The sequence below is a fragment of the Mauremys reevesii genome, linkage group 12 (assembly GCF_016161935.1).
Source record: "Mauremys reevesii isolate NIE-2019 linkage group 12, ASM1616193v1, whole genome shotgun sequence".
Classification (NCBI taxonomy): domain Eukaryota; kingdom Metazoa; phylum Chordata; order Testudines; family Geoemydidae; genus Mauremys; species Mauremys reevesii.
The window spans coordinates 40,310,105-40,380,160 of NC_052634.1; the positions used below are offsets into that span (position 1 = coordinate 40,310,105).

At 55.2% G+C, this 70,056-nt stretch overlaps 6 non-coding genes and 1 pseudogene across 6 annotated transcripts; 1 reads left to right on the forward strand and 6 right to left on the reverse strand.

The window, feature by feature from the left end:
• Positions 1–5,698: 5,698 nt before the first annotated feature.
• TRNAS-AGA lies at positions 5,699–5,780 on the reverse strand. Its single transcript has one exon. It is a non-coding gene; the product is annotated as a tRNA-Ser (tRNA).
• Positions 5,781–21,883: 16,103 nt separating this feature from the next.
• Positions 21,884–22,077, forward strand: LOC120376383. Its single transcript, XR_005587265.1, has one exon. It is a non-coding gene; the product is annotated as a U2 spliceosomal RNA (small nuclear RNA).
• A 16,203-nt stretch (positions 22,078–38,280) lies between these two features.
• TRNAK-UUU lies at positions 38,281–38,353 on the reverse strand. The gene has a single exon. It is a non-coding gene; the product is annotated as a tRNA-Lys (tRNA).
• A 2,672-nt stretch (positions 38,354–41,025) lies between these two features.
• TRNAK-CUU lies at positions 41,026–41,098 on the reverse strand. Its single transcript has one exon. It is a non-coding gene; the product is annotated as a tRNA-Lys (tRNA).
• Positions 41,099–44,809: 3,711 nt separating this feature from the next.
• Positions 44,810–45,026, reverse strand: LOC120376558. Its single transcript, XR_005587416.1, has one exon. It is a non-coding gene; the product is annotated as a small nucleolar RNA U3 (small nucleolar RNA).
• Positions 45,027–48,596: 3,570 nt separating this feature from the next.
• Positions 48,597–48,808, reverse strand: LOC120375932. Its single transcript, XR_005586866.1, has one exon. It is a non-coding gene; the product is annotated as a small nucleolar RNA U3 (small nucleolar RNA).
• Positions 48,809–51,481: 2,673 nt separating this feature from the next.
• On the reverse strand, positions 51,482–51,613 carry LOC120376620 (annotated as a pseudogene).
• Between the last annotated feature and the right edge of the window lie 18,443 nt (positions 51,614–70,056).

Here is a 70,056-nt window from a genome sequence, read left to right on the forward strand (position 1 = left end):
TCCTCGGCCCCAGCCAGAGCCCTCGTCCCCCCCGCATCCTAATCCTCAGCCCCAGCCCTGAGCCCTCATCCCCCCACACCCTAATCCTCAGCCCCAGCCAGAGCCCTCATCTTCCTGCACCCTAATCCTCAGCCCCAGCCAGAGCCCTCATCCCCCCGCACCCTAATCCTCAGCCCCAGCCAGAGCCCTCATCATAGCGAGGCCAACCTGAGCACAGACACCTGCTCAGCACCCCGGGGTGCAGCCCTGAACTCCGGCAATCAGCTATGCTCAGCTGCCCACCCAACAAATGTTACACGCAGGAGCCTTCGTGCCTCGCGTGTTCAGGTCCCTCCCAGCGCCAGCTTTAAACTCCGCTACTCAGTTCTAAGCTTTGGCCACACGGGGGCAGCCCGGAGCTCAGCCAACTCCTCCCGTTGCTGGTTGCGTTTCCCACTCCTCGTGGCAGGTTCACACCCCGCAGGCAGATCTCTGAATCGGAGCCGAACCATTCCCCAAATCCAGCGCTTTAGCAGCAGCTTTGCTAGGAAAGCGCTGACATCCCCAAGTAACGTAAGAGCCAGAGCGCTGTGTCCAGGATCTTCTATTGGGCCCCTCACCGTGGTGTCTGTCAGGTGCAAGGAGAAACCAGGGAAATGTTTTCATGGCGTTTAAGGGCAGAAGGGGCCATTAGCTCAGCTGGTCTGACCCCCGAATAACACAGAATTACACCATGACACGTATTGATCCCACAGACCTTAGATAGATCAAAGCGTTTCAGCCCTCAGGAAGGAGGCTAAACTGGGTACCAGAGGCAGCGAACAAGGGGCCCCCAAGGCAATGGCAGGGAACTGACGAGGTGAAATATGCCCAGATGATCCCAGCAGGTGACCCACCCCCATGCTGCAGAGCTGGGAGTCCCTGTTCCTGCTGCCCTTAAGAATCTCTGGTGGTAAGTGGGTCCCCCCAGTTCCCCAGATAAGAATCCTCCATGTGGTTTCCCTGGCTTCACCTCCAGATAAGAACATTGTGTGGAGGGGGTGGGAGGCAGGTTTTCTGGCAGATATGTAAAGGGGACTGTGTCTCCCTGTCTGGCCCAGGCTCCTGGGAGGAAGTGATCTCAGTGTGTCTGGCTGTCTCCATTCCTCCCACCCATAAGAATCCCTGGTGCGTGGGTGCACCCTAGACCATTAAGGATCTCTGGTGGGTGGGTGTCTCTCTCCCCCTAGTCAGGATCTCTGGGGCGTGCCTGTATAACAAGAGACTTTGACTCACCCAGGCTGGGCTGCCATCATGGAACAGACCAGGTCCTTCTGTGGAGGGTTTGCGTTCCTCCAAGGACGTGATCTCAGTGTGTGTGGGTGTCCCTGTCCCTTCAACCCTTAACAATCCCTGGTGCGTGGGTGCGCTGGGCCCCATTACAATCCCCTCTGTCTTATCCCCCATGAGGGATCCGGTGGCTGTGGGTGTCTCCACGCTACTGGGGGTGTCTGGTGCCCCTGTCCCTCCTGGTTAATAGTGGAGTGTGTGGGTGTCCCCCCGCCCGTTAAGAATCCGTGTTGTGTGGATGCCCCCGTTCTTCTCATTAAGAATGGTGCAACGGAGCATATGGGTGTGTCCCCCACCCCATGAACTAGCTCCTGTGTGTGGTTCCCCTCCCCCCATCCAGGCTCTGTGGGTGTCGCTGTTCCTCTTTTCAAGATCCGTGTTGCAGGGGGGCGTCCCTCCCCCCAAGTCAGAATCCCCAGTGTGTGGGTGCTCCCATCCCCCCATCCAGGCTCTGCGGGGGGTGTCTGTATAAAAAGAGACCGTGTCTCACTGTCTTGCCCAGGCTACGCTGCAGGGGCTACTCACAGGCACAACCCCACTACTGATCAGCACAGGAGTTTTGACCTGCTCCGTTTCCGACCTGGGCCGGTTCACCCCTCCTTAGGCAACCTGGGGACCCCAAGCTTCCCCAGGATCACCATATTGATGCCGAACTTAGTGCGGACACCTGATCGGCACAGCCCCCTCGGAGGCAGGGCTCAAGCCCAAGTGTCTACACTGTAATTTTATAACCCTGCAGCACGAGCCCCACAAGCCTGAATCAACTGACCCAGGGTTTGAGAATAGTGGCTTGGGTGTGTTAATGGCAGTGTAGACATAATGCTGGGCTATGTCCACACTGCAATGAAACACCCACGGCTGCCCCGTGCCAGTGCAGGCTCCCAGGGCTTGGGGCATGGGGTGGTTAATTTGCACTGTAGACATCTTGGTTCAGGTTCAATACTGGGCTCTGGACCCCACAAGGTTGGTAGTGAGTTTAGCAAGCGAAAAAGGTAAAATGGCAGGGGAGTATTACCCTGGACTCAATGGCATTTCTCCATTGGTCTGTCTGCTTTGGGGCAGGGACAATAACACGTCCTGCTGCATTTGTTATTTCAAAGGGCGGTTTAGGATTTTCATTCTCACACACGGTGCACAAAGCAGGACTCAACCCTCGGTGCAAACTAAATGAGCTGCCCACAGGTTCTGCCAGCCACAATGAGCCCTTTGGTGTGAGAGCTCAGACCTGCCCTTGTCCCAGAGGGAGGGGGTCATCTGTGATGGGCTTGGACCACTGACCTACCCGCTCTTAACTCCCAAACTTTCAGTAACTCTATTATCAGTGCCTGCGAGTGTAATTTAAACCCTAAGAAAAGCCACACTGGGCTAGACCACAGGTCTACCTAGCTCTGTGTTTTGTCCTCTGACAGTAACCAATACCAGGTGCCCCAAGAGTTATTCAACAAGGCACCACTGGGAGTTGAACCCATGATCTCCTGTTTACAAGACAGGTGCTTTAGTCAGCTAAGCCATGGTGCCTGCCTGCCTGTAGCTAAAACACAGTGTCTGCCCACACCTGACTCCCTGCCATCCCCACTGAGGCCTGACAAGCTTTGCTTGTGTTTGGATTCTGCAAAGCAGAGGAGCAGGTGAGGTTTTCCTTGCAAGCTGTGTGTGTGTGTGTGTGTGTGTGTGTGTGTGTGTGTGTGAGAGAGAGAGAGAGAGAGAGAGAGAGAGAGAATCTTTGGCCAGGTCTGCACTACAAAGTTATTTCAGCATCATTATATTGCTCAGGTGTGTGAAAAACACACAACGCTCCCTCGGTCAGCAAAATTGCCCTGTCAGCAAAACGCTCCCTCTGTCAGCAAAATTGCCCTGTTTTGGTGACAAAATAAAACCACCTTGATGAGAGGCCTAGAGCTTTTTGCAGCAAACTTAAAGTGACAGAGTGTCAGTGTAAATGCTGCTGGTCATTATATCACCATAACTGGCCTCCACCAGTATCCCATAATGCCTGCTGTGAACTCGCCTGTCTTACATTCCTGCTACAGAGGCTGGGCCCCTCCCCTTTCATAGCTCCAGAAAGTTCTGACAGCTGAGCCGCTATCTACACCGGGATTAGGTTGATAGAACTGCATTGCCAGCCTAAGTAATGTAATTACAACAACCTAATTTTGTAGCGTAGACCTGTCCAAAGAATCACACACACACCTTGGGAGCAAAACGTCACCTGCTCCTCTGCTTTACAGAATCCAAACACGAGCAACACTTGTCAGGGCTCAGTGGGGATTGGCAGAGAGTCAGGTGTGGGCAGACATGATGTTTTAAGTAACAGCAGGTGCCATGGCTTAGCTGGTTACAGCACCTCTTTTGTAAACAGAAGATCCTGGGTTCAACTCCCAGTGGTGCCTTGGGGAGTGGCTTTTGGGGCACCTGGTATTGGCTACTGTCAGAAGACAAGTTTCAGAGCTAGATGGGCTCCTACGCTGCCTCTTTCTCCAAGACACTGCTCTCTGCCCCCTCCCCACCCTTACGGTCATCACAAAGTGGCAAGGCAGAGCCCTCCCATTTTTAAAAGTCCTGGGGTGTTGTTCCCCCCTGTCCAGGCACCCCTGGGGCCCTGCACGTCACACAGCTCTCCCTGATTTCAGCTGTTAGTGAGGGAGCCTCACTGCTAGCGCAGACTGGGCAGTTTCTTGCATGAGAGACACTGTCCCAAAGCAGGACTAATGCTTAGAGCTGGTTATCAGTGATTTCAGATCTGTTGGTCTGCAGCAAGACTCTCCATTGAGTCTTAACCAGCTCTGTTATTACACAGGGAAGAACAAAAGGGTCAAATGGGGCCTGGAACCCTTAAGAAGAATCCACCCCACCGAGTACAACACTTGTCACTACCTGCTCCCAGCCCCACTGAGAATGTTTTGGGGGTCACTCCTTGCCTTTATCAGCCTAGGGGTCTTGGAGAATCATAGCAAACAGGTGCTCCAGTGGCACAATTGGTTAGCGCACAGTACTTATAGGGCAGTGCTGAGGGGAGCTATGCTGAGGTTGTGAGTTCAAGTCTCACCTAAAGCACTGGTTTTCATTAGCCAAATGGCATCACCCCCTTTTTTGGCCCTGTGGAATGTAGAATTCCAGCCCTGAGGAGGGGAGGAGTTAAAAATGCCCCTTCACTTATTACCTCCTCTCCAGAGCACAGGTCAGAATCTACCATCCTTTCTCCCCACCAGCCCCTGTGCCAGGATCCCTCAAGCAGTGCCTGGAGTCCTGCCCATGGCGTCTGTACTATTGACAAAGACTAAGTGACAGGGACAAAATGCTCAAATCCCACCTGCTGTGGGGAGCCAGGTTTGCTCTTCAAATTCTGTCGTTGGTACATTTCCAGGCCTGGGAATGTCCCACAACAGCATTTAATGGGAAGCTGCCTGCAGAACAGTTACACTGCACAGAGCTCCTGTGGAGGAGGGGTGGGAATTAGTAACATTTTGAGGATCGTTTGGGAAATGAGCCTTTGCTGACAAGGTTTGTCTCTGTTCATATTTCACCTTCAGGTGTTATTTTGAGGGATCTTTAGTATATTTTTGTGAGGTTAATAACTATCTCCTCAACTTTATTTACTCAACTTACAAATTGGTGTCACCTGATTTTTGCATCTCCCTGTGACAATACAACTGACACGTGTGGCTTTCTACAGGGGGTCATGATGTTAAAGTTGGGGAATTCAGTCTCTGTACTTCTGGGGGTTGCTTTACAGCTGCCTCACGGCCAGGCTCACCGGGCTGTTAGCTGCACCCACGGTCCTTGCCAGGGCCCCTGCTGAACACTGGGCAGCTGCACTGCCGTGCTGGGGTGACTCTGCAGGGGGAGAAGCTGCTGAGGAGCAATGTAGAGCAGGTGCAGGAAGGAGACGGGGTCACTATTCACATTCTGAACTGCACAATTTTCCAAATTTGGGAATAGATGAATAGATTCATAGGGTTAAGGTCAGAAGGGACCATTATGATCATCTAGTCTGACCTCCTGCACAATGCAGGTCACAGAATCTCACCCACCCACTCCTGTAACAAACCCTGACCTACGTCTGAGTTACTGAAGTCCTCAAATCGTGGCTTAAAGACCTCAAGGTGCAGGGAATCCTCCAGCAAGTGACCAGCCCCATGCTGCAGAGGAAGGCGAATGTCCGAGAACAATTCTAGGGGAAGGTGAACGCAGAGCAATGACATTGGAGGTGCCCAGACCTCCACTCGGGGCAATGTGGAAATTAATAATGGGAAGATCATTTGTGAAATTATTCGTCACCAACAAGATTTGTCTCTGTTCCTATTTCACGCTGTGGTGTTAGAGGAATCAGGACAGATTTTTACTATATTGATTAAACACTATAATAACAGCAACAACAGCGCAGAGCTTGCGTAGTTGGCAGGATTCGAACCTGCGCAGGGAGACCCCAATGGATTTCTAGTCCATCGCCTTAACCACTCGGCCACAACTACTTGATGTATATTTCATTACATGATGATTCTGTTCTCACAGAATTGTCACTTTAAATTCTTTGCTCAGACCAGCTTCCCCAGCACACTCACGGCTGCATTAGTGTAAGAGTGTCCTTGGCTGAACAGCGAGAATTCCTGCCCATTTCCCTTCCAGTTGGAGCATGATTAGAGTGTGTTTGTGTGAACGACATTGCTGTAGATTGTTGTTCATTCCCCACTCTGACAATTCAGACAGTCCTTTTCCTAGTCAAATCTCCAGCACATCGTTCCAATAGCAGGGGGCAGGATTTCTCTGGGGCACTGAGGGCTGGTGCGTGAACTCAGCCTTGCATTCCACCCTTGATGTTTCATGGACTAACAACAGCAGCAGAAAGAAAGAGCTGAGCCAATATCTCCCTGGCAGGGATGCAGGTGCCACGTCCCCTCTGTCTGACCATCGCATTGCAGGAGAGAAGGATTCACTGGTCACTCCCTTGGCCCCACCTGCTGCCCCCAGGCGCTCCCCCCCAGGGGCCCTGTCAGTGCAGCGGAGCTGAGCAGCGTCTGCCTGCTCGCTCCAGTGGCTGCCGGCCCCTCCGCATGGCAGGGCAGGGTGGGTCTGTGCCGCCGCGCGCTACCCCCACCCTGAGCCCCTGCAGCCAATGGGACACTGCAGGGGTGATGCCTGGGGGCAGCAGCACATGGAGGCCCCCCAGCCTGCCCCACCTTGGAGCCCCAGGTAAGCGCCATACTCCTGACTCCCTCCCAGAGTCTGCACCTCAGTCCACACACGCCTGCCCCCAACTCCCGCCCCCAGCCTGTGCCCTCTCCCTCCACACACCCCTCCCGCCCGCCCCAATCTCCCCCAGAGCCTGCACCCCACCCCTCATGTTCCCCTACCCCTGCCCCAGCCCAGAGCCTGCACCCAGCACCCAAACTCCCAGAGCCATAACAAGGAATTTTTGTGCCCGAGGCAAGGGCCGGCTCCATGCTCTTTGGCGGCAGGTCCCTGAATCTCTGTTGGAGGGAAGGACCTGCCGCTGAATTGCCACCGCTGCTTCATTCATCCTTCAGTGGCAATTTCGCAGCGGGTCCCTGAGTCCCTCTCGGAGAGAAGGACCCACTGCCGAATTGCTGCCAAAGAAGCAGCAGCGGTAGAGCTGCCACCGAAGTGCCGCTGATCGGGGTAGAGCTGCGCCCCTCCACTTTGCACGCCCGAGGCAAGTGCCTCACTCGCCTCGCCCTTGTTACAGCGCTGCAAACTCCATCCCAGAGCCTGCACCCCAGAACCCCTCCCCCACCCAAACTCCCTTCCAGAGACCAGCCTCTCACCCCTTCTGCACCCAAACTCCCGTCAGAGCCTGCACCCCTCCTGCACCCCAATCCCCAGCCCAGGGCCTGCACCCTAGACCTCCTCCCCCCACCCAAACTCCCTCCCAGAGCCTTAGGCAGGTGGAGGGTGGAGTTCTGGGGGGCAGGTTCTGGGCAGAATGAGTGACATTATTGGCCAACTGGAGGACTGGAGGACTGGCACCGGCCTTAAGGTAAATTGTGGTTGAGACTCTGCTTTAAGGGATTGGAGCAATGCTGGAGAGACTGACGGGCAGGGAGCTGGAGAGCTGGTGACACAGAGTGGGGGTGGGGAGTTTGTAAACTGTGGTGTTTGTATAGAGATAAAGTTTACTAATCCCCAGGTTAAAAACTGTTCCTGCTCTAGGCTATACAGGACACTCTCTGTTGTGAGGGTAGGTCAGTGGGTGAATGTTTCCCTGCAGGATAATGGGTTCCTAGCTCCAATCCAAGTGATTCCCTTTAAAAACTTTTTCAAATGAAAATCAATTTCCAGACCCATCTCCAGTATGTTCAGGAGTTCGCTGAAGGGGGGCAGGGTGTTTGAAATGAATTTAAACACTCAGCATTTTCCTGTGCAAATGAATAAAGACCTAGCAGAGCTGTCCAGCAGCTGAAATCAGTTCCAGTCCTCGGCGTCTCTAAGAGGGACACTTGGTAGCTGAGGCATGTGGGACACCTCTGTGGTGAGGACAGGTGAAAAAATGCTGGATTCAATGAAAGCTGAGCCCATAGGAGGGGAAGGTGAACGGTGGCACCACACAGGGTCATAACACTCAGACACGGGGCTTCGCTGTCACTGCCCCTGTGTTTTCCATCATTTCTATCCTAAGGAACACACCCTCCCCCTCCCCCGCACATTGTCACACACAACCTTCTCCCCTTGAGCTCCATCCCACCCCACCACTACCCCTACCCCTACCCCTACCCCTCTCCCCCCCACACGCCATGGGACACAGCCTCTCGGTGACTCTCCCAGATGGGGGCTTGTCTCTGCATCTCCCCAGCAGGGGAGCAGAGAGCCGAAAGGGCCATAGGAGACCAATGGAGCTAGGCGGGGATAGAAAAGACTTCCCCTTCTCTCCCCTCCCCTCCCAAGAGTCCCGTTAATCTCACCTCACCCATGAGACATTCCAGCACCGGGTGGGCTCAAAGCACCAACCTTCCCCTCAGCAATGGAAGGGGGAACCAGCTCTAGCACATGGAAGGAGGCTCCCACCTCTGCTGCTGCCATCCTGCAGCCTTTAATATGGATTTGTTTTAGCTAATGCAACCCCCCCCACTCCGCTAATCCATCCATGAAACATGGAGACAAGCTCCTGAAAACAGTGCCCAGTGGTGCAATGGGTTAGTGCCCAGTACTTACAGAGTGGTGCTGAGTAGAGTCATGCTGAGGTTGTGAGTTCAAACCTCACCTCCAGCACTACTTTCCTTTAAGCAAATGGCTTCTGCCAATCATTTTGCCCTGCAGAAAATACAGTCGCAGCTCAGAAGACACCGAGGTCCCCTTGCTTTACAGAGAGCAGGGCAGATTCCACAGATCTACCAGGCTCTGCTCTTCACCAGCCGCCTGTGTCAGGAGGGGTCGAGCAGAGCCCAGAGCACTGCCCCCGACTCCCCCTCAGTCTTTGCTCCCCAAACCACCTGTGTGCTCACCCTCTTCGCTGTGAGACTCAAACCCTGCCTGGCTTTCTGTATGTCGGTGTGGTTTTTGTCTGTCTCATTGATGTGCGTGTGGGTCCTGTGTGATTTTGGTGGATGCCTTGCATAGTTTTGTGTGCGTGTGTGTATGGTTTTTGCATGAATATTGTTTTTTGCTTAGTATTCTTTTGGTATGTGGGTTTTGTGTTTCCTGTTGTGGGCTTTTGCTGTATTTTTGGTGTGGATTTGTTCTTTCTATATTTTGTGTGGTTTTCCTTTTTGTTTATATGGTTCTGTGTGCTGTGCGGGTTTGGTTTTTGTTTATGTCTGTGTGGGCCTGTGCAGTGTGTGATTTTCTCCTTCTCTCTGTGTGTGTTTGTCTCTCTGTTTGTATCTTCATGTGTAAATTCACTGGAACTTTTCAAACTCTCCACAGCTTTGCCAATTTTCACCAGGAATTTTTCTCCATTAACAAATTCTCACTTGTTCCCTACCAGTTGGTGACCATTGCCCCAGGGGCCTGTCAGTCTCAGGGTCCTGATTTCCCATTGGCCCTTCCCCCTTCTATGGGGACTGGGAACGAGCCAACCAAAAACCCCACTAAGTTTTAGTAAAGGGCCAACAGTCCCTTACACAAGCCAGCCCTGTGAGAGTCATCAATGGCTGCAGAAAACCACACAAGCTGGTCCCATGGTGTAATGAGCAGCACTCAGGACTCTGAGTCTTGCAATCTGAGTTCAAATCTCAGTGTGACCTTTGGTTTGTGGTGAAGCCCTGGAGCTCACACTGCTCCACTTCCCTGTCTCCTGTTGGACAAGAATAAGTCTTTCCCTTCCTGCTGGGTGACTCAAGTGCTGTGGGGGGTCAGGGCTCTATAGCTGAGGGTTGGGATTCTCATGGCTTCACCTGGTGCCCACAAGTCTGGCACTTGCTGCTCTGCTTTTCCTCTTGCCCACCTGGCTCTTGAAGGAAGCAGGGTCAGGGCTCGGCAGGCTGGAGCCCAGCACTTCTCCTCCTCTGGGCACCTGGAGCAGAGGCAGCTGGTGCTGACAGCTCCAAGGGAAGGCTTAAAAGCCACAGAGCAACCGAGGGCAGGGCAAGAGGTGGGGAGAACCATGCCTATGAGTGGCCAGCAGACAGCCACAGAGACACCTGGCCAGGCTGCTCCCTGCAATGCCAAACCCCCACTGAAGGCCACCCTCAGGGCGGCTGCTGATGCTCTGTGGCCAATATCAGAAGACGGTAGGAAAGCAGGGCCAGCCCTCTGCTGGGGCCTCTCACCGCTCCCACTCATGGTGCTCACTTTGGCAGTGGAGCCACCCATTTTTTTTGGCAAGTCAGGAAGGGCAAAGGCGAGACTGGAAGCACCTGGGGCTCATGCCCCAGCCTTTGTGACGCCCAACCCCCAACTCCTTCCCAAGCTCTAGCTGAAGCCAGAGCATTGGCCTGAGCGGCCAAGAAGAGGTTCCGGCCCTGAAGGGAGCAGGACTTGCAGCACAAAGTGAGCACAACCACGAGAGGAATCAAATCCTGAATCATCCGATCCACAAGGAGATGCCTTATCCTTTAGGCCACATGATGAGGGGGTCTAAGCTCTTCTTTGGAAAAGCCGGACACTGTGTTTCTCAGGTCATCTGCTGAGGGGGCCGAGATGCTCTGGGCACAAGAAGTTAAGTTCCCAGCGACAAGTGAGACTTAATTGTATGGGGCCAGGTGCAGGGCTTTGGCAGGGAGGCTCGGGCATGGGGGATTGAGGTGCAGCGGATGGACTGGCTGTCTAGGCACAGAGATTTAGTCTCCCTGAGGAGGAGGAGGAATCCTGCTGCCAGGCAGTGGCTGTGCAGAAAAAGAGGAGGGGTTCCTGGGAGTTTTTTTGCCTCTCTTTTGCCTGCCTGCTCACTCTTGCCTGCACACGGGGATAATCACTCTTGTGGTGAATGGTGAAAATGTTTCCTAACAAGCCCAGGTTGCTCAGTTGGTAGAGCATCAGGCTCTTAATCTGAGGGTACAGGGTTCAAGCCCCTGTCTGGGTGCTCAGCTTTTAAGTTGCCTTGTGTGCCAGGAGCCAAACTCTGTTCACAGCCACACAGGGATTCCCAGAAGCTGTGGCCATTTCCTGGAAAGTTTCCTTTCCTTAGCAATCAGGAGAGAGGCCACATCTGCAGGTGTAGAAAGCGCAGTCTCTGGCTGCCAGGAAGTGCTGTGGGGCCAGGTGCTGAGAAAGCCCAGAGGGGGAGCAGCAGAGATGAGGGGAAGAGAGACAGAGAAGCAGTGAGGACAGAGCGCAAGTGTAAAGGGGGCATCTGGTCTGGCTATTGTGGGGAACTTCCCTGGTTTATAGAGGACCCTGGTGGAATTGGCCAGCGGGAGGATCTGAGTCCCCACCCCCTTACCCAGAGGCTGCCTGACCTCGAGGACTGCTGGGATACAGAGATTCAGGCCTGTCTGCAAAGGCCTGTACTTTAAGAGTTTAGGTGTATTTTTATCACTTAGCTAGTTATAAAGATATAAAAGAAAGAATAAAAAATCACTGTCTGTCTGTGTAATGGCCTTCTCTTACTGTGACAGTCTGAGGCCTGGTTCTTCGGCTAAGCAGCAAAGGCAGCCATAAGCTGGGAAGTGTATGGTCACATCCTCACATTCCCAAGTAGTCACATTGAAATAAGGTGTGATTGGGCTGTTAGGAATACAATCCTGTCCTGATATTCCATCACCTCCAGAGAAAGGGAATCTTAGTTTGGTAGCATCCTGTCTGGCAAGAACTCACTTATCAATAGACACAGCTGGAAAACCCTTATGTCTGTATAGATGTAGTTGTGAAATCCTCCCTTCTGTATTGTTTTGTATGTTTATTTGCATGGTCTCTGTCTGGTTCTGTGATTGTTTCTGTCTGCTGTATAATTAATTTTGTTGGGTGTAACCAGTGAAGGAGGTGGAATATAACCATGTTACAGTATATTAGGACTGGTTAGTCTAGAGAAGGAGTGAGGGTGCCAGGCGGCGCGGCGGTCGGGGCCACGTGGTGAGTGTCCCGCCGAAGCACTGGCCACCCCTCTTCTCTCTCCCCCCGCTCCCTCCCCTTCCCCACTAGACCGGCGCGCACTCTGCAGCACAGGGAGTCCACTGGCTCCGGCCGCCCTGTAGGGTTTTTTTTATGTTTTTCCCCTGCTTTGCCGGCCGCGCCGTTGTTTTTCCCCCCACCCCCCTGCTTTGCTGCTCCAGCTGTGCCGTGTCCCTCCCCCTCAGCTTTGCTGCTCCAGCCCCACCGTTTTTGTGTTGTCCCCCGCCACTTTGCCACTCCAGCCACATCGTGTCCCCCCCCGCTTTGCCACTCCAGCCACGTCGTGTCCCCCGCTCTGCCGCTTCAGCCGTGCCGTATCCCCCCACACACCCCCGCTTTGCCACTCCACCCGGGCCGTTTTTCCCCCCCTGTTTTGTTGCTCCGGTGGCCCCACCCCATTTTTTTTTGCTTGGGGTGGCAAAAAAGCCAGAGCCGGCCCTGCCCACACCTGACTCCCTGCCGTCTTTACAGGGGCCTGACAAGCTTTACTTGTGTTTGGATTCTGCAAAGCAGAAGAGCAGGTGAGGTTTTCCTTGCAAGTTGTGTGTGAGTCAATCTTTGGCCAGGTCTGCACTACAAAGTTGTTTCAGCAGAATTATATTGCTCAGGTGTGTGAAAAACACACAACGCTCCCTCGGTCGGCAGCTTGTGGCTGGTGTACACACTGCAATGCCACGTCTGGCGACAAAACTGCCCTGTTTTGCTGACAAACTAAAACGACTTCGATGAGAGGCCTAGAGCTTTTTGCAGCAAACTTAAAGTGACAGAGTAGACGCTGCTGTTCATTATATCACCATAACTGGCCTCCTCCAGTATCCCACAATGCCCACAGTGAACTCACCTGCCCTGCATTCCTGCTACAGAGCCATGAGCCCCTCCCTTTTCATCGCTCTGGGAAGTTCTGACAGCTGAGACTGCTGCTCTGCTCCGGCAGCCAGGAGCAAATCACTGCCGTGGATGCTGCTCTCTCCCACCCTGCGAACACAGAGCAGGGTGGCGGGAACTTCCTTACATTGGGGGGGCACCGGCATCCAAACTGTGATGCCTTCATGACACCCCTTCCCTCCAGGAGGCTCTTACCTTCTAAACAGGGATGTCTGTTTTCTAGTAAAATCACTGAAAGAGAAGGAGAAAACTCGAAAGAGGTTCCTCCTGGTGCTTATGTCCGTGAACCCGAATACTCTCTCAGTCCTCAAAGAGAGACCTGGCCCCTCGCCCCTGTCCTGCCTGGCTGATGTCAGCATCTCTCTGTGAGGTCACCTCCTCCCCACCACCTTTGACCAATAGTCTGAGGTCCTGCAAAAGGCCTTTGTGATGTCACTGCCTGTCACGGACTCACAGATCGTGCCCACTCTTGGCCCCGTGCGGTCCGTGGGGGGTGCCCCTTTCAGTGCGACAGCCCTTCGTGGGGGTCCACTCTCTCTCGGGGTCAGGCCCCTCCACCTCCTGGAGCCGCACCTCTCTGAGCCTTAGCACGTCTGCCTCTCGCCGTGGCCCCCTCAGGGAGTCCACGCGCTCGGGACCTCCTGGGCCTCCTCACCCCCTAAGGGGTTGCTGCCCCCTGTTCTCTAGACCGGAGTGACTCTCAGCCAGCATAAAACAGGAGGGTTTATTGAGAGTTGAACACAGCGCAAGAAACTCTCAGGGCCTCAGGCCTGGCCTCCCTCAGCCCAGCACATCCCAGTCCCCGTGCAGCCAGGTGGGCTCTGCCTGCTTCCCCTCGCCAGCCCAGAGGCCCCCTGCTCCCCAGCTGGGCCTCCGATATCCCTGGCCCCAGGCCCCGCCTCTGTCCATTGTCTTTTCTCCAGGTAAACAGGGTTGCCTGGGCCTCCTCCCCTCTCTGCCCCCCTCTGGCTGGAACAGGTTGGTCACGGGGTCCTCTCCCCGCAGCCCATTGTCCTCTCACTGGCCAGAACTGGCTGTGACTCCTGAGCTGGGTCTCCGGGTCACCAGGTCACCAGTCGCTGGGGTCTCCATCCTCCAGGCCATCAGCCGGGGTCCCAAGTCCCTCTCCGGTCCTCTGTAACAACAAACTCCCTCTCCCCTCACCTCGTTAAACCAGTAACACCTGGGGACACTGAGTCCCGCTCCCTGTGCATGCGAACCACTGGAAAACACAGAAAACCCCAAGAAAATCCCCCACTTCGTCACAGAGCCCAGCACCTCTCCTCCTCTGGGCACCTAGAGCAGAGGCGGCTGGTGCTGATGGCTCCAAGGGAAGGCTTAAAAGCCACAGAGCAACTGAGGTCAGGGCCAGAGGAGGGCAGGACCATGCCTATGTGTGGCCTTCAGACAGGCACAAAAACACTCAGCCAGGCTGCTCCCTGCCATGCCAAACACTCGCTGAAGGCCACCCACAGAGGAGCATGCGGAGTGGCTGCTGATGCTCAGTGGCCATTATCAAAGACGGTAGGAAAGCAGGGCCAGCCCCCCTGGTGGCGCCTCTGACCGTTCCCACTCCAGGTGCTCACTTTGGCAGTGGGGCAGGAGATTTTACCCCAAGAGGCTTTTCCCCAGCTGTTGAGAAGCAGAGAAACACCCAGGCTCCCCAGGTGCTATGTAGCAAGTACCCTCCAGCACAGGGACAGGCGCACACTTGGAAGAGGGAAACTGCTCCACACGCTAGCCCGGGCAGCCGCCCATTTTCTTTGGCAAGTCAGGAACGGCAAAGGCGAGACTGGAAGCACCTGGGGCTCATGCCCCAGCCTTTGTGACACCCAACCCCCAACTCCTTCCTGGGGCTCTAGCTGAAGCCAGAGCATTGGCCTGAGCGGCCAAGAAGAGGTTCCAGCCCTGAAGGGAGCAGGACTTTCAGCCCAAAGGTAAAACTGAACAAGCACAACCACGAAGGGACTCGAACCCTCAATCGCCTGATCCGAAGTCAGACACCTTATCCGTTAGGCCACGTGGTCATACAGAAAAAGGCCCTCCAGGCACTTCTTTGGGAAAGGCCGACACTGACGCATCTGACGAAGTGGGGATTCACCCACAAAAGCTCATGCTCCAATACGTCTGTTAGTCTGTGAGGTGCCACACGACTCTTTGCTGCTTTTGCAGACACTGTGTTTCTCAGGTCAGCTACTGAGGGGGGCCGAGACTCTTTGGGCACAAGAAGTCGAGTTCCCAGTGAGATGTGAGACTTAATTCTCTGGAGCCAGGTGCAGGACTTTGGCAGGGAGGCTCAGGCATGGGGGATTGGGGTGCAGCGGACGGACCGGCTGTCTAGGTGCAGAGATTTAGTCTCACTGAGGAGGAGGAGGAGGAATCCTGCTGACAGGCAGTGGCCAGGGCCGGTGCAACCACTAGGCGAACTAGTCAGCCGCCCAGGGTGCCAAGTGCTTGGGGGCACCAAAAAACGCATTTAGGGGAGGCCGGGGAGTGGAGGTGAGCTGGGGCAGGGGGCTGGGAGGTGCGGGGGGCGGGCTGCCCGCAGCAAGTAACAGGGGGGGGCGTGTGCAGGGGCACCGCTCCCTGTCCCAGCTCACCTCTGCTCCGTCTTCTCCCCTGAGCAGGCCGCCCCCGCTCTGATTCTCCTCCCCTCCCAGGCTTGCCGCACTAAACAGCTCATTGGCACCGCAAGCCTGGGAGGCGGGAGAAGTGGAGCGGCGCCGGCGTGCTCAGGGGAGAAGGCGGAGCGGAGGTGAGCTGGGGTGGGGAGCTGCTGCAGGGGGGGCTGCCCGGCTCTTCCCCATGGCCCCCGCCCCTGCACTCACTGCATGGTAAGTGGAGTGACCCAGCCCCAGCCTGGTCCATTCCCCTGGCTCCCAGCCACACCGCCAGCAAGTGCTGTGGGGCGGTTCCCCCTCCCCCAATTTGGGAGCCAGGGGAGCAGAGCAGGCTGGGGCCCCAGGCCTCCATGGGGGGAAGCAGAGGGGGGCTGGTCCCAGGCCTCCGTGGGGTGTTGGGGGCTGGCTAATTCCTGCGGGAAGTGGAGTGACCCGGCCCCAGCCTGCTCTGCTCCCCTGGCTCCCAGGCTTGTGTTGGTGTTGGCTGGATTTGTGCGGGTGTTTGTGTATATTAGCAATTGTGTGTGTGTGTGGCTGGATTCATGCATGTGTTCGTGTATGTTTGCAATTGTGTGTGTGTATGTGTGTGCGAATGCTCAGCTGCCCTCTGCCGGCATGACAACCGTTTCTCCGTATGTCACAGCCCCCATACCGTCAACCCCGATGGTGATTTACCCATCTTACAATGGCTGGCTGGCCTGACCCTTCTCCCCTCTGTGAAGTGTGGCAGAGGCTGCAGCTCACCCCCTGTGGGGCAGGAGGGCCCAGGTGCGGGGGGCTGGGCTCCAATGCACCTGGAGAGCAGCTCAGATGAGGTGGGGCAGGGCATGTGGTGTCTGTTCTGCATTGCCTGGTGCTGGGCCATTGCACAATCCCCAGCCATGATGCACAGCGCACCCCGAGAGGGAGTGGGGAGCCAAGCAGATGATCCAGCATGAGGGGATCATTCTCATTGGTAGCCGTCCAGTGGCAGTGAGTTCCACAGGCCTTGGCACATGTGAGTGCGGCTGGGGGTGTGATTGTTTCTCTCTTTGGGGGTTCGCTAGCATGTCCCTCTGGGTGTGTTGTGTGTGAGTGTTCTTGGGATTGTGTGAGTCCCTGTGTGTGTGAGCGAGAGCGAGAGCGAGAGCGAGACTTGCTGCAGAATACAAAATCCTGCAAAGCCATTGCCTACTGGTTAGCCCACTGATACAAACAGTGTCACTGACGCGCGCACACACACACACACACACACACACACACACACACAGAGCGGGGCTCAGCCCCACCAGCAGGGGGCAGCAGGGACACACACGTCTCTCCTGGGCCAGCTTGGACAATTTCCCATCACGACCCGGCACAGTGCTGGTGCCCCCACACGGTGGTGGGCAGCGACCGGGCGTGGGGGGGGGCAGATGTGCTGGATTCAGAAGGAAGCACTTTGGGAAAATCAGTCACGGCCCTTAGCAGAGCTGGGACACAGACCCAGTGACCCCTACACCACCCTGGGAGAGGAGTGGGGTCTAGTGGTCAGAGCAGGGTGGGGGCTGGGCACCAGGACCCCTGGGTTCTATCCCTGGCTCAGAAGTGGAGAGGGGGTCTAAAGCAGTGGGACTGGGATCCAGGACTCCTGGGTTCCATAGGGGAAACTGTTTTTTCCTGGGCTCCCCTCCCTAGAGAGCCCAGCCCAGCCCCCTAGAGGAGACTGAGCACAAGTGGGGGGAGTTGTTCTCCCACTTTGGACTTATGATTCAAACTCCTCCCCCAAGGACTGTGACATCATGAAATCTGCCCCCCTCCCCCCAACACAGAGAAAACTGGTGGGATTCTGGCCACACACAGAGAATCTCTCCGCCCGGCTCCTTCGGTTCCTCTCGCTGCTCCCCGTCCTGCCTCCAGACACTGCTCATCTGCATAGCCCCGCCCATGGACACGTGACCCATTCTGTCCTGCTGGTTTCAAGTGAGTGAGTTGCCCTGAGGGAGTGAGCAGGTCACAGCAGGTCACAGCCCCAGCCAGGGCCAGCTCCAGGCACCAGCTCAGCAAGCAGGTGCTTGGGGCAGCCAAGGGGAAGGGGCGGCATGTCGGGGCCTTGGCAGCGGGCCCCTCGGTCCCTCTTGGAGGAAAGGACCTGCCATCGAATTGCTGCCGAAGAAGAAGGTGGCGCGGTGGAACTGCCACCGATTGTGATCACAGATTTTTTTTTTCCTGCCGCTTGGGGCAGCAAAAATCCTGGAGCCGGCCCTGGCCCCAGCACATCACAGCCTGGGGCAGGGAGATATTGAGGGAGGGGACGGGGAGATGGGGAGAGACCCAGCCCCATAGACCCCTAGAGGCAGCGGGATATGGGGGGGGCAGGAGAGGGGATGGCAGAGGAGAGACCCATCTCCATAGACCCCCAGAGGCAGGAAATGAGGGGAGAAGGGGGGAGGGAGGGATCCAGCCCTATAGGCCTGTAGGGGCAGGGAGATATTGGGGGCAGGAGGGGAGAAGGGGGGTTGGCAGAGACTCAGCCCGGGGTGCAGGGGAAATGGGCTGGTTTGGAGGGAACTGGGGAGGAGAAGAGACACAGGGCAGGACACATGTTGGGACAGGGAAACAGACTCACTCCGAATACATGTGGAGCAGGGCAGGGCGGAGGCAGATCATGCTGGTCCCAGGGTAATTTTGGGGTGTTCTGATTCCCCACTCAGCCGGGGGGGGCTCCCCTCTGGGCTGAGGAGCCCTGGGGTGGGGCGGGTGCAGGGGCTGTGTGTGTGTGTCAGGCTGGGGGAGCTGCCTGGGCAGAGGGGCTGGAACTGGGGGGGCTGCAGCAGCCCCTGGCTTGACGTGGTTTCCATCACACCCAGGGGTTACAGTTGGTTCGGTGGCTCAGCCCGCCCCCCCCCACTATACAGATTGTTCTGGCACCACTGGCCTAGGGTCACCGTCTAGTGCTCAGGGCCTGCCTGGCTCTCCTAGAGCAGGGCGAGCGCCCAGCTCTCCTGGGGCAGGGCTGGCGAGAGCTCTGGACAGATACTAACAGCGCCGGGGAGCCTGGACGAATATTAGTTGGCCAGAGGAGCCTGGAGCAGTTTATCAGAGAGCAGAAATGAATCCCGAACACAGCACTGGAGCTGCAGTGCTCAGCGCGTGGGCCTGGGTCTCCTGCACAGTCTCCCCTCGTGGCATAACAAGTTCCCTGCAGAGAAGCAGAGGTGCGGGACTGAGGGCTGCGGCGGGTCCTGCAGCACCCCCATGTCTCACTGTGCAAAGCTCCAGGTGCTGTGGGAACAAAGCCGGCATTATTGTGTGATTCCAGAGAACCCCGGAGCTGTGCTGCCCCTGTGCAGTGTGAGCGGGAATTGCACTTTTTCACACTGCTTGTGAACACCAGGGCCCGTGCAACCATTTAGGCAAACTAGGCGGCCACCTAGGGCGCCTAGTGGTTGGAGGCGTCTAAAAGCCCCCTCAGGCGAGGAGGTGGAGCGGAGGTGAGCTGGGTGCGGGGGTGCGCGGGGAGGGCTGTCCGCAGTAACGGGGCAATGGGGGCGCACAGGGAAACAGCTCCCCACCCCAGCTCACCTCCGCTCTGCCTCCTCCGCCGAGCACACAGCCCAGCTCTAATTCTCCTCCAGTCGGTGCCGCAAGCCTGGGCGGGGAGGAGAATTAGAGCGATGCCGGGGTGCTCAGTGGAGGGGGTGGAGCCGAGGTGAGCTGGGGCGGGCTCCCCAGGCAGGCTTAGCTTCCGCAGGCAGGGGCGGCAGGTTATATCTGTGTGCGGTGCCCGGGCTCCAGGAATATTCAGGGCTGGGGGCCCTGCTCCAGCAATATTTGGAGCTGGGTCTCTCCCCGGCCCTGAGCCTCCCCAATGCCCCAAACCCTCATCCCCAGCCAGAGCCCTCATCCCCCTGCACCCTAATCCTCAGCCCCAGCCCTGAGCCCCCCTGCACAGCATGAACCCCTCATCCCCCTGCACCCTAATCCTCAGCCCAGCCAGAGCCGTCATCCCCCTGCACCCTAATCCTCTGCCCCAGCCCTGAGCCCCCTGCAGCATGAACCCCTCATCCCCCCGCACCCTAATCCTCAACCCCAGCCAGAGCCCTCAGCCCCTGCACCCTAATCCTCTGCCCCAGCCCTGAGCCCCCCCCAGCATGAACCCTCATCCCCGCACCCTAATCCTCAGACCCAGCCCTGAGTCCTCCTGCATCATGAATCCCTCATCGTCAGCCCCACAGCCCTCACCCCTGCACCCTAATCCTCTGCCCCAGCCCTGAGCCCTGCCCCCACAGGATGAACCCCGCATCCCCAGCCCGAGCCCTCATCCCCCCGCACCCAAATCCGCTGCCCCAGCCCTGCGTCCCCGCCTGCATCATGAATCCCTCATCCTCAGCCCCACAGCCCTCACCCCAGTATTCCCGCCGATCCCCCACCGCCCTCCCCCCCAGGTGCACCCCCTCCCCCTGCCCACATACCGCTTCCCAACCCCAAACTCAGTCCCAAAGCCTGCACCCTTAACCCCCTCCTGCACACCCACCCCCTGCCCCAGCCCAGAGCCTGCACCCAGCACCCAAACTCCATCCCAAAGCCTGCACCCCTCCTGCACCCTAATCCCCAGCCCAGGATCTGCATCCCAGACCTCCCCCTCCCGAGCCCCCTCCCAGAGCATTAGGCAGGTGGGAGCAGAGTTGGGGGGGGCAGAGTTGGGGGGCGGGTTCTGGGCACCACCAAAATTTCTACAAACTTGCCACCCATGTCCGCAGGAGGTCTCCCCAGGCAGGGTAAGCTGCCGTGGCAGGGGGTGGGGTGGGGAGGAAGTTTCCCCAGGCAGGGGTAGCTGCCACGGGGGGAGTAGTTGCTGCAGGGGGGCTCCCCGGGTGGGGGGCTGAGTTAGCTGCGGGGGGTGGGGGAACAGACAGATGCGGTTAGCTGGGTGGGAGGGTGCAAGGTGGAAGTTTCACCTAGGGCCCAAAACTTCCTTGCACCCGACCTAGGGCTTTGTGCACCCCTGACAGGCTGATTAGACACCTGCAGCCAATCAAGGCAGAGCTACTCAGGGCACTTGGATTTAAAAAGGAGTCACTTCAGTTTGTGGTGTGTGTGTGAGGGGCTGGGAGTAAGAGGCGCAAGGAGCGGAGAGGGAGAGGGAGAGGGAGAGGGAGAGCTGTGCTGTGCTGTGCTGCTGGAGGACTGAGGAGTACAAGCGTTATCAGACACCAGGAGGAAGGTCCTGTGGTGAGGATAAAGAAGGTGTTTGGAGAAGGCCATGGGGAAGTAGCCCAGGGAGGTGTAGCTGTCATGCAGCTGTACCAGGAGGCACTATAGACAGCTGCAATCCACAGGGCCCTGGGCTGGAACCCCGGAGTAGAGGGCAGGCCCGGGTTCCCCCAAACCTCCCAACTCCTGATCAGACACAGGAGGAGTTGACCCAGACTGTGGGTTCCACCAGAGGGGAAGATCACTGAGGTGAGCAAATCTGCTAATAAGCGCAGGACCCACCAAGGTAGAGGAGGAACTTTGTCGCAGCCTCTAATTGCAGCATTTTTAAACGATCTGCATGCTGCTTGCAGGCTCCTAACACTTGCCACAGCAGCTCCTTTTAACTTCCATTCAACCACCTGTACTTATGCCGATAGGTTGACTTTAGGTCTTTAACTTTGATTGGTAGCTGAGAAGATGGTAAATTGGACAGAAACCTCTTCATTTCCTTGTTATTTGCTGACTTCTTTATTCATCGCTTTTTCCTTATTTCCCTGCAGACTGACTAGATCTGGGTGCTAGCAGGGGGACCTGACGGGCTCCTTATTTTCTGATTTCTTTTGGAAGCATTGAACTTGCCAGGGCACAGTCAGAACCTGGATGCTCATGTAAATGTAACACTTCAGGCTCAGCTTTAGTTCTGTTTCTCAGCTCTTTTGGAAAATCGATCTTTAGTCTGTCATGTAGCATCCTTGCATTAGGAGATGGCTATTTAATAAGACCATAAACCTTGGCAATCAAATGGAACCTGAAGTCCACAGAAGAGCCTGAAAGGCCCTTGGGGAGTGGAGTGCAAGTTGAGGAAGACTTCCCTGCACAGCTGCTCTCTTAATACTCGTTTTCCTGGATTGAGAGCAAAAGTCGGGAATCAGCTCAGGGTAGGGTTATACCATGTGTGTGCAGTGGTTAGACAAGGAACTGGACTGGTATGGAGCAAAACTCTTATGTGTGCCTGATGACTGTACGTTTGAGAAGGAGCAGAAAAGAGCAGTGGGGCTGCGGGATAGCGCTTGCATAGGCTTTCTGTGGCCTGTTTTGCTGTAAGAGTTAAAACAGTGAGAGATTGTTAGTCACAGGTCAGTGGGTGGGTTTATGCAAATTAGGCATGTACAGGGAAACCAGCAAGAGGAAGGAGAGTGAAAGACTTCTCTGTCTTTGAACAGAATTGTGTGTTAAGGGCTCTTGCTTTGAATTCTTCCAGTGGAGTCATTTCGGGGAAGTGATCATCACTTCGAGTTACCTAGTTATCAAGTGTCGTGAATGGTGTTTGGTGCGTGTCTGGGAGCTCCTCGTGCTGAAGTAGAAAGCAGTGGGGGAACAGCGGCTGCCTACTATCCGAGACTCATAGCATCGCTTCTTGGCTCCTTAGAGCTCAGATCAAGTGTAGTGTGTGTTCTTAACAGTTTAATATCTGATAGGTCCTTTTATTTAAGGACTGTATGTTAAATTGATTTTTGAAACAACGGGATGGAATAGGAGCTTGCTCTGTCCACCCCATGCATTGACCTGGTATTGCAGTGTCTCCAAGACCAGTGCCTCTCCTTCTGGGGAGAATTGTCGGGTTAGAAAAGCAGAAAAAGTTTTACTCTAAAGATGCTGATTTGAAAAGATTTTTTTTAAAGGAGTTGAAAAATCAGGCCTTTTTAGCATTTTGGTTTTTTCATAACAACATATTGTTAAAATTTCTTAGGAGTGTTTTCTGAGTCTACAGATGTGAGTTTCTTTGTTTTGCTGGAGGATTGTTTTGAAAGCTGGGATTCTTTTGTTTGCTGTGAGTCTTTTCAACAACATGAGGGATGAATGCTTTCCGGACTGAGGGTCTGTTTGAGAGATGGTTGGTTGGGGGGGGAACACAGATTGGTAATATTTGAGGTCACATGTATATCAATAACTGGATGAGTTACACAGACTTCTCCCCACCCAGCCTACGTTCCATGTATCTTGACTGAGCCTGCCACCCACCATCCCAGAGCAGAAGCCTGAAGCCTGAGCCCCACCACACGTGGGAAGGGGGGAACTCCCGCTGGTTGCCGGCTCCTGCAGTGTTTATGACTCCGGAAGGGGGTAGGGACCAGCCCCTGCAGGCAGCCCAGGGGAAGAGCCGCTGCTTTGCTGCCCCCGAATCCCCCTCAATTACAGCCCAGGAGGCTGTGGCCACAATAAAAGCCCCTGGTGGCCACATTTGAGAAATGCTGGAGCCTCACAGTAAACAAATCCCAGCAGGTTTGTCACTCCCTGTCCCCCACCCTGGGGATTTCCTGCCCTCTCCCACCCAGACCAACCTTCCTGGAAGTTCCCACCCCCTGTGTATTTACTGCCCTTTCTCCCCGCCAAGGGAACCCGCCAGCAACTCCCTGATAATCCCTCCCTCAACTGGCTCCACCGCAGCCATTTCCCTTCCCCGGCCCCTGGGAGGACCGAATGAGCTGGAGCAAAACATGGATGTTGCGCTGCAGCCTGTTAGGGCAAAAAGGGCAACTGGGAACATGTCAGAACAGGAAATAATTTCCCAGCACAATTCCCCCCCCAGGCTCTTTCCCTGCACACAGATATTCCAGCTTGTCCTGCATGGGACAGAAACATTCAAATCTAGGGCTGTCAATTAATCGCAGATAACTTACGCAATTAACTTTAAAAAAATCATGATTAATCTCAGTTTTAATCACACCATTAATAGAATACCAATTGAAATGTATTATATTTTGTTTTTGTACATTTTCAATATATTGATTTCAATTAAAACACAGAATATGAAGTGTACAGTGCTCACTATATATAGTTTTACTACAAATATTTACACTGTAAAATATAAAGTACTGTAGTGCAATCTCTTTATCATTAAAGTGCAACTTGCATATGTAGATTTTGTTGTTGTTGTTGCAGAAGTGCACGCAAAAAGAAAACAATGTAAAACTGTAGAGTCCAGTCAGTCCTACTTCTTGTTCAGCCAATCGCTAAGACAAACAAGTTTGTTTACATTTACTGGAGATAATGCTGCCCGTGTCTTATATACGTCACCTAAAAGTGAGAACAGGCTCTCTCATGGCACTTTTGTAGCCAGCGTTGCAAGGTATTAACGTGTCAGATATGCTAACATCCATATGCCTTCATACTTCAACCACCATTCCAGAGGACATGCTTCCATGCTGATAACACTTGTTAAAAAAATAATGCATTAATTTGTGACTGAAGACCTTGATGAAGAACTGTATGTCTCCTGCTCCATGGTTTTATCCACATTCTGCCATATATTTTGTTTTATAGCAGTGGTGGGTGATGACCCAGCACATGTTCACTTTAAGAACACTTTCACTGCAAATTTGACAAAACACACAGAAGGTATAATGTGAGATTTCTAGAGATAGATACAGTGCTCAACCCAAGGTTTAAGAATCTGAAGCGCCTTCTAAAATCTAAGAGGGACGAGGTGTGAAACATGTTGTCAGAAGTCCTCAAAGAGCAACACTCTCATGCAGACACTGCAGAACCTCAACCACTAGACAGGAAAATCAATCTTCGGTGGGTGGCATCTGACTCAGATGAGGAATATGAATGTACTTTGGCTCGTTATCGAGCAGTACCTGTCATTAGCATGGAAGCATGTCCCTGGCCTCTGATTGCTAGAAGCTGGGAGGGGAGAACAGGGGCTGGAGCTCTCCATGGCCGCCTGGTCTGGTCACTCCCTCTGAAGCCCATAGCCAGGGCCAGCCTTAGGGGTGGGTGACACCAGGGAATTGCCCAGGGGTACCATGGTCAAGGGCGGTGCTGTACGGTGGCAGAGAGGCGTGTGCTGCCGGTGTAAAGTCAGAAACTGCTCCCGGCTGGCAGGGAAGTGCTGCTTGGGGTGGTGCCCAGATTTCTCCCTGCTCCCTCCCGGCATAGGAACATGGGGGGAGGGAGGGGAAGAGAAGGGGGAGAGAGCGGTGATGAGCGGATACTGCTCCCCCCAATGTTCCTCCGTGCCCCCCTAGGGGGCTGTGAGGGGGGAGCAAGGAGCGACATCGGGGCTCCCTGCATCCAGGTCACCTTCCCCACCTGGGCTGCATAAGGGGAGGACAGAGGGAGCAAAAAGCCTTTGAGCTCAGCACACACAAGCCAGGAAAAGATTAACACCCACACCCAGCCCAGCCAGACTGGGAGCTTCCCCCACTTCCCGGCCACAGGCCCACGGGGCTCATGGATGGAGGAGTTTGGAGGGCTGTGGGGGCCCCTGAAGGACTAGCTCAGCGTGTGAATGAGGGACTGGGATGTATGTGGGGGCCAGACTGTGGGTTGGGGTGTCCAGGGGGACCCCAGGGAAGGGACTAGGGGGATTAGGGGTAGAGGAGGGTGGGGTTACCAAGGGGCATTGTGGGAATGTGAGATTTAGAGAGCCCAGAGTGGATGGGTGGGGGCGGGTTGGAGGACCCCACAGTGGCTGAAAAGGGGAACCTGGCAGGTTGGGGGGCAGCAGAGATTGGAGATGAGGAACCCCCCACCCTGGGGATGGACTGGGGCAGTGGGGAGGGGAAAGTGGGGCCCAGCCGTGGGGAAATGGGCTGGAGGCAATTAGGGGCGGGGCGCTGAGGGGGAGGAGGAGGAAGGGGCAGGGTGGCGGGGCGAAGGGAAAGGCCGGGCAGAGCAGACAGGGTGGGAGGACGCTGGGGGCTGGTGGGAGGGTCACAGCGGGGGGGGAGGGGTGAAGCCCTTTCACTCCGCGCTGCTTCTGCCCGGGATTCGAATCCCAACGGCCGCAGCGCGCGCCCGGGGGGGGGGGCAGCGAAGCCTCTCGGCGAGGGAACCGGGGCCTCCCCCCACGCGCCGAGTCTCTGTCCCGCGCTGTCTCCGCCAATCAGGGAGCGGGGAGGGGCGCGGCGAAGTGACGAGCTACGGCCCCTCCTCCCATAGAGGCCGCGTGTGAGAGAGAGAGAGAGAGAGAACTACGCTTCCCAGAGTGCACCGGGAGGGGGCGCGTTGCCCGAGCAACCGTCCGTCACTTCCGCTCTGAGACGAGCCAGGAACTACAACTCCCAGCCTGCCCCAGGGCGCCTCCGTCCTCTCCAGCCCAGGTGAGGGCGGGTCCCTGGGTCAGCCCGACACCTCCCGCCCCCGCAGCGCAACTCCTCATCCCCGCCCCCCAGAGAGCCCCAGCCCCGCCCCGCCCCCCCCGTGCAGGGTATGATGCAGGAACGTGCTGCGCCGCTTCGCCCCTTTCACCCCCCTGCACAAAGCGGGTCGGGGCCGGGTCTGGCTCTGTGCGAGGGCTGGATCCACGTGGTCCCGGCGCCCCTACGTGTCACCCCCCGACTCCCGCTGCCCGCAGCCCTCCCCCTCCCGGGTGAGCCCGGCTCCAAACCCCGCAGACAGACCCGCCCGGCCTTCCCGAGCCCCGCTGTGCCCGCCCCAAAGCCCCGCCCCACCCCCAAAGCCCCACCCCGCTGTGCCCCGCCCCAAAGCCCTGTCCCGCCCCTTTCCCCAAAGCCCCGCCCCCACTGTGCCCACCCCAAAGCCCCGCCCGGTCACTGCCCACCCCCGTGCGGGGGCACCAGCTCTGTGCCGGGTCGTGATGGGAAATTGTCCAAGCTGGCCCAGGAGAGATGTGTGTGTCCCTGCTGCCCCCTGCTGGTGGGGCTGAGCCCCGCTCTGTGTGTGTGTGTGTGTGACACTGTTTGTGTCAGTGTGTTGCTGGGATAACCAGTAGGAAATGGCTTTGCAGGATTTTGTATCCTGCAGCAAGTGACTGACTGACTGACATGCACACGCACACTGACGCACAAAGGGACTCACACAATCCCAAGAACACTCACACACAACACACCCAGAGGGACATGCTAGCTCAACCCCCAAAGAGAGCAACAATCACATCTCCAGCCGCACTCACAATCACCCCCCCACACCATAATATTCACAATTGTGCTCAGAGACACAACTGCACACAGTTCACTCCCACTGCTCCAAATACAAGGACCTCCTGCCCCACACAGCATGTGCCAAGGCCTGTGGAACTCACTGCCACTGGACGGCTACCAATGAGAATGATCCCCTCATGCTGGATCATCTGCTTGGCCCCCTGTCCCCTCTCGGGGCGCGCTGTGCGGCGTGGCTGGGGATTGTGCAATGGCCCAGCACCAGACAATGCAGAACGGACACCACACACCTTGCCCTGCCTCACCTGAGCTGCTCTCCAGGTGCATTGGAGCCCAGCACCCCGCACCTTGGCCCTCCTGCCCCACAGGAGGTGAGCTGCAGCCCCTGCCACACTCCGCAGAGGGGAGAAGGGTCAGGCCAGCCAGCCCTTGTAAGATGGGGAAATCACCATCGAGGTCGACGGTATGGGGGCTGTGACATACAGAGAAACAGTTGTCGCGCCGGCAGAAGGCAGCAGAGCATTCGCACACACATACACACACACACACACACAATTGCAAACATACACGAACACATGCATGAATCCAGCCACACACAAACAATTGCTAATATACACAAACACCTGCACAAATCCAGCCAACACCAACACAAGCCTGGGAGCCAGGGGAGCAGAGCAGGCTGGGGCTGGGTCACTCCACTTCCCACAGGAAGTAGCCAGCCCCCCATCCCCCACGGAGGCCTGGGACCAGCCCCCCTCTGCTTCCCCCCACGCAGGCCTGGGGCCCCAGCCTGCTCTGCTCCCCTGGCTCCCAAACTTGGGGGGGGGGAACCGCCCCACAGCACTCGCCAGCGGCGTGGCTGGGAGCCAGGGGAATGGACCAGGCTGGGGCTGGGTCACTCCACTTACCAGGCAGTGAGTGCAGGGGCGGGGGCCATGAGGAAGAGCCGGGCAGCCCCCCCTGCAGCAGCTCCCCACCCCAGCTCACCTCCACTTCACCTTCTCCCCTGAGCACACCGGCGCCGCTCCACTTCTCCCGCCTCCCAGACTTGTGGTGCCAATCAGCTGTTTAGTGCCGCAAGCCTGGGAGGGGAGGAGAATCAGAGCGGGGGCGGCGTGCTCAGGGGAGAAGACAGAGCAGAGGTGACCTGGGACAGGGAGCGGTTCCCCTGCACACCCCCACCCCCGTTACTTGCTGTGGGCAGCCTTCCCCCCGCACCTCCCCCAGCCCCCGGCCCCAGCTCACCTCCACTCCCCCGCCTCCCCTGAGTGTGCTTTTTGGTGCCCCCAACCACTTGGCACCCTGGGCGGCCGACTAGTTGGCCTAGTGGTTGCACCAGCCCTGGCCACTGCCTGTCAGCAGGATTCCCCCTCCTCCTCCTCAGGGAGACTAAATCTCCGCACCTAGACAGCCGGTCCATCCGCTGCACCCCAGTCCCCCATGCCTGAGCCTCCCTGCCAAAGCCCTGCACCTGGCTCCAGAGAATTAAGTCTCACATCTCACTGGGAACTCGACTTCTTGTGCCCAGAGAGTCTCGGCCCCCCTCAGTAGCTGACCTGAGAAACACAGTGTCTGCAAAAGCAGCAAAGAGTCGTGTGGCACCTTATAGACTAACAGATGTATTGGAGCATGAGCTTTCGTGGGTGAATCCCCACTTCGTCGGATGCGTCAGTGTCGGCCTTTTCCAAAGAAGTGCCTGGAGGGCCTTTTTCTGTGTGACCACGTGGCCTAATGGATAAGGCGTCTGACTTCGGATCAGGCGATCGAGGGGTCGAGTCCCTTCGTGGTTGTGCTTGTGCAGTTTTACCTTTGCGCTGAACGTCCTGCTCCCTTCAGGGCCGGAACCTCTTCTTGGCGGCTCAGGGCAATGCTCTGGCTTCAGCTAGAGCCCCAGGAAGGAGTTGGGGGTTGGGTGTCACAAAGGCTGGGGCATGAGCCCCAGGTGCTTCCAGTCTCGCCTTTGCCCTTCCTGACTTGCCAAAGAAAATGGGCGGCTGCCCGGGCTAGTGTGTGGAGCAGTTTCCCTCTTCCAAGTGTGCTCCTGTCCCTGTGCTTGACGGGGTGTCTACATAGCACCTTGGGAGCCTGGGTGTTTCTCTGCTTCTCGCCAGCTGGGGAAAAGCCTCTTGGGGTAAAATCTCCTGCCCCATTGCAAAAGTGAGCACAGAGAGTGGGAACGGTCAGAGGCTGCACCAGGGGGGCTGGCCCTGCTTTCCTACCATCTTCTGATGTTGGCCACTGAGCATCAGCAGCCGCCCTGCATGCTGGTCTGTGGGTGGCCTTCAGTGGGGGTTTGGCATGGCAGGGAGCAGCCTGGCTGGGTGTTTTTTGTGCCTGTCTGAAGGCCACACATAGGCATGGTCCTGCCCTCCTCTGGCCCTGACCTCAGTTGCTCTGTGGCTTTTAAGCCGTCCCTTGGAGTCATCAGTACCAGCCGCCTCTGCTCTAGGTGCCCAGAGGAGGAGAGGTGCTGGGCTCTGTGATGAAGTGGGGGATTTTCTTAGGGTTTTCTGTGTTTTCCAGTGGTTTGCATGCACAGGGAGCGGGACTCAGTGTCCCCGGGTGTTACTGGTTTAACAAGGTGAGGGGAGAGGGAGTTTGTTGTTACAGAGGACCGGAGAGGGACTTGGGACCCCGGCTGATGGCCTGGAGGATGGAGACCCCAGCGACTGGTGACCTGGTGACCCGGAGACCCAGCTCAGGAGTCACAGCCAGTTCTGGCCAGTGAGAGAACAATGGGCTGCGGGGAGAGGACCCCGTGACCAACCTATTCCAGCCAGAGGAGGGCAGAGAGGGGAGGAGGCCCAGGCAACCCTGTTTACCTGGAGAAAAGACAATGGACAGAGGTGGGGCTTGGGGCTGGGGATATCGGAGGCCTAGCTGGGGAGCAGGGGGGCTCGGGGCTGGCGAGGGGAAGCAGGCAGAGCCCACCTGGCTGCAGGGGGACTGGGATGTGCTGGGCTGAGGGAGGCCAGGCCTGAGGCCCTGAGAGTTTCCTGTGCTGTGTTCAACTCTCAATAAACCCTCCTGTTTTATGCTGGCTGAGAGTCACTCCGGTCTAGCGAACAGGGTTGCATCAACCCCTTTGGGGGTGAGGAGGACCAGGAGGTCCAGAGCGCGTGGACTCCCTGAGGGGGCCCACGGCGAGAGACAGACGTGCTAAGGCTCAGAGAGGTGTGGCTCCAGGAGGTGGAGGGGCCTGACCCCGAGAGAGAGTGGACCCCCGAGAAGGGCTGTCGCACTGAAAGGGGCACCCCCCATGGACCGCACGAGGCCAAGAGTGGGCAGGATCTGTGAGTCCATGACAGGCAGTGACATCACAAAGGCCTTTTGCAGGACCTCAGACTATTGGTCAAAGGTGGTGGGGAGGTGGTGACCTCACAGAGAGATGCTGACATCAGCCAGGCAGGACAGGGGCGAGGGGCCAGGAAAACCTCAGAGACCCCTGTGGCTTTGCTTCAGCAAGTCTCCTTCTCCAGGTCTCTCTTTGAGGACTGAGAGAGTATTCGGGTTCACGGACGTGAGCGCCAGGAGGAACCTCTTTCGAGTTTTCTCCTTCCCTTTTAGTGATTTCACTAGAAAACAGACGTCCCTGTTTAGAAGGTAAGAGCCTCCTCGAGGGAAGGGGTGTCATGGGGGTGTCATATTGTTGGTGCCACTAGGCCTGGGTAAACCAAAGTTGTGACTTTGGGCCTGAAGTGAACCAAAGTTCTTACATGCTGTGAACTTTAACCAGCCTAAGATGCTAACAGACTGCAAGCAAAATGTGTAGCTGTCAGCAATCTCCGCTTGCAAATGTAGGAGTTTGAAACAGCAGAAGCGGCGGGGAGGAGGGGGAGAGGGGGAAGGAAAATCTGTATGCGTTTGTTCTGTGAAGGCCAAAAGATAAGCCTGTGGATGAGAACTTTTCTAACACGCTGAAATGTAATGCCTAATGTAGCTGTTGCTGGGAAGGGAGGGGTGAGGGGGAAAACCGAACAAAAGGCTTACACAAACAAGGGGGGTATAAATGTTGGGACCCCGCCTGTGAGCGGGCGTGCAGGATTTGAGAATGCTATTCTCCCTGACACCTTATTTGGGACTCAAATAAACCTGGTTTTGCTTCTCCACCCTGGTGTGATAATTAGTGCGACGCACACCGGGCAACGAACCCTGCTGTTGCTCTGCCTTGGGCTCTTTGAGCCGGCAACAGTTTTGGCGTCCCTGGGTGGGCTAGAGGCAAAATTGTGCCTTGCCCGGACTCCTCCAATGGCCAGTGGACGAAGGTCACAGCCAATGCCCAGCGCGCACCGGTGCCTTTACCGGGGGCCTTGGCAGAGACACGTCAGGCTGACCTTGGAGGACACAACGGTGCAACGCACTCAGATAGTGGAGAAGCAGCTGCGGGCGACGGTGAGGAACCGGTCCTGTGGTAAGGTAGGAACAGTCCAGTGGTGTGGACTTTTGCCTGAGGCTGGGGACGCCCAGCCGTTGTAATTCCCACTAGACGAGAGAGCGTCCTATAGTGGGTCAAGGGCAAGCCCATGGTATGGGGCAAGGACAGGGTAAGGTTAGTAGGGCAAGGTGTACGCCCCTAGAATGCATTCTAGCAAACTGGAAGGTATTTGGTTTGGATCCAATGACTAAGAGTAAACTGAAAAGATTTTGTACAGTAGACTGGCCTCAGTATCAGTTAGAGAGCCAGGAAAGGTGGCCACCGGAAGGATCACTTAATTACAACATGATCCTTCAATTATTTCTGTTTTGTCAGCAAATGGGTAGCTTCTGAAGCTGTTTGTATGTAGAGCTCTTGTAAAAATCCCTCATCATATGCCCCAGAGCTGCACTGGGAGGAGAACTGTCCGTGGGAATGTCTGTTTCTGCTGGGCTCATGCCATTTGAATTTATTGACTGTGCAGCAAGATAAGATGCATCGTGGCAATAGGAAACAATGGCCTTGGTGTGTGTGTGTGTGTGTGTATATCTGTGTGAGTGTTCGTTGCTGGAAGACGCCCAGATTACTCTGTGAAGCAATTGCTAATGATCAGGAGTAGTCTAACGCAAGCCCAGTAACTAGTGGATCTTTAGGAGATCCGACCCACGGTGGGCTGACTCAGCCTGGCATCGTCCGGCGAGGAAGCTGCCTGGGTCTAGGAATGTGTGAACCCATCTTCCCTCCCCCCCCCTTTCCTTTCCGTGTGGGCGCTCTTTGCTGAAAGGGGATGTAGGAAAGTCAGTCATCCTCGTTAGTCTCCCCTGTGTGAATGTTCTGTAGGGAGAGATTCTTAGTTTATGAGCCGCTAGTGCGGACAGGGTACCCTCTCTGTGTGTGCAAGTGGAAAGTGGGTAAAGGGACAGTCTAAAAATTCTACCTCACCCCCTAAGGGTACCCCAGCATAGTACATGTACGTACATTATGGTCCTAAAACCTGCAGGTATTTAGAGAATTGGAATCTTCACATGTGTGAAAATCCATCTAAACAGTGCCCATTAGAAGGTATCTTCAATCTAGATAAGATCATATATCTCAGAGGAGCTTTTAATCACAAAGAAAAGCCTCTGACACAGTGTGAGCAATTTGTCTAGGAACGGGTTAATTTGAAACTCGGCTAACCCCAGAGATAAAGAGAGAGAGAGCTGCTCTGCATACAAGGTCAAGAGCCAGCACACAAACTATGCTAAGTAAAATTGCTTTCAGCCCCAGCTGGTTGTGGAAAATAAAGAGAGGCAAACAAAAAGCAGTATAAGTTACAGAACTGAGATTGCATTTGCAAAGCTTAACGGTTCAGTGAGATCCAACAGTTTTTGCAACCCTGAAGCCGGACAGGCAGCTGACCTGAACTGGAATCTCTGAAAGAGACGCCGCAGGAGATTCCAGGGTGTAAAAGAACAGCCATCCCAAGAGTGGAAGCATGTTGGAAATGCTGGACAAGATGTATACAGGATAATCTCCCGTCCACCTATTTCCCTTCTCTGAACATTATACACAGACATGCCAGTCTGGATATGTGTAAGTATTAAAGTGGCTTAAGGCTTGGGGCATTCATATTTTTCCTGAGTGATGTGGGAGTGTTCCCAATACTCTCCATTGTTGTTTTGTTATTTTTATGAAGCTTTAAAATTTGGATATATGGTGTGATTTCTCTATCTACCCCCCCCCCCCCAGTCCTGCAATGTCAGTTTGATCACCTGACATAAGGGATAATTGGTAACAGAAATTTGTCACAGTTTGGTGAGCAATAGAGAATTGGGGAGCCCTGTAGAATTTACACCATCTGTTTTACCCTTGTTATTTTATGTTTGCTTTGTTTGGTATTATATGATAAAGATTGTATGATTAAAGGTGAGCCCTAATAGAATAAGGAAACACTATCTGGTTTTGGTGCACTATCTAGTTTTAGCTCTGTTCTGTTTAACCGGTTACTGTTGGTTTTTCTGCTCTGTTTATTTGGGCGTTGGGGGTGTGGGCGGAACTGAACTTCTCGTTCGTAATTCCTCAGGGTGGAAGCCATGTGTGCGATGAAGCTCTGGGGTTGTATTGAGATAATTCTGTCCCGCCCCCCCCCATGACGGACAATGTACTAGAAGTGGAAAAATCTGGCTTAGACTGTAATTTTCTCTGCTCTCTGTGTAATTTTCTTTTCTGTTTAAGTGTCAGCAGACAAATGAGTGGGTCTCTGGGTAGACCCCCAAAGGAGTTTGGATTGTGTGTTAAGTAAATGGCCTTTACCCAATGGCCGTGTATTTTTGCCAGGTGGCAAGCCTTACTAGGGAGGACTTGAGTAGTTTTGGGAGTAAAATGTTTTAGGGAAAAGACCAGAAGGGTGGGGGCTAGCTGTGAAGCCCACCCTCCTAGCTAAACTGGTAATGAAATAAGTTTGTGTCCAGAATAGGGGTGATTCAGCGAGAAAAGCAGGATCGGGCCCAGGCAGGCAGGCAACAGAGAGATGGGAAAACAGGTTGGAAACTTTTGAGGGTGTAGTGAAAAGGAGTAAGTGAGTATAAGCATGGAAATTTCAAATACTCAGGAGGATATTTGAAATGGTGATTTGAATTGGTAAGTGGCTGCTGAAGGAAAAAGCAAGTGATTTAAGGGAAGAGCATGTGATTTTTAAGGGAAAGTGAAAAGTTAACTCTTTAGTTGCTGGAGGGAACAGCAGTTGTACTTTGTAAAAATGCTAAAGAGAAAAGTTTTTGGTGTCTTTGAAATGTTTGTAAATAAATTCAGGCAAAGAAAATATGGGGTAATTCTCCTGAATTAACAAGAGTATTCGTATATTTTAAGTAATGATTGACTGCCCAGAAGGGGTAGACTTTTGCTTTGTCTTTCAGATAATCAAAGAAAACTAATGCCAGCTGAACAGCATTCAACATATCATGCATTTACTGACAGAGTAACAATTATGTTTTGTGTTCTATGTTCTGTCTTGTGGTGTCTGTCTCAAGTGGCCAGAATTGTTGTGTTTAATATTTTTATGGGATGGTCTAATTTAAAATCAAGTGGCAGTGTTAAATTGAAATGCAGATATTTGTTTTGTTCAATTTAGAATACAAAGTGTTTGTATATATCAGAAAAATGTGATATACTAAAGTCTAATACATTTTCTTAAGTAAGAGAAAGAAATTTTATTAGCCAAATCTTTTAATTTAGAGTGGTTATTAAAATTTGCATACTAACAGTCTTTAAAAGCAAGGACATGGAAAGTTAACCCACTCCCCATATTGTACATGGGATCCTTCTGGCTACCTCAGACTTCTAGCCAGAGGGCTGGGATGGTGGAAAGCTATTGGACTAGAGGTTGTATTAAGTGAACTCATCAAAGTGGGTGTGCTTGTCCTGGCCTGTTGTTCTAAAGCTCTGTAATAAGGTTATTTTAGTGAAAGGGTATATGTGGCATACATTAAATAAGACTAATGTACTGTGTATGTGTTCATTGTTAACAAAAGGTGTATAAGTAAAAGTTTCCTTTATAGGTTAAAGAAAAAAAATGGGAAAAGGAAAAAGAATGAGTTAACTGAGAAAAAAAAATAGTTAACATGCTAAAAATGAACTGGCCAAGATTTGTGCTGAGACAAACTTAAAGTGGCCAGATGCCCTTCCTTTGGCACTAATAAGTATAAGAACCATTACTTGGCTAAAAACCAGAAAAAGGGGGAACTTAAATTTGCCCATGCAGCTATAACATTTGTAAAATCTGCAAAGACACTAATGCAATGTGTTAGGTTTTTTTCTCACAGGTAAAGAAGAAACAACCCGAAGATCCTAGCAGTCCTACCACTCCTAGGAACCAGAAGACTGGGTCTACATAAAGATCCATCAACGAAAGACTGCCTTGGCTCCACGCTGGAAAGGCCCTTTCCAAGTCCTGCTGTCTACCAACACTGCTGTGAAGTGCCAAAGACTGACTGCTTGGACCCAGGATTCTCACTGCAAAAAGACCCCTCCACATCAGAAGAATTTTCCTATTGATGATTAGCCTATTCTTTCTTCTAGTTCTACTGTGCTTCTGGACAGCTTCTGGACAACCTCTCCCTTGTCCACTGACAGACCAACTGTGCCTTTAGACTTTTCTAGAAAAAGCAAAGCCATTACAGGGTGATATGTGCTGGAAACCTCTCCCCTGTAGGATGCTAAACCACAATTGTTTTGGGAAAGAAGAAGAAACACTCACTCCACTGACATTGCCAAAGTCCAGGAATTCCTGACTAAAAGGACATTGAGAACTGACCCTGGTGAAGAAACAAAGAATTGAACACTGGCAGGAAGAAATTTATGGGACCCATGATTGGGAATGTGGTATTAATTGACTTTTGGGGTTTAATCTACAGGCTGTGCCCTGTGTTTTGGATAAATCCTTCAGTATGTATTGCCCTCCTAATTGGATTTTAAATGACATTGCCCTTATCAAGTTTTCAAATCACTTCTACATACCCAGATTGCTCACAAGGGGCTGCCATTAGATTAGCACAACAGAGGGCCTGGGTTATTTCCTCTGGAAGAAAGAGGATTGAGCAGATCCCTGTGGGCTAGGGCCAATATCTAAAAGCAAAGAACATGATAAGAAATTGGGCCAACTAGAAAAGGCTACTAGCCTTATTCTTGAAACTCAGCTATCTTAAGTACAGGCTGGAGTTGGTGAGTTACATGTCATTTCAGCCCTTAGTTCTATGACCCAGAAGTTACTGACAGAGATGGTATTGCATATCACTGAGGCTGGGAAGGTATTGCAGTGGGATCTAGACCAGACTTGGCCCACTGCCCTTACAGATGCATCAGGAGTACCATCTGATCTGTGGTCATGAAGACATACTTGGACACTTTCTGGATGGAAGTGGGGACATTCACAGTGCTCCTTCCAAGCATATGGACCGGTTAGGGTGGGTGTGGTTCCCACATACCGAATCCTGCTGGGTCCATGGGGAGCATGCATATGGGACTGAATTATTCACCAAGACATCTGGGAAATTAAACCACTTGGTATACCTACCTGATTTATAGTCAGTGTCCCAATCCCTTAGTTGTTAAATGAACATTCCACTCTTTTGTCCATGCATTCATTCCTGGGTTAGTAACTAAGCTCAAAAGAGCAGTTGTACATATATCTGTAAAGCTTCATTGTTTTTTGTTTTTAAAGTTTGAGAAAACTCGCCAAAAGTTTGTTGAGTATTCTCAAAGGGGGGAATTGTTGGTGCCACTAGGCCTGAGTAAACCAAAGTTGTGACTTTGGGCCTGAAGTGAACCAAAGTTCTTACATGCTGTGAACTTTAACCAGCCTAAGATGCTAACAGACTGTAAGCAAAATGTGTAGCTGTCAGCAATCTCCGCTTGCAAATGTAGGAGTTTGAAACAGCAGAAGCGGCGGGGAGGAGGGGTAGAGGGGGAAGGAAAATCTGTATGCGTTTGTTCTGTCAAGGCCACAGATAAGCTTGTGCATGAGAACCTTTTCTAACACATTGAAATGTAATGCCTAATGTAGCTGCTGCTGGGAAGGGAGGGGTGAGGGGGAAAACTGAACAAAAGGCTTACACAAACAAGGGGGGTATAAATGTTGGGACCCCGCCTGTGAGCGGGCGTGCAGGATTTGAGAATGCTTTTCTCCCTGGCACCTTTCTTTAGGCCCAAATAAGCCTGGTTTTGCTTCTCCACCCTGGTGTGATAATTAGTGCGACGCACACCGGGCAACGAACCCTGCTGTTGCTCTGCCTCGGGCTCTTTGAGCCAGCAACACTTGCAAGTTGTGTGTGAGTGAATCTTTGGCCAGGTCTGCACTACAAAGTTGTTTCAGCAGAATTATATTGCTCAGGTGTGTGAAAAACACACAACGCTCTCTCGGTCGGTAGCTTGTGGCTGGTGTACACACTGCAATGCCACATCTGGCGACAAAACTGCCCTGTTTTGCTGACAAAATAAAACGACTTCGATGAGAGGTCTAGAGCTTTTTGCAGCAAACTTAAAGTAACAGAGTAAACGCTGCTGTTCATTATATCACCATAACTGGCCTTCCCCAGTATCCCACAATGCCTGCTGTGAACTCGCCTGCCCTGCATTCCTGCTACAGAGCCATGGGCCCCTCCCCTTTCATCGCTCTGGGAAGTTCTGACAGCTGAGCCTGCTGCTCTGCTCTGGCAGCCAGGAGCAAATCACTGCCGTGGATGCTGCTCTCTCCCGCCCTGCGAACACAGAGCAGGGTGGTGGGAACTTCCTTACAGTGTAGGGGGGCCACTGGCATCCGAACTGTGACACGCCCATGAGGAGGCTCTTACCTTCTAAACAGGGACGGCTGTTTTCTAGTAAAATCACTAAAGGGAAGGAGAAAACTCGAAAGAGGTTCCTCCTGGCACTCACGTGCCTGAACCCGAATACTCTCTCAGTCCTCAAAGAGAGACCTGGAGAAGGAGACTTGCTGAAGCAAAGCCACAGGGGTCTCTGAGGTTTCCCTGGCCCCTCGCCCCTGTCCTGCCTGGCTGATGTCAGCATCTCTCTGTGAGGTCACCACCTCCCCACCACCTTTGACCAATAGTCTGAGGTCCTGGAAAAGGCCTTTGTGATGTCACTGCCACACCCCTCCCTTGCTGTGCTAATGTCCTGCCCCTGGCCAGGCACATTGGAGGTTTGAGCTACTCCCTGGGGATCACCCCACTCAAGGAGTGTTCGTTCTAGAAAGCAAGCCAGCTAGACAGGAAAACATCAGACGCTGCTCCCAATGCTACACTCAGTTTTTCAGAAATTAGTCAACTTTATGGCCAGAAGAGACCACTAGAGCATCTTATTTGACCCCCTGCATATCACAGGCCTCCTGTATGACACAATAGCTACTTTTGGGCAAACACATTCCAGAAAGGCATCTAGTCTCCATTAAATGATATCAAGAGATGGAGAATCCACCACTTTCCCTAGAAGACATTTTTCTCCAGCCCTCAGAACATTTGGTGGCTCTTTGCTATTGAACGAGCTCAACCTGTTTAGCTTATCAAAAGAAGATTGAAAGGTGATTTCACTGAAGTGTTGAAGGGCCTTAATGGAGAGAAAAGACTGGGTATGAAAGGGCTCTTTAATCGAGCAGAGAAAGGCATAACAAGACCCAATGGCTGGAAGGTGAAAAGAGAAATTTCATATTACAACTAAGGCACAAATATTCAACAGCGAGGATGATTCATGACAGGAACAAGCTCCCAAGGAAAATGGTGGATTCTAATTCTAATTCCTTATGAATATTCTGTGTGTTTGTGTCTGCAGGGGAGGAACATGCTATATGGCCAGAGGACTTTATTCCTCCAGCCTGCAAGGACAGAGGGGATGTCAAGGAGTTGCTCCTTCAATCCCCCCCACAGAAAGGCCCTTCTTAGGAAAGGCAAAATCGTGGAGAGAAAGAACAACACTCCAGAAAGACAGATTTTTATATTCACAGTGAGAAGTTTTTCACCTGACCAGGGATTTGAACCCTGGACCCTCAGATTAAAAGTCTAATGCTCTGCCAACTGAGCTAGCCAGGCTCACATAGGAAAAGTACAAGTTGGTGCAGAGGTGAAGCTAGTCAAGAAAAAGCGAGACAGCCACAATAGGGGAAACCTGCTGCTCTCTCTCTCTTCCCAGCCCTGGCCTGGCTGGGTATTAGTGCTGGTTAAAAAGACGGGAAAATATCGGCATCTACCAGCCATTCATAGCTGTACAAGACTCAGGCACAATACAGAGGTGCCCATCTGCAAGTGCCGAATGGTTGGATTGGCTAATGCAGCCTGTAGACGTCCAGGGCACTCTGGGATATAGAGCCAAGTGTCCATCACCATCATCATTTCAAAGGGATAATGATAATGGTAGCAAGGTTCACAACTGACTCAGCAGTTGCATACAAAGGTGCACGTTTGGCAGTTACGTTGGCTCAGGTTGGCCACCCCGGTCTAGATGTAGAAGTTACAACATTTAAACTTGAAAGAGGGGCCAATTTCCCCATCATTTCCCACCTTTACATCCAAACACGATGAAGTTAGCAGATAGAGCCAGAGCAGGTTGTCTATGGGACCAAGTATATGCAGAGTATCCTCGACAGAGGTTTGTTCAACCTGTTCTTAAAAACCTCTGAGGACAGAGACACCACAGACGCCTTTGGGAGCCTATTCCAGAGCTTAACTGCACTCAGAGTCTGACATTGGTGAAGTAGGAGGCTGAGAAAAACAACACTGGCTATCAGAAAAAAACAACCCTCCCTAGTGCTTTAAGCATTAGGTTCTGGTGTTTTAACAGCCATGGCCTGGGTTCAATTCCCCCTAAAAACCAGAAGTTTTTCAATGAAAATCTCCATTCATTCTGCATTTGAAATGGAAAGGAAAAGAGGGCTTCTTGTCCTTATCAACAAGGCAAAGAATGGCTTTTTTCTCAGTAAATATTTTTAAAAGGCGCTGACTCGACCTGAAAATCTCATTTCATTTGTATTTACAATGGAATGATTCTCTCTAGGATAGACAGAAATTCTTCAGCTAGACTCGGATTCCACGGGAATACGAGACGCGATTGTGTCTAACACCTGCCTTTTTCGACAAGAGTGATGTCCAAGTTTTCCATGGACATTTCCTTCCAGCACCTCAGGCCCCATCCAACAATACAAGAAACTGAAATGCACAGAAAGTTTCTCACCATAGGATTCACTGACCAGGCCGGGGGAAAAGTTTTGCCATTTGAAGATGTTTGAATTCCCTCCAACTTCTCTCCTACAAATGCTAAATAGTTGGTGGTGTAATGTTACAGGAGAGGTTGAAATTAGGCTATTTCGTCAGATAGAAGACAGTGATTGTGTCAGGAGTGGGATGTGAATGTGCACGTACATATGGAGCCTAGAGCAACAAATGACAGTGTTAGAGGGCTTATTCCTTCACCCTCTCACTTCCCTGGTCCTTCTTGCATGAACAGAGAGCAACAATACCCAAAGTCCAAAGGTGCAAACAATTCAATGTTTATTGGGGTGAATGTCCAGCAAGCATGATTCCAGTTTCCTTCCTTAGTGCCCCCCTTCCCAGCTCTGACACCACAGAGCCTTGTCTGTGTCCCTGTTTCTGTTCCCATCCCCTATTCCCATTTCCCCCTGTAGCAAAACATGATCTCAATTCCCCCATCCCCAGTCCCTGGTCCCATTCCCCACCCCCACCTTCCTGATTGACTGCAGACTATATAGTAAAACCTGAGTTTTGCTTCGCTATACCTTAACCAATCATTTTACTGAAATGTAACTAACCAATCCTAATATACTGTAACTTGATTATCTAACCAATTATATTCCACCACCTTCATTGGTTTACACCCAACAAAATTAATTATACAGCAGACAGAAACAATCACAGAACCAGACAGAGACCATGCAAATAAACATACAAAACAATACAGAAGGGAGGATTTCACAACTACATCTATACAGACATAAGGGTTTTCCAGCTGTGTCTATTGATAAGTGAGCTCTTGCCAGACAGGATGCTACCAAACTAAGTTTCCCTTTCTCTGGAGGTGATGGAATATCAGGGCAGGATTGTATTCCTAACAGCCCAATCGCACCTTATTTCAATGTGACTAGTTGGGAATGTGAGGATGTGACCAGACACTTCCCAGCTTATGGCTGCCTTTGCTGCTCAGCCGAAGAACCAGGCCTCAGACTGTCACAGTAAGAGAAGGCCATTACACAGACAGACAGTGATTTTTTATTCTCTCTTTTATATCTTTATAACTAGCTAAGTGATAAAAATACACCTAAATTCTTAAAGTACAGGCCTTTGCAGACAGGCCTGAATATCTGTATCCTAACAGTCCTCGAGGTCAGGCAGCATCTGGGTAAGGGGGTGGGGACTCAGATCCTTCCACTGGCCAATTCCACCAGGGTCGTGTATAAACCAGGGAAGTTCCCCACAATAGCCAGACCAGATGCCCCCTGTACACTGTCTTCATTGCTTCTCTCTCTCCCTTCCCCCCACCTCTGCTGCTCCCCCTCTGGGCTTTCTCAGCACCTGGCTCCACAGCGCTTCCTGGCAGCCAGAGACTGCGCTTTCTGCTCCTGTGGATGTGGCCTCTCTCCTGATTGCTAAGGAAAGGAACCTTTCCAGGAAATGGCCACAGCTTCTGGGAATCCCTGTGTGGCTGTGAACAGAGTTTGGCTCCTGGCACACAAGGCAACTTAAAAGCTGAGCACCCAGACAGGGGCTTGAACTCTGGACCCTCAGATTAAGAGCCTGATGCTCTACCAACTGAGCTACCTGGGCTTGTTAGGAAACATCTTCACCATTCACCACAACAGTGATTATCCCAGTGTGCAGGCAAGAGTGAGCAGGCAGGCAAAAGAGAGGCCAAAAAAGTCCCAGGAACCCCTCCTCTTTTTCTGCACAGCCACTGCCTGGCAGCAGGATTCCTCCTCCTCCTCAGGGAGACTAAATCTCTGTGCCTAGACAGCCAGTCCATCCGCTGCACCTCAATCCCCCATGCCCGAGCCTCCCTGCCAAAGCCCTGCACCTGGCCCCATACAATTAAGTCTCACTTGTCGCTGGGAACTTAACTTCTTGTGCCCAGAGCGTCTCGGCCCCCTCAGCAGATGACCTGAGAAACACAGTGTCTGGCTTTTCCAAAGAAGAGCTTAGACCCCTTCATCATGTGGCCTAAAGGATAAGGCATCTCCCTGTGGATCGGATGATTCAGGATTTGAGTCCCCTCAAACAACAGTGTGTTGTTGCCCCAGGCAGGCACCATGGCTTAGCTGGCTAAAGCACCTGCCTTATAAACAGGGGATTCTGGGTTCAACTCCCAGTTGTGCCTTGTTGCTTAACTTTTAGGGCACCTGGTATTGGCTACTGACAGAGGACAAAACACAGAGCTAGGTGGGCCTTTGGTCCAGCCCAGTGTGGCTGTTTAAATTGGGATTGAGGAGAAGGGTGAAGAGGAGCAGGCTCTGGTTGGGAGTGAGGAGCAGTGAGCATAGGAGGGACTGAGGGTTGGGTCTGAGGGGCACTGGGAAAAGAGGGGACATGGGTTTAGGCTGAAGAGCATCTTCATTTGGGGATCCAGCAGGACAGGGGAAGGCAGCAGGTGATTCTAATTCCTTAGGGATATTCTGTGTGTGTGTGTGTGTGTGTGTGTGTGTGTGTGTGTGTGCGCGCGCGTGCAGGGGAGGAACATGCTCTATGCCCAGAGGCCTTTATTCCTCCAGGCTGCAAGGACAGAGGGGCTGTCAGGAAGTTGCCCCTTCAAACCCAGACACAAAAAGGCCCTTCTGAGGAAAGGCAAAATCCTGGAGAGAAAAAGTAACATCAAAGCAGACTCCAGCAAGAGAGTTTAAGATCTTGGTGAGCAGTTTATCACCTGACCAGGGACTTGAACCCTGGACACTCAGATTAAAAGGCTGATGCTCTGCCAACTGAGCTAGCCAGGCTCACAAAGAAAAAGAGCAGCTTGGTGCAGAGGAGAAACTAGTCAAGAAAGCAAAAGCAGGAAACAATAGGGGAAACCTGCTGCTCTCTCTGGCCCGGTCAACACTACGAGTTTATATCGAATTTAACAGCATTAAATCACATTAACCCTGCACCCGTCCACACAACCAAGCCCTTTATATCGATATAAAGGGCTCTTAATACTGGTATCTGTACTCCTCCCCGACGAGAGGAGTAGCACTGAAATCGGTATTGCCATGTCAGATTAGGGTTAGTGTGGCTGCAATTCGACGGTATTGGCCTCCAGGTGCCATCCCACAGTGCACCATTGTGACCGCTCTGGACAGCAATCTGAACTCGGATGCACTGGCCAGGTTGACAGGAAAAGCCCCATGAACTTTTGAATTTCATTTCCTGTTTGCCCAGCATGGAGCGCCGATCAGCACAGGTGACCATGCAGTCCCAGAATCAAAAAAGAGCTCCAGCATGGACCGTACGGGAGATACTGAAGCTGATCTCTGTATGGGGAGATGAATCTGTTCTATCAGAACTCTGTTCCAAAAGACAAAATGCCAAAGCATTTGAAAAAATCTCCAAGGCCATGATAGACAGAAGCCACAGCAGGGACTCAACACAGTGCTGAAACTTAAGGAGCTGAGACAAGCATACCAGAAGGCCAAAGAATGAAATGGATGCTCATGGAGGGAGGGGCAACTGACGTCTGTAGCTATCCCACAGTTCCCGCACTCTCCGAAAACCATTTGAATTCTTGGCTGAGTTCCCAAAGCCTGAAGGGTCAAAAATATTGTCGCGGGTGGTTCAGGGTATATGTCGCCCCCCAGCCCCCCAAAAGCAAATGGAAAAAAATTGTTTCTCGCCTTTTTTCAATGTCAACGTATGTCTACTGGATGCTGCTGGCAGATGCGGTGCAGCAGCATCCCCTTCCCTTCCGGACGGCAGACGGTACAGTAGGACTGGTATCTGTCATTGTCGTCCCGCGAGTGCTCCTGGCTGCCCTCAGTGAGGTCGGACAGGGATGCCAGGGCAAAAACGGGAATGACTCCCAGGTCATTCTCTTCTTTAAGCTTTGTCTAATGGAGATTCAGTCCTGCCTGGAATATCATAGTAGCTGGAGACTGCCCTCCCTTCCCCCCTTTGAGCTCTACTTGCAGAGGCAATAAAGTCAGTGTTGTTTCAAATTCATGCATTCTTTATTACTTCATCACACAAATGGGGGATAACGGTAGCCCAGGAGAGGTGGGAAAGAAGGGAAGCAATGGGTGGGGTTGTTGCAGGGGCACCCCCTAGAATGGCATGCAGCTCATCATTTCTGCTGGATGTCTGGAGCTCTGACCTGGAGCCACCATTTACCTGTCTGGGTCTTTAATTGGCTTTCCTGATAGTCTAGACAGGACTGACTTTCCATTAGACAAAACTTAAAGAAGGGAATGACCTGGGGAGTCATTCCCATTTTTGTCCATGCACCCCCAGCTGATCTCACTGAGGCTGGCCAAGAGCACCCATGACAGCAGCTGATAGTATAGTATAACTTGTAACTGTCATTGTCAATTTGCAAAGCAGCAGACAGTACAGTGTGGCTGGCAACTATCTTTGCTAATTTGCAAAGGCAAAGGGATGCTACTGTGTAGCACTGCAGTACCATGTCTGTCAGCACCATCCAGTAGACATACAGTGACGGTGAAAAAGGCTGAACGGGCTCCATGATTGCCGTGCTATGGCGTCTGCCCGGCAATCCAGGGAAAAGGGCGAAATGATTGTCTGCCGTTGATTTCACGGAGGAGGATTGACTGACGACATTTACTCAGAATCACCCGCGACACTGTTTTTGCCCCATCATGCACTGGTATCTCAACCCAGAATTCCAATGGGCAGGGGAGACTGCAGGAATTATGGGATAGCTACCCACAGTGCAATGCTCCGGAAATTGATACTAGCCTCGGTACATGGACGCACACCGCCAAATTAATGTGTTTAGTGTGGCCACGTTCACTTGACTTTATATAATCTGTTTCCAAAAAATGGTTTCTGTAAAATCGGAATAATCCCATAGTGTAGACATACCCTGAGACAGCTTTAGAACCCTCTACCCACTATACGGCCAAGAGACAGCAACTCTCAGATCCTGTGTGGATTGTCTGATGGGCTTGGGGCCAAGAGCAAACTGCATACCCCCTGCCAGAGCAGGAGAAGTAAAAAATAGGGGCTTCCCAAAAAAAGGGAAGGGAAGAAGAGAGAAGCGGAGAAGCAAGTGGAAAAGGAAGAGAACATGCAGACACAGGACCCTACCTAAATCCTTAAATAGATTGCAAGAAAAAGAGAGCAGCATAAAGAAATTTAAAAAAACTTTCAGTAAGTACTGAATTAAAAACCTTTAAAATACCATTTTCACACTACCTTTACTTTTCTTCCAAATTCTACCAAATCAAACTAAGACTTGCCACTAAACAGAACTGCACAAAAACTTTAAATAAATTCTGATAACAGGAAAAAAAACCCAAAACATTTATTTTTAAACTTGTTTTATAAGAACTAACCACTCAGTCTGTGTTCTCTTCCCCTCAGCTTCCCAAAAGGAAAGCAAGAACACTCATCAATAGCAGATAGCAGATACATTAAAGCACCACTATCTACTCACTTCATGCTCAGAAGAGAACACTTTAACTCCTCATCATGGTTAGCAAGGTCAGACACTTTCAACCATACTTCTCTAGTTACAAACTATTGAAATGATCCCTGAAAGTACAGTCTTAACAAAGCTGTGCTCAGCTACACACCCAGGCTAATGTGCGCAAGCTTTCTTCCCACGGTGAATGTTTTCATACAACAGGTTTCACCCCCAGAGAATTAAAGACCAAAAATCTAAAACCAGGTTCCCATTTCATTAAGCACAATTGAGACAGCTTTAGCACACTGGCCATTAGAAGATGTTTATGTCGCTATTTACAGACACACACCTCCTGATTAGCATGTGGAGCTCCTACCGACCAATCAAACCCTCTTGCTTTGGGATACCTCTCACAGGCTCTTCCATACCAAATGACAGCCTGTCAGGCACAGACAATGCGGACAGGTCAGCCCTTTCTAGCATGCTCCGCAGCGGTTTCTCTCTGGCTTGCTCTCAAATTCATCTGCACTAGAAGTTTTTGCAGGGTTCTATGTTACTGGTGGTACCTGCACTAAATCAGTGGGTCTCAACCTTTAGAGACACCTGTACCCTTTCAGGAGTCTGATTTCTCTTGCATACCCCCAAGTTTTACCTCACTTAAAAACTACTTGCTTACAAAATCAGATGCAATATTTATAAAAATAAATCACTTGAATATAAGTATTGTACTTACATTTCAGTGTATAGTATAGAGAACAGTATAAACAAATCAAAGTATGAATTTTAATTTGTTACGAATTTGCTAGTGCTTTCTATGTAGCCTGTTGTAAAACTAGGCAAATATCTAGATGCGTTGATGTACCCCTGGAAGACCATTGATACCCCTGTTTGAGAACCACAGCACTAAATCACCCTTGCTTTTAGAACTGGTGCCACTTGAACCAAGGCATGGAACCATTTCAGTGCTAGCAGACAGTGGCAACACAGCTGCACTAGGTCTGTTGTTCCTCCCTGCACAATTCCCACTTGGAAAGAAGATATCTTCTGATCTGACCCTATTTACTATTGTAAGCTGCATAGGCAACTTTCTCTGTGTTATGTGAGCAGAATCCACACACTATATACTACCTGTATGGCCCTGAGGATGCCACATCGGCCGCAGCTGTTGATTGAGCCACAGGTTGAGAATCACTAGTCTATAATTTTGCAAAGTCCATTGCCACAGGCTTTCCCCCCCATGGCTGCTGTGAGACAAGAGCACATGAAATTCATAGCAATATAAATATGAGTGAAACCACCCAAATATATTTACATACAAACTAGACAGTCTCATTTTAAAACAAAGAAAAACACAGGCCACACAGGAGTGGGGCAAGAGTCTCCAATGATTTATACCCTCTCCTACCCGCCATTCAGCATAAGAATTAACCTAAATGGATCATGACTATTTACATAGAGCATCTTTCTCCTACAAAGCAGAATAAGACAAAAGGTTGAGGCTGTTCCCCTTCACATTTGAGGGGGAGGGGAGAGGAGTAGAAGGATTTAGATGCTCAATCCACTTCAGATTATGAAAGAAACCAGACTATTAGGTTAGGCTCCAGGGAATTTTTTTTCACCAGACAAAAGAGTATAAGGTTTAAACAAACAATTTAATACTGATACACAGTGATGATGATTGTGAAGCTTGGTTGTGGTAGAGGAGTCAAAGGGTGGGATATTTCCCTTGCTGCTAAATGATGAACTAGGAATTGGCTGAGCCCTCAAGGGTTAACTCTCTCACTCTGCAAGGCAGCAGGAATGGAGGGAGATATGCACATTTCCCTTAAGTACACTGCCTTGTTAATTAGATCAGCTTGCTGAGACCCCAGCTGCTGCAAGCTCTCCCTCCTGAGCCCTGCTCTATGGAAGTGGGGTACAGGAGCAGGAGGCACCCTGACATTAGCCCCCCCTCTTCCTTCCCTCCCCCCGGCACAGCAAGCAGGAGTCTGGGGGAGCAGCTCCAAGGCAGAGGGCAGGAGCAGCACATGGCAGTGGGGGGAGGGGCACAGCTGAACTGGAGACAGCTGCAGCACAGGGAAGTTAGGGGAGTGGGGAGCTGATAGGGGGCTGCCGGTCCATCCTGGTCCCAAGCCCCCCTCAGCTAGCTGCAACGGGCTGCTCTTCCTGCAAGCAGTAGACAAAGCAGGCAGCTGCCAAACAACATTAGAAGTGTTAGGCCTAAATAAAAATGTAGCACAAAGCCAGTTATGCCAACCTGACTGAAGTCAGGCTAACAGAGGTTTCTGGGTAATCCCAAAGTGAAAAAGTACTAAAAAGCAGCATTGTTTTACAGAGCCCTGGAAAACGTGAGATAAGCCTAAAATAAGCCAGGAATTGCATTCCTGGCATACCATTAGCTGTGCTAAGGACAGTGTTTGAAGAACTAATAAAAAACTCTAGCATCCCACGGTTCAAATTCTAACTCTTTGGTTAAGTTATAGGTTTGTTTAAAACTCCCCTGTATTTCTAACTTTTGGGTGTTGTTAAAATATAATTAATAATCTAAAGTTGTAAACATAAAGTCTAGGCATGTGTGTATATTAAAAGTGTCTAGTTTTAAGTTGTTAAACAAAGGGGGGTGGGTTTTGCTCAAGTAAGTAATGTATAATGTAATAAAACTGTCTATATAGGCTAATACTAAGCTGTAAAGTGCTGGCTGGTTCTCACTAAAAACGAGCTGCCCTTTATTGATGCGTGCACTTGTCAATAAATGGCTTTTAATCGGACCTTGCTGGTGTTGCCTGTCTCTCTGGAATCAGACAACGAATTTCGCTGTCGGGGTTAAAGTCCCCAACAGAAGGGAGCATTACACAACTTTAAATAAACATTTTCCCTAATTGATCAGCAACATAACGAAACGTTAACCAGGCCGACTTTAAGTGAGGAGTTACTGTAGGAGGGTTTAGGTCAGCTCAGCTACGTCTCTCTGGGGTGTGGATTTTTAATTTACCTCAGACAGAAAAAAAGAGAGTAACAGAAAAGAGAAGAAATAAGATGGGAAGGAAAACACCCAGTGGGGCATGGGAGATGTTGACATATGCAAATCCCTCATGTAAACCCCTCCCCCCCATGCCCTTCATTGTCTCCTCTACCCATTCCAGGGTTCCCCAGTCTTTCTCCATGGCAGGGGTTCTGTGTGTTTGATTCCACCCATAGCAAGGTCCCCCATTCTCCCCAATGGCAGGGGCTCTGTGTGAGCCGCTTTTCTCCCCATTCCACCCTCTACCCACTATACGGCCAGCAGACAGCAACTCTCAGATCCTGTGTGGATTGTCTGATGGGCTTGGGGCCAAGAGAAAACTGCATATCCCCTGCCAGAGCAGTAGGAGTAAAAATAGGGGCTTCCAGAAAAATGGGAAGGGAAGAAAAGAAAAGCAGAGAAGAAAGTGGAAAAGGAAGAAAACGTGCAGACACAGGAACCCACCTAAATTCTGAAATAGATACAAGAGAAAAAGAGATGGAACAGCGCAAAGGAATTTAAAAAAAACTCACTAAGTACCAAACTAGAAACCTTTAAAACACCATGCTCACACTAAACTTACTTCTTTTCCAAATCCTACCAAAGCAAATTAAGTTTTGTCATTTAACAGACTTGTCAGCAAAAACTATAAATAGATTAATGTAACAAAAATACAAAAACCATATTTTTAAACTTGCTTTGTAAGATTTACTCACTAAGACCCTGTTCATTCCCTTACGGCTCCCCAAAAAGGAAGCAGGAAAGCTCATCAACAGCGAACAGCAACTACATTAAAACAACACACGCTACTTGTTCTGCCCTCAGAAGAGACACGGTACCTCCTCTTCGTGCTTAGCGAAATCAGACACTTTCAACCATCATTCCCTAATTACAAATTATAGAAATGATGCCAAAATTACACTTACAAACCCTACCCCCGGCTACAAACCCAGGCTAATGCGCACACACTTTTACACCACGGTGAGTCTTTTCATACAGCGGGTTTCACCCCCAGCGAACTAAAGGACACAAATCTAAAGCCAGGTCCCCATGCCATGACGCACACTCGAGACAGCTTTAGCCCACTGGCCATTAGAAGATGTTTATGTCGCTATTTACAGAAACACGCCTCCTGATTAGCATGCGGAGCTCCTACCGACCAATCAAACCCTCCTGCTGTTACTGCCCGAACCGGCCCCGCCTCTCACAGGCTCTGCTCTGCCACGTGCCGCTGCCGCGCCCGTTTCCCGCAGGCGGAGCCCGGCCCGGCGCAGCTCTGCCCGCCCGGGGCTGCAGCTGGTTCTCTCCGGTTCCCGGCACTAGAGACTTCGCGTGTCACGTGACCGGGGGCAGGCGCCGCCTCTGGCTGCTCCGAGACTGGAGCATCCCGGGGGGGAAAACCAGATGGGTCATTAGTGCCCAGCAGCCCCTGCCCCCTTCACCTCCTCGCGCTCCCCCAGCGCCTCCCGCCCGCTGACAGGGAGGGAGAGGAGCTGAATGCGAGAGTGGGGCATTGGGGAAAGGGGGGGTGCGGGGCCTGGGAGGAGCCCGATGGGGGGGGGGCAGCCCCCCAGCATAGTGGAAACTCGGCGCCCCTACATCGTATTAGTGCAACCGCAACCGTTTACATGCTGCAAAGCGGAGGCCGAGCAGCGGGATTTGGTTCAATTGCTGCTCTCAGCACAATTCCCCAGCGCCGGGCGCGGTGTATCCAGGAGACAGCAAGTCTCGAGTTTTGCAAGTCTATCGCCACGATTCCCCCCTTGAAACAGCAGCACCCAGAATTCATAGCGATCTAAATATCAATAACTGTGAGTGAGCCCAGCCAGACAGTCTGGAGTGGAAGCTAGAGAGAGCTGCCATCGGAGTCAGGTGCTGGACACGTTCGCCTCCCTGGAGAGTGTTCGGTAACCATCTGTAGAGGTGTAACAGGCATTTAACTACAGTCTCTTTCTCCTGAAAAGCGGGACAAGGCAAAGGCTTAAAGCTGCCTGTAGGAGAATTTTCAAAGCCATACAAGTGATCTGGGCACTCAATTCCCACTGATTTCTAAACTGGTTTTCAAAATCCCCCACCACAAACAAATTAAAAAAAGGCTGAGTGAGCAAACCCCTCACAACAACGCCTAGGAAAACTAAGTATTCTATAGATTGAGAAACAAAACCAGCTGTTATAAACTTCCCAAAGCATAATTTAAAAAGTTATATTTCAAAGCTTTTTCGTTCATTCATTTAATACAAACCCCGCCCCCAGTCTATGCTGTCTCCCTCCCGCTTCTCCAGCGGGAAGAAGCAGCGGGCATCAGCGCCAGACAGCAGCTGCATTCAAGCAATCCCGCCTATTCGGTGCCGGATTGGAAGAAAACATGGTAAAAATCGTCCTCCAACAATCCCTTTGGCAAGCACGTCTCTAGCTAAGCGCCGGCCATTTCTCCTGCAAAGACACCCTCCCTGCTGCCAATCCCCGGCTACCCTGATTAACGTCGTAATGACTCGTTTTTAAAAACAAGGGGTCGCGAAAGAAAATGGATCGGACCTTTTGCAAACAGCCTTTTTGTCAGCAGATGGCCACGTTCTTCACAGCAGTGGGGGGAGCACACTTTGTAGTTTGTACAGGTCGAGTTTATTGCCCGCCCCAGAGGCTCCTAGCACCCCTCAATTCACTCCTACAAGCTCCCTATGTGCCCTCTCCCATCCCACTCTTTTTAGGGACTCCCTGAAATTCCCCCAATCTCAGACCTTACCAGAGAATCTCTGCACCCTTATTCTCCCCATACCAAGTTCCCCACACTTCTTCCCACACCAAAGGCTCTGTTCACACCCCCATTCCCACTTCCCCATGGCAGGGACTCTGTGTTCCCTCTATTCCCCCATGCCGGGGTCTTTGTGTACTCCCCATGCCAGGTTCTTCCAATCTCCATAGGACTAGGGGTTCTGTGTACCTCCACTTATCCCCTCGCTTCATTTCAGGGCCCCCATTCTCTCCACCACTGTAGAGACTGTGTGCACCCCTATTTGCCTCTTCTCCCCCATTCCTCCCTCCTTCCCAAACCAAGCTCTCCCAGTCCCCTTACCTGCCAGGGGTTCTGTGGGTCCCATTTTCTCCTCCCCCACTTCCACCCTACAGCCTGTACTAAGGGCTCAGAGAGGCTCCCAGAAAGTTGCATACCAACGAACTGGCAGAGCATTAGGGGTAAAAATAGGGGCTACTCAAAATGGGGGAGAGGGTGGAGAAAAGAAGAAAAAGTGGAAAGTGAAGAGAACTTGCAGAATTAATATCCATGAGCCTATTACTTTAAACTAGAACGAGGGCGGACAAAAGAGAAGGACACTGCATAAAAAGGTGGACTTAGAAGTTCAAACAATTAGAAGTTCAATTAAGCAACTGTTTAAATAAAAACTGTTGTATTTTACACTGCATTTTCTTCTCTCATGCTATTAGAAAACTCACTGAAAAACACCCACATCCTCCCACAATACAGAAGTAATAATATTAGTTACAATCACTACATCCCTTCTCTCTATATACACATCAGAAACATAATGTAAACACCAACTTCAAAAAAATGTTTTTAATGTAGTTTATACAGACTAACCACTCAGTCTGTGTTCTTTCCCTTCTACAACCCCCAGAGGGAAGAAAGAAAAATCATCAATAACAGACAACAACTGTATCAAAGCAATACTGCTTACTCGCTTTACACTCAGGAAAGAGCACTTTAACTCATCCTTCTACTTAGGGAGACCAATCACTTTGTGTTAAAACAACCTCCCATGGCTATAGTCTAACAGGGCCGCCCAGAGGGGGGGCAAAGGGGGCAATTTGCCCTGGGCCCCGGGCTCCGCAGGGGCCCCCAAGAGAACAGTGGAGGCTCCTGCCTCCGCCCATCTCCTGGAGCCTCAGCACATCAAGCGCCGTGTCTCCGCCGGGGCCCCTGAGCCCCGCCCTGCTCTGAGCGGTGTGGGGAGTGGCGGGGCTGGGAGCTCCGGGCTGCGCTCCGCTCCCTCCGCGCGGCATGGAGCTCGCCGCCCGGCCCCCTCCCCACACGGCTCTGAGCGGGACGGAGCTCAGGCCCCGCCGGAGACACGCTGCGGCTGTCGGGCGAGGCGCTGAGACTCCGGGTGAGGAGGGAGCCGGGGGTAAGAGGCTGGGGCTGGGGCTGGGGCCAGGTGGGGAAGGGACCCGCCGCCAAGCGCAGCCCGGTCTTCAGCGGCGGGGGCCTTCCGTTCGGGACCCGCCGCCGAAGTGCCCCAAGACCCGGGCGGGACCCCGCCGCACTTCGGCAGCGGGTCCCGCTTCGGCGGTAATTCGGCGGTGGGGGGCTCCCGCCACGGGTCTTCGGGGCACTTCGGCGGTGGGTCCCGGAACAGAAGGGCCCCCCGCCGCCGAAGACCCCGGGCCCCCGGAATCCTCTGGGCTGCCCTGTAGTCTAACTTCTAAAGCGCCCATATTTAGTGGTTACAATGTGTAATTTAATACATCAAATCTCCCTATGATCAGAGAGACAGCGAGACTGACAAACAGCACACTGTATGCATGTCTCATTGTGGCACCTCACATATGAAGGGAAGGCTTAAAAGCCACAGAGCAACTGAGGGCAGGCCCATGCCTATGTGTGGCCTTCAGACAGGCACAAAAACACCCAGCCAGGCTGTTCCCTGCCATGCCAAACCCCACTGAAGGTCACCAGCATGCAGGGCGGCTGCTGATGCTCTGTGGCCAACATCACAAGATGGTAGGAAAGCTGGGCCAGCCCCGCTGGTGGGGCCTCTTACCATTCCCACTCAAGGTGCTCACTTTGGCAGTGGGGCAGGAGATTTTACCCCAAGAGGCTTTTCCCCAGCTGGCGAGAAGCAGAGAAACACCCAGGCTCCATGTAGCAACCCCCCTCCAGCACAGGGACAGAGGGAAACTGCTCCACACACTAGCCTGGGCAGCCGCACATTTTCTTTGGCAAGTCAGGAAGGGCAAAGGTGAGACTGGAAGCACCTGGGGCTCATGCCCCAGCCTTTGTGACACCCACCCCCCAACTGCTTCCTGGGGCTCTAGCTGAAGCCAGAGCAGCCAAGAAGAGGTTCAGGCCCTGAAGGGAGCAGGACTTTCAGCTCAAAGGTAAAGCTGCACAAGCACAACCACGAAGGGACTCAAACCCTCAATCGCCTGATCCGAAGTCAGATGACTTATCCATTAGGCCACGTGGTCACACAGAAAAAGGGCCCTCCAGGCACTTCTTTGGGAAAGGCCGACACTGACGCATCCGACGAAGGGGGGATTCACCCACGAAAGCTCATGCTCCAATACGTCTGTTAGTCTATAAGGTGCCACACGACTCTGCTGCTTTTGCAGACACTGTGTTTCTCAGGTCAGCTACTGAGGGGGGCCGAGACTCTCTGGGCACAAGAAGTCGAGTTCCCAGTGAGATGTGAGACTTAATTCTCTGGAGCCAGGTGCAGGGTTTTGGCAGGGAGGCTCAGGCATGGGGGATTGGGGTGCAGCGGACGGACCGGCTGTCTAGGTGCGGAGATTTAGTCTCACTGAGGAGGAGGAGGAGGAGGAATCCTGCTGACAGGCAGTGGCCAGGGCCGGTGCAACCACTAGGCAAACTAGTTGGCCGCCCAGGGTGCCAAGTGGTTGGGGCACCATAAAGCGCACTCAGAGGAGGTGGGGGAGTGGAGGTGAGCTGTGGCAGGGGCTGGGGGAGGTGCGGGGGGAGGGCTGCCTGCAGCAAGCACGGGGGGGCAGGGGTGTGTGTGCAGGGGAACCACTCCCCGTCCCAGCTCACCTCTGCTCCGTCTTCTCCCCTGAGCACGCTGCCCCTGCTCTGATTCTCCTCCCCTCCCAGGCTTGCAGCACTAAACAGCTGATTGGCACCACAAGCCTGGGAGGCGGGAGAAGTGGAGCGGCGCCGGCGTGCTCAGGGAGAAGGTGGAGTGGAGGTGAGCTGGGTGGGAGCTGCTGCAGGGGGCTGCCCGGCTCGTCCCCATGGCCCCCGCCCCTGCACTCACTGCATGGTAAGTGGAGTGACCCAGCCCCAGCCTGGTCCACTCCCCTGGCTCCCAGCCACGCCGCCGGCGAGTGCTGTGGGGCGGTTCCCCCCGCCCCAAGTTTGGGAGCCAGGGGAGCAGAGCAGGCTGGGGCCCCAGGCTTCCATGGGGGGAAGCAGAGGGGGGCTGGTCCCAGCCCTCCGTGGGGTGTGGGGAGCTGGCTACTTCCTGGGGGAAGTGGAGTGACCCAGCCCCAGCCTGCTCTGCTCCCCTGGCTCCCAGGCTTGTGTTGGTGTTGGCTGGATTTGTGCGGGTGTTTGTGTGTGTGTGGCTGGATTCATGCATGTGTTCATGTATGTTTGCAATTGTGTGTGTGTGCAGGCTCTGCTGCCTTCTGCCGGCGCGACAACCATTTCTCCATATGTCACAGCCCCCATACCGTCGACCCTGATGGTGATTTCCCCATGTTACAAGGGCTGGCTGGCCTGACCTGTCTCCCCTCTGCAGAGTGTGGTGGGGCTGCAGCTCACCCCCTGTGGGGCAGGAGGGCCAAGGTGCAGGGCACTGCGCTTCAATGCACCTGGAGAGCAGCTCAGGTGAGGCTGGGCAGGGCCTGTGGTGTCTGTTCTGCGTTGCCTGGTGCTGGGCCATTGCACAATCCCCAGCCACGCCGCACAGCGCACCCCGAGAGGGGGCCAAGCAGATGATCCAGCACGAGGGGATCATTCTCATGGGTAGCTGTCCAGTGGCAGTGAGTTCCACAGGCCTTGGCACAAGCTGTGTGGGGCAGGAGGTCCTTGTATTTGGAGCAGTGGGAGTGAACTGTGTGCTGTTGTGTCTCTGAGCACGATTGTGAATATTATGGTGTGTGTGTGGGGGTGATTGTGAGTGTGGCTTGAGGGGTGATTGTTGCTGTCTTTGGGGGTTGGGATAGCATGTCCCTCTGGGTGTGTTGTGTGTGAGTGTTCTTGGTATTGTGTGAGTCCCTTTGTGCATGTGTGTGTGTGTGTGTGTGTGTCACTTATGCAGAATATAAAATCCTGCAAAGCCATTTCCTACTAGTTAGCCCAGCAACACACTGATACAAACAGTGTCACAGACACACACACACACAGAGCGGGGCTCAGCCCCACCAGCAGGGGGCAGCAGGGACACACACATCTCTCCTGGGCCAGCTTGGACAATTTCCCATCACGACCCGGCACAGTGCTGGTGCCCCCACACGGGGGTGGGCAGCGACCGGGCGTGGGGGGGGGGGCAGATGTGCTGGATTCAGAAGGAAGCACTTTGGGAAAATCAGTCACGGCCCTTAGCAGAGCTGGGACACAGACCCAGTGAGCCCTGCACCACCCTGGGAGGGGAGTGGGGTCGAGTGGTCAGAACAGGAGGCGGCTGGGCACCAGGACCCCTGGGTTCTATCCCTGGCTCAAGAAGTGGAGGGGGTCTAGAGCAGGAGAACTGAGAAGCCAGGACTCCTGGGTTCCATAGGGGAGACTGTTTTTTCCTGTGCTCCAGAAACCACTGCTATGACAGGATCTGCTGCTTTCTTTTCACCATGAGCTGCTCCCGGCCAGGCACCACACCCCATTCACACGCCTTTGGTCACTATGCAGCTCAGTGGCAATCACTGCCCCGAAGTGACTCCGGTGCAGGCACCCACAGCACGAACTCCCCACACCGGATTCTGTCCACACGCAGAGAATTCTCTCCGCCGGGCTCCTTCGAGTCCTCTCGCTGCTCTCCGTCCTGCCGCCAGACACTGCTCATCTGCATAGCCCCGCCCACGGACACGTGACACCTTCTGTCGTTTTGGTCTCCAGTGAAGGAGTCGCCTGCGGGGAGTGAACACGTCACCGCACGTCACAGCCGCCGGGCGGGGATTGTCTGTGAGCCCCGCGCTGGGGGCGGGGCTTCAAGGAGAGACCCAGCCCCATAGACAGCCTGGGGCAGGGAGATATCGGGGGAGGGGATGGGGGGGCTAAGGGAGAGACCCACCCCCATAGACCCGTAGGGGCAGGGGATATTGGGGTGAGGAGGGGAGAAGGGGGGTTGGCAGACACCCAGCCTGGGGTGCCGGTGAATTGCGGTGGGGTGGTGGGTGATCTGTCGGGTGGGGGTGGGGTGTGTGAAATGTTGGTCCAGGGAAACTGAGTCACTCCCAAGACATCGTGTGCAGGGGAGAGCACAAGGTCAGGGAGAGAGACCCAGCCCCAGCCCCACAGAGCCCCAGAGGGATATTGCGGGCAGGGGAGGGGATGGAGGGGGGAGAGACCCAGCCCCATAGACCCCTAGAGGCAGCGGGATATGGGGGGGCAGGAGAGGGGATGGCAGAGGAGACACCCATCTCCATAGACCCCTAGAGGCAGGAAATGAGGAGAAGGGGGAGGGAGGGATCCAGCCCTATAGACCTGTAGGGGCAGGAGATATTGGGGTAGGAGGGGAGAAGGGGGGTTGGCAGAGACCCAGCCCGGGGTGCAGGGGAACTGGGGTGGTTGGGAGGGAACTGGGGAGGAGAAGACACGCATTGGGGGACACATGTTGGGACAGGGAAACTGACTCAGTCCGAATACATGCGGAGCAGGGCAGGGCAGAGGCAGATCATGCTGGTCCCAGGGTAATTTCGGGGGGGTTCTGATTCCCCACTCAGCCGGGGGGCTCCCCTCTGGGCTGAGGAGCCCTGGGGTGGGGTGGGTGCAGGGGCTGGGTGTGTGTGTCAGGCTGGGGGAGCTGCCTGGGCAGAGGGGCTGGAACCAGGGGCGGCTCCAGGCACCAGCTCACCCAGCGCCTGGTGGGGGGGGCAAGCTGCAGGGGGGGCTCTGCTGGTCACGCGAGGGCAGCAGGCACCCCAGCCCCTCCCCCATTCTACCCCCCTCCCCTCCCCTCCCAGAGCTGGGGAAACCCAGGAGTCCTGGCTCCCAGCCCCGCCCCCGAGTGGGGAGAGACGAGGCCAAGGGAGAAGCAGGCGGGGGGGGAGGGGCAGGGCCGGGCCAAGATCCCGGGACACGGGAGTTCGCGTCAGGAGCCGGCGGGGGGCGGGGCCGGGGCTCTCTGGGGGGAGGGGCGGGGCTGAGGAGTTGCGTTGGGGGGGAGGTGTCAGGTTGACCCAGGGACCCGCCCTCACCTGGGCTGGAGAGGACGGAGGCGCCCCGGGGCAGGCTGGGAGTTGTAGTTCCTGGCTCGTCTCAGAGAGGAAGTGACGATCATTTGCTCAGACAACGCCCCCTCCCGGTGCACTCTGGGAAGAGTAGTTCTCTCTCTCTCTCTCTCTCACACACACACGCGGCCTCTATTGGAGGAGGGTCCGTAACTCGTCACTTGCCGCGCCCCTCCCCGCTCCCTGATTGGCCGAGAGAGCGCGGGACAGAGACTCGGCGCGTGGGAGGCCCGGTTCCCTCGCCCGAGGCTGCGCTGCCCCCGGCGCGCTGCGGCCGCTGGGATTCGAATCCGCTGGCGGCCGGGGTCTGCGGCTCAGTCCTCGCGGGCGGCACCGGAGCGGGGCGGACGTGGCTCGCGGCAGCCGCGGCGGGCGGGCCGGTCCGAGGCGGCGGACGGTGATTGGCGGCTCCGCACGGGGCTCAGACCTCAGTTCCAGGCGCCAGGCCCAGCCCCTGCCCCGGGCCCCTGGGATCCGGGCTGGGGCGCAGGGCAGAGGCAGCGGAGTGAAAGGGCTTCACCCCAGCTGGGCCTGGGGGCAGCAGCGGGCGGGGCTGAGCTGCCTGGGAGCAGCCCCACAAGCCCCCAGCCTGGGGCCGCGCCTCAGCCCCCAACGTGCCCCCGCAGTGTCCCCCCGCTGTGACCCTCCCGCCAGCCCGCCCCGGCGTCCTCCCCACCCTGTCCGCTCTGCCCGGCCTGTCACTTCGCCCGCCCCGCCCCTGCTCCTCAGCGCCCGACCCCGCCCGCTCCTCCTCCCCACCATCCCTGTCCTCAGCACCCTCCCCTCACCCTCCCCAGCACCCCACCCTCCTCCCGCCCCACCCCCAACATCCTCCTCCCCATCCCTGTCCTCAGCACCCCGCCCCGCCTCCTCCTCCCCATCAGCGCCCGACCTCCTCCTCCCGCCGCACCCCGACACCTCCTCCCCCCTCCCCGGCACCCCACCCCCTTCCTCCTCCTCCCCATCCCTGTCCTCAGCACCCTGCCCCCAGCCCCGACCTCCTCCTCCCGCCCCACCCCACCCCGACATCCTCCTCCCTCCCCGTCCTCAGCACCCTGCCCCCGCCTCCTCCCCTCAGCGCCTTCCTCCTCCTCCGCCCCACCCCGACATCCTCCTCCCCTCCCGTCCTCAGCACCCCCTTCCTCCTCCTCCTCCTCCCCCATCCCTGTCCTCAGCACCCCGCCCCAGCGCCCCGACCTCCTCCTCCCGCCCCACCCCGACATCCTCCTCCTCCTCCCCGTCCTCAGCACCCCACCCCTTCCTCCTCCTCCCCATCCCTGTCCTCAGCACCCTGCCCCCAGCGCCCGACCTCCTCCTCCCGCCCCGCCCCACCCCGACATCCTCCTCCTCCTCCCAGTCCTCATCACCCCACCCCTTCCTCCTCCTCCTGCCCCACCCCTGACATCCCCGTCCTCAGCACCCCACCCCCCTTCCTCCACCACCTGCCCCACCCCGACTTCCTCCTCCCCTCCCCAGCACCCCACCCCCTTCCTCCTCCTCCTGCCCCACCCCCGACTTCCTCCTCCCGTCCTCAGCACCCCACCCCCCTTCCTCCTCCTCCTGCCCCACCCCGACATCCTCCTCCCCCTCCCCGTCCTCAGCACCCCTGCCCCCGCCTCCTCCCCTCAGCGCCCCTTCCTCCTCCTCCCGCCCCACCCCTGACATCCTCCTCCCCTTCCCGTCCTCAGCACCCTGCCCCCGCCTCCTCCCCTCAGCGCCCCTTCCTCCTCCTCCTGCCCCACCCCGACATCCTCCTCCCCTCCCGTCCTCAGCACCCCGCCCTTCCTCCTCCTTCCCCATCCCTGTCTTCAGCATGCTGCCCCACCTCTTCCCCTCAGCGCCCCATCCTCCTCCTCCTGCCCCACCCCGACATCCTCCTCCCCTCCCCGTCCTCAGCACCCCACCCCCTTCCTCCTCCTCCTCCCCATCCCTGTCCTCAGCACCCTGCCCCCGCCTCCTCCCCAGAGCCCCGACCAACTCCTCCTGCCCCACCCCGACATCCTCCTCCCCTCCCCGTCCTCAGCACCCCACCCCCTTCCTCCTCCTCCCCATCCCTGTCCTCAGCACCCTGCCCCCGCCTCCTCCCCTCAGCGCCCCTTCCTCCTCCTCCTGCCCCACCCCGACAACCTCCTCCCCTCCCCGTCCTCAGCACCCCGCCCCCTTCCTCCTCCTCCCCATCCCTGTCCTCAGCACCCGCCCCCTTCCTCCTCCTCCTCCTCCCATCCCTGTCCTCAGCACCCTGCCCCCGCCTCCTCCCCTCAGCGCCCGACCTCCTCCTCCCGCCCCACCCCGACATCCTCCTCCCTCCCCGTCCTCAGCACCCCACCCCCTTCCTCCTCCTCCCCATCCCTGTGCTCAGCACCCCGCCCCCAGCGCCCCGACCTCCTCCTCCTGCCCCGCCCCACCCCGACATCCTCCTCCCCTCCCTGTCCTCAGCACCCCACCCCTTCCTCCTCCTCCCCATCCCTGTCCTCAGCACCCTGCCCCCAGCGCCCCTACCTCCTCCTCCGCCCCGCCCCACCCCGACATCCTCCTCCCCTCCCAGTCCTCATCACCCCACCCCCTTCCTCCTCCTCCTGCCCCACCCCGACATCCCCCGCTCCCCGTCCTCAGCACCCCACCCCTTCCTCCTCCTCCTGCCCCACCACCGACATCCTCCTCCCCTCCCCAGCACCCCACCCCTTCCTCCTCCTCCTGCCCCACCCCGACATCCTTCTCCTCCCCCAGCACCCCAACCCCTTCCTCCTCCTCCTGCCCCACCCTGACATCCTCCTCCCCTACCCGTCCTCAGCACCCCACCCCCTTCCTCCTCCTCCTCCGCCCCACCCCTGTCCTCAGCACCCTGCCCCCGCCTCCTCCCCTCAGCGCCCGACCTCCTCCTCCTGCCCCACCCCCGACATCCTCCTCCTCCCCGTCCTCAGCACCCCACCCCCTTCCTCCTCCTCCCGCCCCACCCCTGACATCCTCCTCCTCCTCCCGTCCTCAGCACCCCACCCCCTTCCTCCTCCTCCTCCCCATCCCTGTCCTCAGCACCCTGCCCCCACCTCCTCCCCAGCGCCCCGACCTCCTCCTCCCGCCCCACCCCTGACATCCTTCTCCCTCCCCGTCCTCAGCACCCCACCCCTTCCTCCTCCTCCTCCCCCATCCCTGTCCTCAGCACCCTGCCCCCGCCTCCTCCCCTCAGCGCCCCGACCTCCTCCTCCTCCTGCCCCACCCCTGACATCCTCCTCCCCGTCCTCAGCACCCCACCCCTTCCTCCTCCTCCCCATCCCTGTCCTCAGCACCCTGCCCCGCCTCCTCCTCCCCAGAGCCCTGACCTCCTCCTCCTGCCCCACCCCGACATCCTCCTCCCTCCTCAGCACCCCACCCCTTCCTCCTCCTCCCCATCCCTGTCCTCAGCACCCTGCCCCCGCCTCCTCCCCTCAGCGCCCGACCTCCTCCTCCTCCTGCCCCACCCCGACATCCTCCTCCTCCCCGTCCTCAGCACCCCACCCCCTTCCTCCTCCCCATCCCCGTCCTCAGCACCCTGCCCCCGCCTCCTCCCCTCAGCGCCCGACCTCCTCCTCCTGCCCCACCCCGACATCCTCCTCCCCTCCCCGTCCTCAGCACCCCACCCACCCTTCCTCCTCCTCCTTCCCCATCCCCATCCTCAGCACCCTGCCCCGCCTCCTCCCCTCAGCGCCCGACCTCCTCCTCCTGCCCCACCCCTGACATCCTCCTCCTCCCCGTCCTCAGCACCCTGCCCCCTTCCTCCTCCTCCTCCCCCATCCCTGTCCTCAGCACCCTGCCCCCGCCTCCTCCCCCTCAGCGCCCTTCCTCCTCCTCCTCCTGCCCCACCCCGACATCCTCCTCCCCTCCCCGTCCTCAGCACCCCTTCCTCCTCCTCCTCCTCCTCCCCATCCCTGTCCTCAGCACCCTGCCCCGCCTCCTCCCCTCAGCGCCCCTTCCTCCTCCTCCTGCCCCACCCCGACATCCTCCTCCTCCCCGTCCTCAGCACCCCACCCCTTCCTCCTCCTCCCGCCACACCCCTGACATCCTCCTCCTCCCCGTCCTCAGCACCCTGCCCCCGCCTCCTCCCCTCAGCGCCCCTTCCTCCTCCTGCCCCACCCCTGACATCCTCCTCCCCTCCCCGTCCTCAGCACCCCACCCCCTTCCTCCTCCTCCTCCCCATCCCTGTCCTCAGCACCCTGCCCCCGCCTCCTCCCCATCCCTGTCCTCAGCACCCTGCCCCCGCCTCCTCCCCTCAGCGCCCCTTCCTCCTCCTCCTGCCCCACCCCGAAATCCTCCTCCCCCTCCCCAGCACCCCACCCCTTCCTCCTCCTCCTGCCCCACCCCGACATCCTCCTCCCCTCCCCAGCACCCCACCCCCTTCCTCCTCCTCCTGCCCCACCCCGACATCCTCCTCCCTTCCCCAGCACCCCACCCCCTTCCTCCTCCTCCCGCCCCACCCCTGACATCCTCCTCCCTCCCGTCCTCAGCACCCCACCCCCTTCCTCCTCCTCCTCCCCATCCCTGTCCTCAGCACCCTGCCCCCGCCTCCTCCCCTCAGCGCCCCTTCCTCCTCCTCCTGCCCCACCCCGACATCCTCCTCCTCCCCGTCCTCAGCACCCCACCCCCTTCCTCCTCCTCCTCCTCCCCATCCCTGTCCTCAGCACCCTGCCCCCGCCTCCTCCCCTCAGCGCCCGACCTCCTCCTCCTGCCCCACCCCGACATCCTCCTCCCCTCCCGTCCTCAGCACCCCACCCCTTCCTCCTCCTCCTCCCGCCCCACCCCTGACATCCTCCTCCCCTCCCGTCCTCAGCACCCCAGCCCCCTTCCTCCTCCTCCTCCCCATCCCTGTCCTCACCCTGCCCCCACCTCCTCCCCAGCGCCCTGACCTCCTCCTCCTGCCCCACCCCTGACATCCTCCTCCTCCCCGTTCTCAGCACCCCACCCCTTCCTCCTCCTCCTCCCCATCCCTGTCCTCAGCACCCTGCCCCCACCTCCTCCCCTCAGCGCCCCGACCTCCTCCTCCTGCCCCACCCCTGACATCCTCCTCCCCGTCCTCAGCACCCCACCCCCTTCCTCCTCCTCCCCCATCCCTGTCCTCAGCACCCTGCCCCCGCCTCCTCCCCTCAGCGCCCGACCTCCTCCTCCTGCCCCACCCCGACATCCTCCTCCTCCCGTCCTCAGCACCCCACCCCTTCCTCCTCCTCCTGCCCCACCCCTGACATCCTCCTCCCCTCCCCGTTCTCAGCACCCCGCCCCCCTTCCTCCTCCTCCTCCCCCCATCCCTGTCCTCAGCACCCTGCCCCCACCTCCTCCCCAGCGCCCCGACCTCCTCCTCCCGCCCCACCCCTGGCATCCTTCTCCCCTCCCCGTCCTCAGCACCCCACCCCCTTCCTCCTCCTCCCCCATCCCTGTCCTCAGCACCCTGCCCCCGCCTCCTCCCCTCAGCGCCCCGACCTCCTCCTCCTGCCCCACCCCTGACATCCTCCTCCTCCCGTTCTCAGCACCCCACCCCTTCCTCCTCCTCCTCCCCCATCCCCGTCCTCAGCACCCTGCCCCCGCCTCCTCCCCTCAGCGCCCCGACCTCCTCCTCCCGCCCCACCCCGACATCCTCCTCCCCTCCCCAGCACCCCTCCCCTTCCTCCTCCTCCCCATCCCTGTCCTCAGCACCCTGCCCCCTTCCCCTTCCCCAGCACCCTGACCTCCTCCTCCCGCCCCACCCCCAACATCCTCCTCCCCTCCCCGTCCTCAGCGCCCCACCCCTTCCTCCTCCTCCCCATCCCTGTCCTCAGCAAACTCCCTCCCCGTCCCTCCAGCACCCCGCCCGCCTCCTCCCCATCCTCAGCACCCCGCCCCCTTCCTCCTCCCCGTCCCCATCCTCAGCACTCTGACCCTCCTTCCCCTCTGTAGGGCCCCGATAGCCCCTTCAAGCCCCCGCACCTGCCCTCCGTGTCTCCCCTTCTGTTGTGACCCTCTCGCTAGCCCCATCCCCATCTGTGGGGATCCTCACCCCAGCATCCCCTCCCCATCCTGTACAATCTGCCTGGCCTTTCCTTTGCCGCCGCCTCCTCCTCCTCCTCCCCTGTCCTCAGTGCCCCATCCCCTTCCTCCTGCCCCTCCCCGTCCTCAGCGCCCTGCCCCTAATTGATTCCAACCCATTTCTCCATTGCTGGGCCCCACTTTCCCATCCCCCCCACTCTCCCAGTCCATCCCCAGGGTGTGAGGTTCCTCATCTCCAATCTCTGCTGCCCCCCAACCTGCCGGGTTCCCCTTTTCAGCCACTGTGGGGCCCTCCAACCCGCCCCCACCCATCCACTCTGGGCTCTCTAAATCCCACATTCCCACAATGCACCTTGGTATCCCCACCTTCCTCTATCCCTAATCCCCCTAGTCCCTTCCCTTGGGTCCTCCTGGACACCCCAACCCACAGTCCGGCCCCCACGTACATCCCAGTCCCTCATTCACACGCTGAGCTAGTCCTTCAGGGGCCCCCACAGCCCAACAAACTCCTCCATCCATGAGCCCCGTGGACCTGTGGCCGGGAAGGTGGGGGAAGCTCCCACTTTGGCTGGGCTGGGGGTGGGTGTTAATCTTTTCCTGGCTTGTGTGTGCTGAGCTCACAAAGGCTTTTTGCTCCCTCGGGGTGGTGGGTGGTTTTTGGCCGAAGGTGACGTGGTTTGGAAGCCCTGTGGATTCTGCGGGGTGTCTGGAATAGGGCGTGTGTGTTCCCATCATGCCCCTTCCCCTCTGCCTGCAGAGCTGAGCACAGACAGGTCTGAGGAGCAGAGCAGGAGCTCTGGGAAGGAGAAGAGCAATATGAAGATGGAGTCTAAGAGGAGGCCAGGTGACTTCTGTGGAGGGAGACATGCTGGACAGCACCAAGGATTGGGGAGACAACCAGGTGTGAGCCCAGGGCTCAGATTTCTAATTGTAGCTGTGATGGCAGAATGGGAGGAGGGTTGAAGCCGGAGCCCTGGGTGCGGGAGTAGCGAGAAGAGGAGCCTCGCCACCATTGCTTTTTCTTTTCCTCTTGTGTTGTGTTTCCTACCAAGGGAAAAGAAGTCGCGGGGACGGAGTCCAGCCCCGAGGTGAGATGGAAAGTGAGCGAGAGCAGTGACAGGGTGAATCCTGTTGATGCCAGGCAAGACCTGCCCAGCTGGGATGAGAGTAGCTGTCTCTATCGGTGAGAGAAGTATCTGGTTTGGGAAGGGCTCTGGTCACAGCCCCCCTGGCTCCAGGAAGGGACGTCCCGTTACCTGGGTGTGGGTTTCTGGACTAGCTGTGGCTTCAAGGGAGATGATGTTGCCATTTGCGGGGGCTGATCATCTCTCTGGCCAGGAGTGGGGTGTGCTCCCTAGCAGAAGGTTGGATCCATGAGGGTGACTCCCTGTTCTGAGTTTCTTTCTTTCTCCAAGGTTTCTCTCTCTGTGTTGGCCAACTTACACTCAAACTCTCTCTCTCCTTTCATGGACACCTGTCATGTTCAGTTGCCTTCATCCTCTTCCTCTGCTCCTCCTCCCCCAGTCCCCTATGGGCTCAGCTGGGTCTATCTGCCCACGGGCAAGGTCTCTGCCATACTGGGAAGGATGTGTCCTGCCTGCCAGGATAAGGGGGTTGCTCCTCCCACCCCCTATCTTCAGGGAGACCTCATTGCTGTAACTGGGTCACAGCATGAGTGGCCGGTCATGTCTTTGGGGCTGTGGGGTCTGAGACTGAGAGGAGTGGGCTCGCAGTCATGGCTTTGGGCACAGGATTAGAGATGCCCAGAACCCCCCTTATCACCCGCTAGCTCCATTACTGCATCACCCAAAAGCCTCGCTCAGGGTCCACTATGCCTCCTTGTGCTGGGCACTGCAGGGCCAATCAGAGGGACAGCAGGATGCATGAGGAAATAGATGTGTGTGAGGCAGATGGGTGGTGGGGTGGCACATTGGGGATGGATGGGAGGTTGAGAGTTTGACGGACAGCGGGACAGATGGAGAGCTGCAGGGACAGATGGTGAGGTCACAGGCTGGACTTTTGATGGGTTCAGCTCATGGCCGCTGGCCCTGTCATCTCCTGCCCCCATCTGCCCGTCTGACTCTGCCGCTGTCTCTCACAGGCAGCACTCAGCAGAGTCTGGCCCTGTCGTTACACTGGTGCCTACATGCAGTGCACACCTGTGTGTTATGTGCTCCTGGAGAGCTCAGGCAGGGACAAGCGTGCGGCTCACGGCTGCTGAACCAGCTACTCCAAAGCCTGCCACAGATCTCCCCCTCCTTGGGCAGCAAGACCCTGGCCGGGGGGTTCCCTGTCCCTCCTTGCTGCCTGCTCAGCACAGAGACCGAGGTCACCTGCCTCCGCCCAGCCTCCAGCTGGAGCTGCTCCAGCCCCGAATTGCTGGTATCCAGCCTGGCTGGAGTTGGTGCGATGTCCTAGCGGAGTCCATTCCTTCTCCCCGGTAGATGACGATTTTCCCCACTGCAGTTAGTTGCTCTTTCCCTGCTTCCCCATAACCCCTCCCCAGTGATAATGACCCCTGCTGGCCAGGCACGGGAGTATCCTGTAGGTGCCTTCTTGTAGGAGCAGTGACTCCTGGTGGTGAGGGGCAGCAATGCCTGGCTTGTATCCCCCCCTAGCATTGCTGCAGCGCCCCCTGGTGGCCACTGAGGGCAGTTGCCTATGTGACCCCACCACTGCCATTGCGCCTCTGAGCGCTGGTGGGTAGGTGAGGCAGGGCCCTGTATGTATATCAGCCATTGGGGCAGTGCCCTCTGCGTATCCCACTCTCATCTCGGTGACTCGTGTTGCCCAGGTGGGGCAGTCCCCTGTGTGTATTTACTCCCCCAACCCCTGCCTTGGGCCAGTGAGCACTGGTAGCCAGAGGAGTCAGTGCGTGAGGTGTGTTCTTCACCTCCCCCAAGGTGGCAGGGTGCCTGGGTGGCCGTGTTAGGCAGTGCCCTGGGTATCTTCCAACCCCTCTGTGGCAGTGAGCCCTGCTCCTGGTGTGTGTCACTCCCCCACTAGGGATGTGCACTGGTGGCCAAGTATGGCAGTGCCCTGTGTGTAGCCCCCTCCCTGCCCCCGCCCCCCAGGGTGACCAGATAGAAAGTGTGAAGAATCGGGACGGGGTGGAGGGTAATAGGCACCTACATAAGAAAAAGCCCCAAATATCGGGCTGTCCCTATAAAATCGGGACATCTGGTCACCCTGTCCCCTCTACCCCTGTGCCAGGTATGGCAGGCACTGATCCCTGACATCCCCGTGGGGCAATACCTCTGTATATCCCCAATTGGGGCAGTGACCCCGGCTGGTCAGGTGGGGCAGTGCCCTGTGTGTGTGTCCCCCCCTATTTAGGTAGTGACCCCTGGTGGCTAAGTGAGGCAGTGGCCTTTGATTTCCTCTTGTCTCCCCAGCCCCCTCTCTCTGTGGGGTAGGGCCCCCATTTGGGGCACTACCCGATGTGTATCTCTGCTAATTGGAGCAGTGACCTCCCCGTGGTGCCCTGGTGTGGCAATGCCCTAGTGGTATCTCCCTCCCCCTCTCCCCACACCATTGTGGTAGTGGCCATTTCAGGCAGTGGCCTGTTTATCATCCCCCCACACCACCACCACCACCATCGTTGCAGCAGTGCCCCCTGGTGGCCATGTGCAGCAGTGCCCTGCATGTATCCCTCCAACCATTGCTGCAGTGACCCCAGGGGCCCAGTTTGAGTAGTAGCCTGTGTGTACCTCACCTCTTGGGGCAGTAACGTGTGGGGCCAGCTAAGACAGTGCACAGTCTGTGACGTCTGGTGGCCACGTAGGGCAGTGGCCTGTATGTACCATCTCCTCTGGAGCAGTGACCACTGGTGTGTTGGTGCTAAGATGCAGCCGCCTCTGGGGTACATGGTGGGGCTGTTTACAGGACAATGGGGACAGGCCCCTCCGTTCCAGGAAGTAGGGGACTGTCTGGTGTTCGGGGCAGAGCGTTCCACCTTCTATTGAACTGTGATGCTCCGAGCACCTTTCCCCTGCATGAAGAAGACCCTGTGTGGCTCCAAAGCTGGTCCAGTAACAGGTATCACCTCACCTGCCTTCTCTCCTGGTATTCTGGCCAGTGTCCAACTTCCCCTTCGCTGTTGGTCCTCAAACCTCCTCCAAGCAACCCCCCCCAGTCCCTTAAGATGCCAAACCTCCCCTGGAGCCCATCCCTGGGGGGGGCACCCCACTTGAAAACCCTATGGCACGATGGGAGTGGTAGTGTCCACTGCCTCCATCTCCCACCAGCCAGGACGGGCCCCACAGCACCATGGGAGTGGTCGTGTCTCCTGCTTCCATTTCCTGACAGCCGCTGCCAGGCCCGGCCCAGACTTCCCATTTCTGGTGCGAGTCCGGAAGCAGATGCTGCCATGAGGCGGTGCTGGGAAGGGTGGTGCTGGTGTCAGGGAAAAGCAGGAGGAGCAGGTGGGGTCTGTGCTCCTGCGGGGAGGTGCTGCCCTTGCTGTGAAAAGGCCCCGCCCTTAGGGGAGATGTCATCTCCCTGCCCTGCCACGCTCTGCACCAGCACCTGCTTGTCACGGGAGCAGGGCTGGCTCCAGGCACCAGTGTAGCAAGCAGGCGCTTGGAGCGGCCAATTCAAAGGGGCGGCCCGTCCGGTATCGGGGCAGCACGGCTGGGTCTTTGGTGGAAATTCGGCGGCAGGTCCCTCATTCCCTGTCTTAGTCTTTGAGCTGCCGCCGAATTGCTGCCAAAGAGGAAGGGGGGGAGGACTCGCCGCCGAACTGCCGCAGAAGCAGCAGTGTGGCTGAGCTGCCGCTGAAGAGCCACAGCTTGTCCTTTTTTTTTTTTTTTTCCTCCTGCTTCGGGCAGCAGAAAAGCTGGAGCTGGCCCTGCACAGGAGGAGCAGGCTCCAGTCTGCGGAGCTGCAGCAGGGAACGTGCAGCCCAACACCTGTCAGGCGCCCCCGTTCTCCATGCCCTAATCCCTGCTGCCCCCCCATCAGTTATAGAACAGGAGGCAACTTAACTTCTGCTCACTGTTCCCGGTGGGACTCTAACAGAGCGCGAACCGGAGCCACTTAACTTCCATTCGCTGTTCCCTTTATAGACGCACAGTCAGAGCTCTCACAGGCTGGGCAGCAAGGAGCTGATGCCGTTTTTCTCACCCCAGTGGGTATTGCAGCCCTTAGTACAGAGGTTTGTTCTTTAAACATGGGGTCAATCTCCTGTGCGGTTGGGCCACAGGAGAGCCCCGTGCCCCTTCCTGTGCTTCTAACCCTGCACTGTTCACCCTGCGTCCTCCCCCACACCCCTAACCCTGTGCCCCCCTCTGGCACCCATAACCTCTGCACCCCTAACCCTGTGCTCCCTCCAGCACCCCTAACCCTACATCCCCAACCTCTGGTGCCCCTAACCCTGCACCCCCTCCAGCACCCTTACGTCCCTCACCCCTAACCCTGTGCCCCCTACACCGCTAACTCTGTGCCCCCCCAACCCTAAACCTGTGACCTCTGGCACCCTGTGCCCCTAACCCCTGCACCCCTAACCCCTGCCTCCTCCCGCACCCCTAATCCCTGCACTGTGCCCCCTCTTCCCCTAACCCCTGCACCCCCTCCTGTGCCCACTCAGGGAAACTGACCTGGATGCACGGAGTAGCTGCATTGCTGCTCGCTCCCCCCGCCGCCCCTGAACACTGCTCCTCCGCACATCGCTAGGGGGCTGTGAGGGGGGAGCAAGGAGCGACATCAGGGCTCCCTGCCTCCAGGTCACCTTCCCTACCTGGGCGGCTGCTCTTTGTCCTCCCCTTATGCAGCCCAGGTGGGGAAGGTGACCTGGAGGCAGGGAGCCCTGATGTCGCTCTTTGCTCCCCCCTCACAGCCCCCTAGGGGGGCACGGAGGAACATTGGGGGGAGCAGTAGCCGCTCATCACCGCTCTCTCCCCCTTCTCTTCCCCTCCCTCCCCCCATGTTCCTATGCCGGGAGGGAGCAGGGAGAAATCTGGGCAGCACCCCAAGCAGCACTCCCCTGCCAGCCGGGAGCAGTTTCTGACTTTACACCGGCAGCACACACCTCTCTGTCACCGTACAGCACCGCCCTTGACCATGGTACCCCTGGGCAATGCCCTGGTGGCACCCACCCCTAAGGCTGGCCCTGGCTATGGGCTTCAGAGGGCGTGAGCAGACCAGGCGGCCATGGAGAGCTCCAGCCCCTGTTCTCCCCTCCCAGCTTCTAGCAATCAGAGGCCAGGGACATGCTTCCATGCTGATGACAGGTACTGCTCGATAACGATCCAAAGTACATTCATATTCCTCATCTGAGTCAGATGCCACCAACCGAAGATTGATTTTCCTGTCTAGTGGTTCAGGTTCTGTAGTGTCTGCATCAGAGTGTTGCTCTTTGAGGACTTCTGACAACATGTTTCACACCTCGTCCCTCTTGGATTTTGGAAGGCTCTTCAGATTCTTAAACCTTGGCTCGAGCGCTGTAGCTATCTCTAGAAATCTCACATTATACCTTCTTTGTGTTTTTTGTCAAATTTGCAGTGAAAGTGTTCTTAAAGTGAACAACATGTGCTGGGTCATCACCCAAGACTGCCATAAAACGAAATATATGGCAGAATGCGGATAGAACCATGGAGTAGGAGACATACAGTTCTTCATCAAGGTCTTCAGTCACAAATTAATGCATTATTTTTTTAACGAGCGTTTTCAGCATGGAGCATGTCCTCTGGAATGGTGGTTGAAGTATGAAGGCATATGGATGTTAGCATATCTGGCATGTTAATACCTTGCAATGCTGGCTGCAAAAGTGCCACGAGAGAGCCTGTTCTCACTTTTAGGTGACGTATACAAGACACGGGCAGCATTATCTCCAGTAAATGTAAACAAACTTGTTTGTCTCAGCAATTGGCTGAACAAGAAGTAGGACTGACTGGACTTGAAGTTTTACATTGTTTTCTTTTTGAGTGCACTTATGCAACAACAAAAAATCTACCTATGCAAGTTGCACTTTAATGATAAAGAGATTGCACTACAGCACTTTATATTTTACAGTGTAAATATTTGTAATAAAACTATATATAGTGAGCA